This window comes from Rattus norvegicus, chromosome 5 (genome assembly GCF_036323735.1).
Source record: "Rattus norvegicus strain BN/NHsdMcwi chromosome 5, GRCr8, whole genome shotgun sequence".
Classification (NCBI taxonomy): Eukaryota; Metazoa; Chordata; class Mammalia; order Rodentia; family Muridae; genus Rattus; species Rattus norvegicus.
The window spans coordinates 5001367-5073455 of NC_086023.1; the positions used below are offsets into that span (position 1 = coordinate 5001367).

A 72089-nucleotide genomic window follows, 5' to 3' on the forward strand; every position below is an offset into this window, starting at 1 on the left:
TAGATTCCTGTGGATGGCACAAGACTGGCCAATAAGGGCCAGACCTATAATCTTTTTCAGGTTCATATGATAAGGGAAAGGCACTCATTGGGAATTTCTTCCTTTCTACCACTGTATGGTCAGTTAATTTAGAACCTATCTTACACATTCTATTTTTATCAGTGGTTCTGAGACTTAGCATAATGTAACATACTAGGGAAGAAAATAATTAAACACGTATTAAATAAACCACATTGGTACAAGTATTGGTTAAATTGGTAGCCTAGTATAGGAGGTACCACCTACATTCTGATTAGATTTGAGATTTGCTCCACAGACGGTAAGTAGTTCATGCCTTGAGAAATTCCAAATCCTAAGAGAACTTCATCTCCACAGCCAGATAGCTAAAGCAAGATTCACCTTGTCTCTTTAGAATATCTTTATTCCTGCCAAGGACATTACATAGAGATTGAAGCATTGATAGTTTTACTTGACATGAGGGTGTACTGTGACAGCAATGAGGTAGTCATACAGCCATGAAATGCATGGGGTCAGATACTTTGTTCAGTAGTATGACCCATTAGGAAGTGTTGTAGACAGATGGTATTTCTCAACCTTCTCTGTGCCCGTGTCTAGATAAAGCCTTTGCTGCCTTTCTGCAAGCTCAGGGTGTGTGTGATGGCTGATCTTGGTTGTCAACTTGGCTACAAGTAGAATCAACTTAAACCCAAGTGTCTGGACAATGTTTTGGGGTGACAGCTAACACAAAGGTCATAGAAGAAGAATGACTTGATTTTTCCTGATGGCTCTTACTTTTGCTGGCAAGTTCAAGTATTTTATTCCCGAGACATGCATCTTTGTAGTTCGAATCTATCTCTTATTACACTATCATAGACTGCAAACCAGATTATGGTTGTTTGGATGAGAATGGGCTCTATGGGCTCCTATTTTGAATATATGGTCTCAATTTGAAGGAACCATTTGAGAAGTATTAGTAGAGGTGGTTTTTTGTTAGAGGTATGTCATTTAGCACAATCTTTGAGGTCCAAAATAATCTCAGCATTCTCAGTTAGCATTCTCTGTCTCCAACTTGCAAAACAAGATATGACCTGTTACTTTTACCAGCTCTTTACTCTGTAATCATAGATTCTGACCCTCAGAAATAATAAGTTAAATATTAAGTGCTTTCTTCTATTTGATCTAGGTGTTTTATCTCAGCAATAGAAAGAATTGGGACTTACATATATAAGGTCCCAGGTCTCCAAATTGTAAACAAGACTTCATTCCCTGTCACAGTTCAATTGAGATCTGTTCTTCCTTCCTTTACATTTTTAAATGTCTAAGCTGTGGGACTCAAGGGGAACACTGGGCTGGATTGTTGGTGGTAAGATGTTTGTTAGAAGGTTTGTTATCAGTGTGGACAGAGAGACAGACAGGCACATAGGTAAATTATCTTCATAGGGGCTCTGAGGAGATTTCTAGTCACAGTGCCAGAGACAAACAACATATGGTAGGGACTCCAAAAAAGAGTCTGGGCAACTTGGCAGAATTGTGCATCTCTTCTCAGAGATCTCTGAAGAAGGTTTCAGAATGTCCTTCTGCTTGTTCTCACTGATTCCCTAGAAGGTAGTATGGAAAATGTGGAAACAGGAATCACCCTTTTGATTTTTCTAAGCCAGGTAACATATAAATTCTCTTCCTCAGATGAGAAACTCAGTCACCAGGAAACCTGTTACCTAGAGATTCATGAACAGTGGTACCAGTAATGGTGAGACAAGGACTCTCATTATTTATGACAAAGACTTCAGGTATTGAGGACAGGACAACAGTTTGCTAAGATGTCTACCAGATTTCCATGACAAGAAATTATATCTGAAACCCTCGTTTCTCAGGGTGAGATGAGGGAATGTAAGGAGCTGAGTTGTTGGGAGCAGAGTCCTCTGCTTTTGTGGCTTGTGCGTACATCAAAAGAAGTTGACCTAGGCCTCCCAGTGCCTACTACTTTACCATCCTCTTGCTGAGGATGATATTAGCGACATGTAGAGGATGGAGCAAATGTCTTCAGCTGCCTTTATTCCAGTGAACTCTTTCCTCATCAGGGTCTTCCTGGAGCTCAACTCGTGAGTTGTAGGAAGGACAGCGATAGTTATGACTTGCTGCAAAGCCAATTGTCCTGATTCCACTTCAATGGAGTATTAGAAAATTGAGATTGCTCGGTAGCCTCTAGATGTCAGTGACAGTCCTACATTTTTCTTTTTTATGGATTCCTAATAATTTTCAGGTCACATTCTATAACCCTCATTGTAGGACCAAAGGAATTCTAAAGGGAGAGTTTTGTGCTCCTCACTTTAGCTACCATGCATTTGAGAAGACAGTCACAAGAACCTGCCATTTCTCTAGGTAACTAGCTTAGGAAATTCAAAAGCTGAGGCACTAATGCTTCCCAGAGGGGCTGCTTGTTTCCCAGGAGGAGATTTTGAGTAGTTCTAACAGCTTGTCAGTCCCCTTTCAGGAGAGGCTAAGATAATGATGGCTGTTGATAGGCAGGCCTACACCTGTACCAGAACTGCTTAATTATGCATAGTTCTCACTGTGGTGTAATGTGGATCATTAGACCTCTAAATTTCTTCCCTTCCTGGTTTGGCCACATTGAGTAAATCTTTCTCTGCATTTCACTATTACTTAACTATTTAATAGACCTTTTAGGGCTTCCAGGAACTTTTAGGGATGTTAGGCCCAGCCACCTAGTTGAACAACTCTGAACACTGTGAGCATAAATACCTAGTTCGGATTAATATCACATGTCAACAAGATAGGTTTTTCTATTATACTGTGTTTCTTACTAATACCTAGGTAGGGTAAAAAAAATTAATGGAAAGGAGGTTATTTAGCTTACTGCTTTTTGAAATTCAAAAGTAGTATCAATATTAGCTGACTTCAATGAGGAAGTTGTGGTAACTGAGTGGTGTGTGTGTGTGTGTGTGTGTGTGTGTGTGTGTGTGTGTGTGTGCGCGTGCGTGTGTGGTTCGAAGAGTTTCAACATCAAACCATGGTCAGAGAGAACAATCAGAAGCTGAATTTGTAACAACTCATCCTTAAAATATCTCAGTCCTGCCATGACAGCTACTTTTATCCATTTATGAGAGCAGATCCTGTAGTGTCATTAAGCAGCAATGCTAAAGAATTGTCATTTTACAGCATCACCATACTAGGGATAAAGTCTAGTACAGGAAACCTTTGCTGACAAACCATGCATAAACATGGAGGTTCATCTCCAACGGTGAAGAAACAGAATCTCGGGGAGCTTATTGTACTTCAGGTATCATAGCTGTTATGTAGATAGAGGAAAGTTCTGAATCCTCTTTGGGTTCTTGATTACTAAGCCTACATTACTGAAATAAAGAAGTGAGGAGAATGTCTGACTGGCATAAAGTACTGGTCGATATATTCAGGAGTTGTTTTAAGTAGATGCATATATTTTACAGGTGCATTTGTTCAGAGGAGAATGTGTGTGTTTGTATCTGCATGTGATCATGTGGATATGCATTCTTGGGGAGGCTAGAGACTGTTCCTTGGGAGATATCTACCTTGTTTTCTCTGACAATGCCTTTATTGTCCAGAATCTTTCTGAATAAACTAGGCTGGCTCTCCATATTGCCCTAGTGAATTCACACATTTCCACCTTGCTACACTGACTTTACCGGTGTGCACCACTACACCAGCCACACTCATTTACCTAGCAACTGAGGATTAAACTCAAGTGGGTATGATCATGGGGCTAGGACTTTGTGGGCTGAGAAATCTATAATGTGTCTTTATTGGTGATAGTGCCATCTTAAGCAACACAAAGTAACAACATTAATAAATAATACAATAAAATTACTTAAAGTGCACTTTTGAAAGGACACAAGAGGTCATCTACATTTGGAGGATTTTGCCAAACATATCTGATCATTGGACTAATATAGCTTTTATTTATTTGTACATGTAAAGTGTATCTTTTCCCTTAGGGCAAAGGAAACTATATTTGGATAAAAACTTGCTGTTATGAGAATGAACTAATGAAACGAAAAAGCAAAACAAAGCTCCATTGTACAGAACAAATTGTTTCCATTTTCAGCATAAAATGCATTGTTAAGCAAGTGTATACATATGAAATAGTCCCTTACAAAAGAGAATGACTCCACATTTTAGTGAGAAGAGGACCATTCAAGTCAGGTGGTGTACATTAGCAAGCTGTGCACGGGCTGGATGAAGAGGTTCAAATACCTCCCCTGCTTAAGTCAGGGACATTGTGTAAATACAGTCTCCTAGAGGAGTAATCCCTGACAAAGTTGGGCTTTTGTTATGTTTGTTGTTACGTGAAAATGCATTCTAACCACCTCTGACAGGACACCAAAGTAAAGATTCTGTTGTGCAAGGAAATGTTTATGAATCCTAAAAGCCCACCAAGGAACCAAATGCAATCTCCATATGGTCTCTTTACTAAACCTGGAGCTTCTGCTCCCCACCAATCCTGACAGAGCAGGAAGATGGAACCATGAGCCTAGTTTGGGCAAGCATTTATAGAGACAAGAAGATGGTATCTAGCTGGATAAACATCTGATGAGGGGGGAGGCATTACGGCCTTTAATAAAATTGGCTAGTACTGGTAGTCAAACCATTAACTTAACTTTTGCTTTCATCTTGCATGTATATATGTGTATTTTATATTATATAAAATAACTTCGATACACTTAAATTGTTATCCTACTTTATTGTTTCCCCTCTTCAAAGCCCCTATCGTACCCCCGACCCCCAACTTCTATAAGGGAGCTCCCTGACCCACCTACCCACTCTTTCCTAACTGCCCTAGAATTCCTTTACCATGAGGCATCTAGCCTCCAATTGAACAAGGGTCTCCCCTCCCATTGATGCCAGATTAAGCAATCTTCTGTTATGCAGATGGAGCTCTGGTTCCCTCCATGTGTACTCTTTGCTTGGCAGTTTAGTTCCTGTGATCTGTGTGTCTGTGTGTATGTGGGATTGGGGAAGGGGGTCTAGTTGGCTGATATTTTTGTTCTTCCTGTGAGGTTACAGACACCTTCAGCTTCTTCAGTCCCTGTCCTAACTCCTCCATTGGGATACTTGTGCCAGTTCTATGGTTGTCAGCTAGAATATCTGTGCCTATATTAGTCAGTCTCTGGCAGAGCATCTCAGGGTACTGCTATAACAGGCGCTTGCCTGCAAATGCTTCTTGGCATCAGTAATATTATATGAATTTGGCATCAGCAGATAGGGTGAATTCCTAGGTGAGAGAATCTCTGGATAGTCTTTCCTTCTGTCTCTGCTCCACTCTCAGTTCCTGCATTTCCTTTGGACTGGAATTTTTTTTTCTTTTTGAGATGGGTGGGGGCTTTGGCTAAACACTGAATATGGACTCTACAGGTACTTTCTCCCCTTTCATTGGTTATTTTAGCAAATTTCATCTGCATTAGGTCATGAGAAATTATTACTTTCCTGACATGTGGCTACTCTAGTGGCTACTCCCAGTTTCTCAACCCCCACTGCTTCAGACCTCTGTTGAATTCTGACTCAGAAGTATTCCTGTCTAGGAGAACTGCAGGGAAAAATGAAGAAGAGACTAAGGATAGAGGAAAGGTAGTCCAGTGACCACAGTGACTGCTGGAGGCCAGCCACAGAGTGGGGACCATGACAGGATTGTATTAATTAATTATTAATTAATTAATAATTATGGTATGTGCTTATAGAATTGGAGTATTTGTTCATTTCCACACTAGCAGGAAATAAGGAAGCAGCAAAGGATAGATCACATTAGAACACAAGTTGAATGCTTAAATGCTGATTTGAAAGCAGCAGCAGAATAAAGAATGTCACATGAAAGTTTAAAACCTAAAGCCAGTCCCTAGCAGTACAACTCCTTAAAAGACCACAAACCCTAATCTTTCCTAAAGGGTTCAGTAACAAACTAAAAAGTTCTGTAAAACTCTAATCCCAGAGAAGCCAGAAAGTTACCAAGATCTTCAGTGTATAGAACACTACAAAATAACACTGTTTTCTGAACACATAGAAATTGATTTCATAAATTCATAACAAATGAAAAAGTGTATTAGATGCATGCTTGCTTAATCAAGACCAAATTTCAGCATAGATATTGCAGGGAGCTTTGAAGACTCTCCAACCCCTAGAAAATGAGGTACTAGCAGTTGATGGCTACTAGGAGGAGAATAAGTTCTTTTCAATGTGCAGAACATGGTCAGTTACCCACCTTTTTAAGTGACATGCACACAAATAAGTATAGATGAGTATCATGAGGTGTATTAGATTCTATAATTCCAAATTTTGGCAGTTAGGGAAGGGAAAAGATACCTAGAAGGAGTGTGAGTGGTACATGTGATGAAAATGCATTGTACGAAATTGTCAAACAACTAAAAACAAGAAATATGTTGTTAATAGTCTCTTGAAGTTGCAACAGATCTGAGCCTTAAATGATTCCTTAAATCATTGAAGTATATTTTGAAAAACGATCTTTGATACTTTATTAATACATGTTAAATGAAAAAGAGAAATGAAAAATACTAAAAAGTACAGAAGAAAGTATTGTATCTTCCTATACCAATATTGGCACTGGATTAAAGTTATGTCAAGCATGACTTGTAATGGCTGTGGTGAGGTTTTAAAGGGGATTGCAATGAATTATGACATTAAAATTTTTTAAAAGAGAAACAAAAAGATTTATATCTAACTTCTACTCAGATCTTTTTCATTTGCTAGCATGCTGTGGAATCCTATGGAGAAATAGGAAGTTACCCATAAAATTGTATTTAGCCATCTCATTAGAAATCTCATTGTCTGCACAAGGTGTGCACTTGTAGCAGCAGATGGGCTTGCCCTCTAGGGTCACTTAACTGAATCCAGGCCCACAACTCTCACTATATACAGACTGAGGGACCTAAGAAGAATGAAAAAAGTGTCATCTAATGTTCAGTGTTTTATTAAAAAATCATAAAAACAGAGTTTTGAATATTATGCAGTGAAGGGTGGAGTATTGTTATTAACAACTAGAGTTACTTAAAAGATTGTGTGGAGTAATGCAGGATGAGGAACTGGGGCTAGCCACCAATAAGTCCCAGATGTCAGGAAAGCAAAAGACTCCCAGGACCCAATGGGGATGACATTACTTGAAATACCCAACAAAGCGGAGGGAGAACCTATAAAGAATGTATCCAGAGATTACACATGGCCCCTGGTTGAGAGATGGTGCCACCACACATTTTGAAAATATTGACATAGAATTGCTCCTGTGTAAAGGAAATACAGAGACAAAGAATGGAGCAGAGACTAAAGGAAAGGTCATCCAGAAAGTGCCTCACCTAGGAATTCATTCCATGCAGCTACCAGACCCTGACACTATGGCTGATGCCAAGAAGTACTTGTTGACAGGAACCTGATATAGCTGTCCCCCAAGAGACTTTGCCAGACTCTGATACCTATACAGCCAAGCATCTGACAGGGAACACAATGAAGGAGATAATGGAAGGACTGAAGGAGCTGAAGAGGATTTCAACCCCATAGGAAGAACAACAATATCAATCAACCAAACAACACAGAGTTCTCAGGGACTAAACTACTAACGAAATAATACACATGGAGGGATCTCTGGCTCCAGCCACATATGTAGCACAGGATGGCCTTATCTTGTTTCAATGGGAAAAGAGGCCCTTTGTCCTCTGTAGGCTTAATGCCCCAGTATAGGAGAATGCCATGGCCGGGAGGAGAGAGTGAGTTGGTGGGTAGGTAGGGTAGTACCATCAAAGAAACAGGGGAAGGGAGAATGTTATGGGGGCTTGCTTATCGGAAACTGGAAAGGGGAATAATATTTGAAATGTAAATAAATTAAAAAAATAAATTAAAGAAATAAAAGATTATACCTTTAGAAGGCAAATGTGTTTATATTTTCGTCTGAGAATTAGCATAATGTTAAAATAATTTGGAATCTTAATGAGTTAAGGACGAGTTTATGAAACATTGTTGATTAGGAACATGATATACAAGGCCATGTGGTCAAACTAGTATAATACTACCTTTGTATTTTCTGACACCTGTGTTGATCATCTTAACATCCACTGTTATGGTGAATCTTGACTGTTAATTTGAGATTTATAATTATCAGTGAAACAAATGAACATTTATCTGTATGAAGACATATACTGATAAATTTAGCTATGGTGAAAAGTGTCAGCTAAATCTTAAATATCACTATTTACTGTACAAATGTCACAATTGTAGAGGAGAGAGGAGAGAGCTGCAGTTTTCATTGCTTCCTGCATTCAGAGGATATTATACCATCAGCACCCTCTGACATTTGAAAATCGCATATTTTCTCTTTTTTTATAGTTCTTTGTATTTTTTTATAATTTTTATTCTATTTTTTAATCTTTTTTAGCTTGGGTATTTCTTATTTACATTTCGATTGTTTCTCCCTTTCTTGGTTTCCGGGCCAACATCCCCCTAATCCCTCCCCCTCCCTTTCTCTATGGGCGTTCCCCTCCCAATCATCCTCCCATTACCACCCTCCCCCCAAAATCATGTTCACTAGGAGTTCAGTCTTGGCAGGACCAAGGGCATCCCCTTCCACTGGTGCTCTTACTAGGCTATTCATTGTTACCTATGAGGTTGGAGCCCTGGGTTAGTCCATGTATAGTCTTTGGGTAGTGGCTTAGTCCCTGGAAGCTCTGGTTGGTTGGCATTGTTGTTCATATGGGGTCTCTAGCCCCTTCAAGCTCTTTAAGTCCTTTCTAAGATTCCTTCAACGGGGGTTCCGCTCTCAGTTCAGTTGTTTAATGATGGCATTTGCCTAGGTATTTGCTGTATTCTGGCTGTGTCTGTCAGGAAAGATCTACCTCGGGGTTCCTGTTGGCTTGCACTTCTTTGCTTCATCCATCATATTTAGTTTGGTGGCTGTATATGTATGGGCCACATGTGGGGCAGGCTCTGAATTTTCAAATTAATGCCCCACATTCTTAAATTGTTCAAGTTATTTGAAGTTATTATTAAACATTGGATGACATAGGACATAATAAGACTTGAAAGACAATTTATCCATGCTAATGGAGTTATTTTCTTACATATTGAAATAGGCAGGAGCATGTGAGCACTTATTTCCTTTTTGGTGACATTTTATGGGAAGTTATTGAAACTTTCAGGGATGCAGACTTCATGATGAAATTATGGCACAGTGGTTGGGAATTGATATATTATGTTTCCTCGATGCCAGGTTTCTTTCTTTCTTCCTTTCCTTCTTTCTTTCTTTCTTTCTTTCTTTCTTTCTTTCTTCCTTCCTTCCTTCCTTTCTCTCTCTCTCTCTTTCTTTCTCTCTCTCTCTTTCTTTCTTCCTTTCTTCCTCTCTCTTTCTTTCTTCCTTTCTTCCTCTCTCTCTCTTTCTTTCTTTCTTTCTTCCTCCCTTCCTCTCTCTCTCTCTCTCTCTCTCTCTCTCTTTCTTTCTTTCTTTCTTTCTTTCTACTGTAATATGAGTGGATATAAACATTTTATTCCTTTTACTATTCCTGTCTCCAGTATAAGCATTCGTTGTCATGCTTCTATCTTTTGTAGGCTTGGATACTTCTGGAACCATAAAGCAAAATATAATCTTTATTCTAAAAGTCATTCCGCTCTTGGTACTTGACCATACAATAAAAAATAAATTTCAGGCAGTCTAGACTGTGCCTGGATCTGAGCGAACTCAGTCAGAGTGCTCCCTGCATGTAAATCCTGTGAGAGGGAGAGCTGGACATTCAGAGGGGCAGACATGCCTGGGAAACCAGAGAATACTTTCTGCCCGCATTTCTGTCCTAGTGCCATCTGCGCCCCTTGTGCATAGGGACCCAGGAGAAGTGGGGGCAGGTCATTCTGATTTCTACCCTCACAGAGAGCTGAAACCCAGCTCCCAGGAGTGACTTCAGGCCCAAGACCAGAGTAAGACCAACGTTTCTGCCCCAAGTGGCCTGCCTTGTGTACTCAGGGCACACAAAGTCAAAATTCCTCTGGGAACAGATCTTTCTGGTTTCTATCTGTTGCCTAAAACTCGCTGACCAAGGCCAACAAGTCCTTGCTCCCAAACCCCGTGGGAGAGAGACCTGATTGCCTAGAAGTGTGTGCAATCCTGAGACTGTAGTTCAGGAGAGACCACCACTTCTGCCCACCTTTGCCCACATCCTTGGCCCAAGAGGAAACTGAATATTGCCACTGGGCATGGGAAGTTAGGAGAACTCAAACTGCAGGAGCCCTGTGGTCCAGACAGCACCCAGATATGAGCGGAACAGGTCACAGAGCTTTCTCAACACAAATACCGTGGGAGGGAGAGCTGGACCTTCAGAGGGTCATACATGCCTGGGAAACCAGAGGAGACTACTCTCTGCCCACATTTCTGACTCTAGAGGAAAACGCTTAGCACAGTCTGGGTCCCCTGCACACAGGGACATAGAAGAAGTAGGGGCAGACCCTTGTTGTTCCTGCTCACAGGGACAGATGAAAGTCAATGAACAGGAATGACTACAAGCCTGAGAGCAGAACACTCTGTTCCCATAATTGCCTGAAAGAAAACAGGAAAACAGGTCTACAGCACTCCTGACACACAGGCCTATAGGAAGGTCAAGTCACTGTCAGAAATAGCAAAACATGGTAATACCAGAGGCAACCTGATGGTGAGAGGCAAGCACAGGAGCACAATCAACAGAAACCAAGACTACATGGTATCATCAGAGCCCAATTCTCCCACCAAAGCAAACAGTGAATATCCAAAAACACAATAAAAGCAAGATCTAGATCTAAAATCACATTTCATCATGATGATGGAGGACATTAAGAAAGACATACAGAACTCCCTTAGAGAAATGCAGGAAAACACAAGTAAACAAGTAGAAGCCCTTGGAGGTAAAATACAAATATCCCTGAAAGAATTACAAGAAAACACAATTAAACAGATAAAGGAATTAAAAATGGATATGGAAACAATAAAGAAAGCACAAAGTGAGACAACACTGGATATAGAAAACCAAAGGAATAGACAAGGAACCATAGATACAAGCATCACCAACAGAATGCAAGAGATAGAAGTGAGAATCTCAGGAGTAGAAGATTCCATAGAAATGGACACAACTGTCAAAGTTAATGTAAAACAGAAAAAGCTACTGGTCCAAAACTTACAGGAAATCCAGGACTCAATGAGAAGATCAAACTTAAAGATAATAGGTAAAGAAGAGAGTGAAGACTCCCAACTCAAAGGTCCACTAAATATCTTCAACAAAATCATAGAAAAAAAGGCCCTAACCTAAAGAAAGAGATGCCTATAAACATTCAAGAAGTCTACAGAACTCTAAACAAATTGGACCAGAAAAGTAACTCTTCCTGTCACATAAGAGTCAAAACACCAAATGCACAAAACAAGGAAAGAATATTAAAAGCAGTAAGGGAAAAAGGTCAAGCAACGTATAAAGAAAGACCTATCAGAATTACATGAGATCTCCCACCAGAGACCATGAAAGCCAGAAGATCCTGGACAGATGTCATACAGACCCCCAGAGAACAAAAATGCTAGCCCAGGTTACTGTATCCAGCAAAACTCTAAATTAGCATAGATGGAGAAACCAAGATATTCCATGAGAAAACCAAATTTACACAATATTTTTCTACAAATCCAACCCTACAATGGTAAAGCCCAACAGAGGAAAGCAAGCTACCCCCTAGAAAAAGCAAGAAATAAATCTTTCTGCAACAAAACAAAGAGAAGAGAAGCTTACAAACATAATCTCACCTTCAAATATGAAGAAAACAGGAAGCAGCAATCACTATTTTTAATATCTCTCAAGATCAGTGGACTCATTTCCCAATAAAAAGACAAAGATTAACAAACTAGATATGTAATGAGGACACAGCATTTTGCTGCCTACAGGAAACACATCTCAGAGAAAAAGACAGATACTATCTCAGAGAAAAAAGGCTGGAAAACAACTTTCCAAGCAAATGGTCTGAAGAGGCAAGCTGGAGTAATCATTCTAATATCGAATGAAGTCAAATTTCAACCAAAAGTAATCAAAAAAGATACAAAAGGACACTTCATGCTCATCAAAGGAAAAATCAACCAAGATGAACTCTCAATCCTGGAAATCAATGCTGCAAATAAAAGAGCACGTACAAACATAAAAGAAACGTTACTAAAGCTAAAAGCACACATTGCACCTCACACAATAAAAGTAGGAGATTACAATACCCCACCCTCATCAATGGAGGGATCATGGAAACAGGAATTAAACAGAGACATAGACAGACTAACAGCGGTTGTGAATCAAATGGACTTAACAGTTATTTATAGAACATTCTATCCTAAAACAAAAGGATATACCTTCTTCTCACCACCTCATGGTGCTTTCTCCAAAATAGACCATATAATCCGTCACAAAACAGGTCTCAACAGATATAGAAATATTGAAAAAAATCTCATGTGTCCTATTAGACCACCATGGACTAAAGCTGGTTTGTAATAAAAATAAAGAAAGAATGCCCACATATACATGGAAGTTGAACAATGCTCTACTCAATGATAACCTGGTAAAGGAATAAAGAAAGAAAGAAATTAAAGACTTCTTAGAATTCAATGAAAATGAAGGTACAACATACCCAAACTTATGGGACACAATGAAAGCTGGGCTAAGATGAAAACACATAGCTCTGAGTGCCTACAGAAAGAAACCAGAGATAGCATATATCTGCAGCTTGACAGCACACCTAAAAGCTCTAGAACAAAAAGAAGCACATACACCCAGGAGGAGTAGAAGGCAGAAAATAATCAAACTCAAAGCTGAAATCAACCAAGCAGAAATGAAAAGGACTATACAAAGAATCTACAGAAACATAAGCTGATTCTTTGAGAAAATCAACAAATAGATAAATCCTTAGCCACACTAATCAGAGGACACCGAGCATGTGTCAAAATTAACAAAAGCAGAAATGAAAAGGGAGACAAAACAGAATCAGAGGAAATTGAAAAACATCATCAGATCCTACTACAAAATCCTATATTCAGCAAAACTTTAAAATCTGGAAGAAATAGACAATTTCCTAAACAGATACCAGGTACTGAAGTTAAATCAGGAACAGATCAACCACTTAAGCAACCCCATAATTCCTAAAGAAATGGAAGCAGTCATTAAAAGACTCCCAACCAAAAAGAGCCCAGGTCCAGATAGGTTCAGTGCAGAAATCTATCAGACCCTCATAGAAGACCTCATACAAATATTATCCAAATTATTCCACAGATCTGAAACAGTGGGAGCACTACTGAATTCCTTCTATGAAGCCACGATTACTTTTGAACCTAAACCACACAAAGACCCAACAAAGAAAGAGAACTTCAGAGCAAATTCCCCTTATGAATACTGACACAAAAATACTCAATAAAATTCTTGCAAAACAAATCCAAGAATGCATCAAAACAATCATCCATCATGATCAAGTAGGCTTCATCCCAGGCATTCAGGAATGGTTTAATATATGGAAAAAATCAACATAATCCAATATAAAAACAAACTGTAAGATTAAAAACCACATGATGATTTCATTAGATGCTGAGAAAGCATTTGACAAAATTCAATACCCCTTCATGATAAAAGTACTGAAAAGAACAGGAATTCAAGGACCATACCTAAACATAGTAAAAGTGATATGCAGCAACCAGTAGCTAACATTAAACTAAATGGAGAGAAACTTGAAGCAATCCCACTAAAATCAGGGACTAGACAATGCTGCCCACTCTCAACCTACTTATTCAATATAGTTCTCAAAGCCCCAACCAGAGCAATCAGACACTGAAAGAAGATCAAAGGGATACAGAGAGGAAACAAAGAAGTCAAAATATCTCTATTTGCACATGATAAGATTGTATATTTAAGTGATCCAAAAGTTCCACCAAAAAACTACTAAACCTGAAAAACACCTTCAGCAAAATGGCTGGGTATAAAATTAACTCAAATAAATCAGTAGAGTTCCTCTACACACACACACACACACACACACACACACACACACACACACACACACACACAAAAACCAAGCTGAGGAAGAAATTAGGGAATTGAAAACATTCATAATAGTCCCAAATAATATAAAATACCTCAGTATGACTTTAACCAAGCAAGTGAAAGATCTGTATGATAAGAACTTCAAGTCTCTGAAGAAAGAAATTGAAGACTATCTCAGGAGATGGAATGATCTCTTCTGCTCAAGGATTGGCAGGATTAATACAGTGAAAATGGCCATTTTATGAAAAGCAATCTACAGATGCAATGCAATACCCATCAAGATTCCAATCCAATTCTTCATAGAGTTAGCAAGAAAAATTTGCAAATTCATCTGGAATAACAAAAATCCCAGGATAGCTAAAACTATCCTCAACTATAAAACGAATTCTGGGCGAATCACTATCCCTGGACTCAAGCAATATTACAGAGCAATAGTGTTAAAAATTGTATGGTATTGGTACCAATACTGGCAGATAGACCAGTGGAATAGAAGTGAAGACACAAAAATGACCCCACACACCTATGGTCACTTGATTTTTGAAAAAGGAGCCAAAACCATCCAATAAAAAAAAGATTTGCATTTTCAACAAATGGTGCAGTTTCAGCAATGGAGGTCAGCATGTAGAAGAATGCATATCAATCCACTCTTATTATCCTGTACAAAGCTTAAGTCCAAGTAGATTAAGGATCTCCACATCAAAGCAGATACACTCAAACTAATAGAAGTAAAAGTGGGGAAGAATCTCGAACACATGGGCACTGGAAAAAATTTCCTGAACAAAACACCAATGGCTTATGCTCTAAGATCAAGAATTGACAAATGTGACCTCATAAAGCTACAAAGTTTCTGTAAGGCAAAGGACACTGATGTTAGGGCAAAACGGCAACCAACAGATTGGGAAAAGATCTTGACCAATCCTTCAAATGATAAAGGGCTTATATCCAAAATATACAAAGAACTCATGAAGTTAGACTCTAGAGAGACAAATAACCGTATTGAAAAATGGGGTTCAGAGGTAAACAAAGAATTCACAGCTGAGGAATATCAAAAGGCTGAGAAGTACCTAAAGAAATGTCCAACATCTTTAGTCATAAGGGAAATGCAAATAAAAACAACCCCGAGATTCCACCTCACACCAGTCAGAATGACTAAGATAAAAATCTCTGACAACAGCAGATGCTGGTATGGATGTGGAGAAAGAGGAACACTGCTCCGTTGCTGGTGGGATTGCAGACTGGTACAACCGTTATTAAAATCAGTCTGCAGGTTCCTCAGAAAATTGGACATTACACCACCTGAGGATGCAGCTATACCTCTCTTAAGCATATGCCCAAAAATTGCTCCAACATACAACAAAGACACATGCTCCACTATATTCATAACAGCCTTATTTATAATGGCCAGAAGCTGGAAAGACCCCATCTGCCCTTCATAGGTGAAGGCCAGCCACAAACCATTGAACTGAGAACAGCCGCCCTGTTGAAGGAATCAGAAAAATGACTGAAAGAGCTGAATGGTCTCATGACCCCATATGAACAACAATGCCAACCAACCAGATCTTCCAGGGATTAAGCCACTACCCAAAGACTATACATGGACTGACCCTTGGCTCTGAATTCATAGGTATCAAGGAATAGCCTAGTAGGGGCACCAGTGGAAGGGGAATTCCTTGGCCCTGACATGGCCAGAACCTCAGTGAAAGGGATTGTTGTGGGGATGGCGGTAGTGGGAGGATGATGGGGAGGGGAACGGTCACCTATAAGGGGAGGGGAGGAGTGAGGGGAATGTTTGCCTATAAACAGGGAAAAGTAATATCTTTTGAAATGTAAATAAGAAATATCCAATTTAATAAAGATGGTGGAAAAACTTAAATTTCAATATTGTTTCATTATATTCATCCCACATGAGAGATCTTTTTCCAGCACATTAATACATAAGTCATTTGGAGATGGAAATTTCTTCTTATCATGTGTCCCATCCCTAATTTGTGACAAATAAAGGAAACCTAATCCTCATATGAATAAACAGTGGGGGACTTATTGACCACTATATACTTTCATTGATCTGAATCATGGAACCCGAATAGTCAGTATACTAGTATGGTATTTCATACTGATAGTGGAATTATAAAGGAACTTCAGTCAAGTACCATTATGTCAGAAAACATAATTGTGTTAGCACAAAGCATTTAGATAATGCATAACATACCTTTGAAAATATTTCTGGCCGTTGAATCATCTGTTCAGATAAAGACAACTGTTGACCCTTGGGAGCATTTGCAAAAAGGGATCCCATTTTCACTTCTAGTCCAAGACCCTTTGGTAAATCCAAAGGTTAAGAATATCATATTCTTCATCTATTCTCTGTTTCCAATCTAAACTCCTATTGTCTCTTACCTCAAGGTCCTTCAGGAAATTGTTAAGCTGAAGATATTGTGCCCAAGGGGCATAAAAAGATGTGGGTTTTGGAATGTGTCTTACTGTTTTTAACTTCTGATGTGACCATCAACAATAATGAAGCTTCAAGTATTGCTGAGTAAGTGACAAGCTGAGTGTATAGAATATCACTTTGCTTCTTGATTATTGATCTTTAAGTGAAAATTTTGAACCAAGCTCAAGTAAGCAATTGGTGACAAATGACCCATGAAAAGCTCAAATTTCTTGAAACCTACCCACAAACATTTGCTTTCAGAATACCTTTAGAGTTTCAGTGTCTAAAATGAGAGTGGTGATATTTAGAAATTAATTAAGGGCATCATTTAAGTATAAATCAACAATCGGTGTTTCACATAAATGTTTCTGTTTCTATTTTACTTGTAAGAAATATATAAAGTGTTATTTTTATTGTAACTATTATCATGGTTAGATTACAGAGCTATAAATTGATGAAATGAACTTAATGTTGAATAAGGAGATTTGCTTCTAGTAAATACACATCTTTTCACAGCAATGTATTATTGAAGCTGCATTGATGTCTAAATAAGGTTAGAAACACAAAATTTTCTGTAACTGTGGACAACACAATCTGATTTTTTAAGACATAAGTTAGTGTCATTGTAAATCTCATATGTTAGTGTGGTGTCAATAAAATATATAGCAGTTATTACCTGCCATAGGGGGAAAACATCCCTTCTCCATTTTCATATAGTTGCATTTGAACTTGATGAAGTCTCATATCATGGAGGCTGTGCACTACAGCATACACACCATTGTAAATACTAATGCTCTCTTCACTCATGGCTACATCAAATATATGACTAGGTAACACATCCAAAAAAGTGTTGATTTGACAGTTGTCCAAGAGATGAAAATTAATATCAGAAAATGAGCACTTGAAGAACAAATTCCACAACTTCAGAAGATAAATTTCTTCTGGGTATCTATTAAGATTAAATGTTTGAATGAATTTGGTAAACTCAAAATTTTCTCTATAATTGTGCTTAAAAATTAGGTTTCCATGGAATGAGTCAAACATGGAATAATCAGTAACTTCAGTAGCATGGTGATTAATGCTCATGTCCCAGACTTTCCATGTCAATAATTTTTGCCCAATATTTCTCATTAGATCTTCTAGAGAATCAATGTCACCATAAACAATTATTACATTTGTCTCATCCATATTTACCAGAATCTTGGAAAATATGAAGCCCATGTGGCTGTGATCATTTTTACAAAAGCAAAGCAGACTCTTTGTCTCTCCATCTCCTCTCTAAAATCTAATAGAATTTTATTTCCTTTGTGGTAATCAAGGAGGATGAGACCTACCCATGACCACCTAAAATGAACCATCAAAGAAACAATGGCAAGGGAAAGAGATGTGTCCTTGGGGACCATTTGGTAGAGAGAAGAATATAGACCATGGTCATTCAAGGCAGGATCACAAAGTCCAAAAGTAATCTGAACCAAATTGGTGAAAAAAGGAAGAAAATTAATATCAAATAAAAATTCATTCCTGAAGCAATAGACGAAAACAGGAGAAGATTTTAAAAAAACATTCCATTTACTAGATTTTACAGAAATTTCCGTTAAGTCTGTAATTTTTAAGGACTTACCTGGTTTCATTTACTACACCAACCTATCTTTTACAAGCAAAATATATCTGGATTGAACTCTGGGTATGTTTTGATGTTTGGATAATTGAAAAATGGCTCTTTCAGTTTAAAGACACCTATAATACGAACTAAGAAAATTGACTCTCAGGGTGCACATCCAAATTTTCTCACCTGGGGACATTTCAAGAGCTGAAGCAATGTCCCAATTTGGGCAGATGTTATTCATAATGTTCCTGTGAGTGCAGCAGAAATTTTTTTCTTTTTACAATTGGAATTAGGCAAATCCTTTCTCTGCCTATGAGCAGTGAGCCCAACAACAGTATTCATAAGTGTTTCCTTCTCAGTGAATCTGACAGTGTAGAAATCAAATCCAAGAGATATGTTGGGTAAAAGATTGGGGTTCCCATTGACCTCCTCAATGGCAAGTAGCAGAGCAAGAATATACTGGTAGTACTTAAAGTTATATGTGTGTAAGTGACGTAAAACATAATAATATAATCATATATACCATATATACCACACACATTCACATATTTAGTACACAAAATGTTCTAGTTCAACTTTGATTCTATAAAACATGTAATTTAATGTCTTCATTATGAATTGATGAACTACCTTAGGTAAATGTGTTAGGAGTAGGTAATATCTCATTAGTTATAGATCCTCAAATCACATATTATTTATATTTTATAAGTTGATTCCTTACACATTCTGTTTACAAATCAGGAATCATATTTCTCCCAATAGCAGATTTGTTGATATATAGCCTTCTCAGGTTCCTTATAAAAATCCACTATTCTATTATCAACTCAATGACTTTTAAAAAATAATATCTTAATTAAATAATAATTCAAAGATAATTTTATTTCATATGTGTCCATTGTAATTATTTATCTGATATAATTTTTTTTATTATGGCAGCATGGAATGACTAGTGTCATAGAACAAGCATAGAAAATCCTGCTTCTGCATATGAATAGATAAGGTTAAAAAGAATGCAGCACCATACCCTTTATATTTTTATCATTATGAGTATTATGTTGTTTTTGTGTGAGACTGTGTGCATGTTCACCTCGTAATACATACATTTCTATGGATTTCAGGATGTATGAATTCAAGACAAAACATACGCAGGTTGATTCCTAGCTATTCGCCTTATTTATAAAGAGTTCAATTTATTTATGTATGTATACATATATTTAATTATGCATTCATGAATCTATGCATTTCATTCATTTAGTGCTCAGTTGCTTGTTTGGTTTATTTAATAACACAGAGACACAACTTTACTGTATGCTTTTATGTATATCATGCTGGTCTTGAACTCAGAAATACCCACCTGTCTCTTTCTGTAGACTATTGGGAATAAAGTCTTGCACCAGCATATCTGCCTGATGGGTTTCTTTATTTTCTAATCACCTATACCTAGATTGCTATAGAGTAAACTTAAAGAGATTCTCTTTTTCTCTCTCTTGCTTTCCACATAATCACTAGATTACAAGTATATACTCTTATTCTTTTGGGAGGTATGAAATCAGTTCCTCACAGTTATATTTCATTCTCAGCTTCTTACTTTTCTTTATATGTATTCATATAACTGCACTAATAACTGCAGACAATGGTTAATAAGAGGCTATGTTGACATTTCCTCTACAAAGGGAATAAATCTATAGCTCTACACTTTAGCTTCAGGCACATATTTTAAACTACGTCAAAAAATACAGCATCATTATTTTCCAAGATATCTAAGCAGCAATCTCTATGTAACATACTAATTGTAATCACCTCTGTGTCCACTTGAGCCATGAACTCAAAGATCAAGTCATACTCAGCAACATTTTGTTTCATATCCTTCCTTGGATGGCTCACTAAGCAACATTTAAAAGATTTCACTGTTGTCCTAAAAGAAAGTTCCAAAATCAATATTCCTCCAAACTTTTAAAAAGAACAAGCCTCTCTTCCTTGGGTTTATTGACTGTGAAGACGCACAATGACCATAACAAATCTTAAGAAGGAAAACATTTAACTGCAGCTAACTTACATTTTGAGAGATCTTGTCCATTTCATGATGCTGGGAAACATTGTAGTATGGAGGCAGAAAAGGTATGGGACAAGAAGCTGAAAGTTCTATATTTTTATCGACAAGCAGCAGAAGAAAAGACGCTGGACAAAATTTAACTATTTGGAGTTCTAAACCATTCCTGCTTAGGGACATACTAACTCTAACAAGGCCAAATGGACTCCAACAAGTCCACTTAGTATGAGCCAAGCATTCACACAAATGAGGCTATTGGGTCCATTTCTACTAAAAGCACAAAAATATTGCTGTTTGATTACTTGTAGAAGAAGTGTCAGGTTTCTTAAATGATGTGATTTTTTTTCTAGACAAGTAAGATTCCGGGATGGCCCCACTCTCAAAGTTATTAGTGCAAAACAATATGAACTTGACTGAGAACTGTATTAAATTTTGTTAGGAGCAATTTCCCTGAGTGGAGAGGTGATCTGATGATGTTGCAAGATTTTGCTAACTTATTTTCCTAGCAAAAGCAACAATTTGTTGTGAATGAATTAAATTTTTCATTATCTTCATGCAAAGGATGAGAAATCAGAATAAACTCGAATATGTCCAATAGACAAAGGTAATTTCTAAACTGAACCAAGAATTGTAATTCTGAATATTGGAGCTAAACTTGTAAAATAGATATAAAACAATGACATAGTTTTTTTTAAACAATGGGCTTGTCTGTACTATTTAAAAGACAGTAAATGTAGTCACTACATTTGTTTGTTATGCAAAGGTGTCTTGTGTGAGAAAAAATATTTTTAGATGCTAATAATCGAAGTAAGCTGTTTGAGGAGGTCATGAGTAAATATTGTTGTGGAGGTTCAGTCCTGTACTGCCAGGTTTTGCCTGCAGGAGCTGTTAGATAGTTCTCCAAGGACAAACGGATTGGTTGCCTGAGGCTCTTGAATTGCTTCTATTGTTTGAGGGGCCTGAGGTAGGACCCTCACAATGTTTTTCTGACTTAATAAGATAACTGTATTATTGAGGCTTACAGCACCAGATAGGGCAGTGCCTTTTTTTTTTCAATCTCTTTTTTTATTGGATATTTCGAGTATCATTTTTATGATAGCTAGATTGGAACTTTTTAAGCCAGAGGTACCCTTTCAGACAAGGAGGGCAACTAGTTTGAGTTTCTGCTCTGATTAGAGCAAGAAGCATTAAAATGTATGGTACCTCCTGCCTTACTGGGACATTATTGGATGATATGCCCAGTCTGGTTAATTGAATAATTTTTTGAGCAAACCCTAAATTAATAAATATTTTCTGCCTTTGATTAGAAAGATTTTGTATGGTGTTCTAGCATTGGTTGGTTGTTGTTAGGGATACACACTAAAATTATGGAATAACAACCTCAGCATATGTTTTAAATAAATTAACAGATTTTTAAATTGTCTTTAGGAGAGAGTAACAAGTGGGTATAGGCAAGACGTTTTAAAATAATATCTTTGGCTTTAAAACCTCTATCATCTGGGCAAAAGAATTCTCAATTTTTTTTCTGGTTTCTATATCATATTAACAAGCCTTTTGGTATTTGTATCTCTGTTAGGCAAGCATCTCCATGCTCTTAGAGCTACAGCTACTATTTTTACTATAAATTCCTTTGTCATTTTTGGGGGAGTTGTTTCTTCAAAATTTTTCCCCATACCCATAAACATTTCATATGTTTATGTTTTTCTTTTTCAATTTTATTTTTCTTGAATAATTTATGGATTTATATTTCAAATTTTATCCCCTTTCCCCTCCTTTCCGATACCTCCCTGCTTTTATGAGGAGGCTCCCATTCCCACCCACCTGGCTTTCCCCTTCATTGGGGAAATGTGCCTTATGGGACCAAGGGCTTTTCCTCCTATTGAAGCTGGACAATGCCATCCTGTGTTACATATGTGGCTGGAGTCATGGGTCCTTTCATGTGTACTCATTGGTTGGTGATTTAGACCCTGGGAATTCAGGTTGGGTTCTTTTTGGTTGAGGTTGTTCTTCCTATGGTGTTGCAAACCCCTCTAGATCCTTCAGTCTTTAGTCTAACTCCTCAGTTGTTGTACCCTTGTTCAGTCCAATGATTAGCTTCAATCATCCTCGTCTGTATCAGTAGGGCTCTGGAAGAGCTTCTCAGGAGACACCTATATCTGGCTCCTGTTAGCAACCACATCTTGGCATCAGCAATAGTGATTGGCTTTGGTGGCTGTATATGGGATGAATCCCCAGGTGGGACATTCTTTGGATGACCTTTTCTTCAGTTCCTGCTCCACACGTTCTCCCTGTATTTCCTCTCATGAGTATTTAGTTCTACCACCAAAGAAGGAATGAAGCCTCCACAGTTTGGTCTTCCTTAATCTTGGGCTTCATATGATCTGCGATTTTTTTAAGTATTCCAAGCTTTTGGGCTAATATCCACTTATCAGTAAGTGCATACTATGTGTGTTCTGTGACTGGGTTACCTCACTCAAGATGATATTTTCTAGTTCTATCCATTGATGTGGAGAAATAGGAGCACTCCTCCATTGATGGTGGGATTGCAAGCTGGTAGAATCACTCTGGACATTGGTCTGGTGGTTTCTCAGAAAATTGGACATAGAACTACCTAAGGACCCAGCTATACCACTGCTTGGCATACACTCAAAATATCCTCCAACATATAACAAGGACACATACTCCACTATGTTCATAGCAGATTTATTTATAATAGCGAGAAGCTGGAAAGTACCCAGATGTCCTTCAACTGAAGAATGGATACAGAAAATTTGGTACTCTTACAACATGGAGTACTACTCAGATATTAAAAACAAAGACTACATAAAATTCCTAGGCAAATGTTAACTCTTTCTTTCTCATCCTTCTTTATCAAACATCTTAGATAACTCTCTTTCCGACAATTACATATATAAATACATATATATATGGTAAAAATTTATCTTTAGTTTGGTGGGCTCTAGCTTCTTTAAATTGATCATGAGGAGTTGTAAGGAATTTAAATGACAATAATTCCCAAAAGGAATTTTTAACCTTTTTTATTCTCCATAATAACTGAAAAACAGCCTAACAATATACCCTGTTGTAGAGCAGAGAGTACACCAGCAGCTGATCACAACCTGTTTGGATTCTTTTTATATTTATCAGGGAGTCTTTTTTTTTCTATTTTTTTTTCCGGAACTGGGGATCAAACCCAGGGCCTTGTGCTTGCTAGGCAAGCGCTCTACCACTGAGCCAAATCCCCAACCCCTTATCAGTGAGTCTTATAGAATGACTTATTTTTAAATGCTGCAGGGTAGACCAGATATGTTTATGATATTTTGTTAATTTCTTTTTTGAGTTAGCTTGCTTCTCAGAGGTTGATGTTTTCTTTTTTGATTTATCACTACCTTCTTCTGAGCTACTTTTCTTAGACCTTTCTGTTGAAGAATAAACATTGAACTTAGATCCTAAGTGACACAGTAGGAAAGGAGTTTCCTCGCACGGAGGTGAATCTATTGTCTCCTGAACATATGTGGCTATTTTTTTTTTTTTTTGCTTATCAGCCAATGCCTTCCTAAGCACATTCCAAATAGCAAATGCTATAGGGGACACACCTAATCCTCTGTTCTCTTTAAACCAGTTTTCAGTCTCTAACCGTGTTTTCTCCCATGTACCCATATCTAAATTTCTCCTTCCTGGAAACTGAGGACTGACCATTTATACAAACTGAAGAAAGTCAATCAGCTGGCTAGAGCTAACCCTAATCCCTTTTTTCTTTAATAGTATAGTTAATAACATCTGTAAAGAACTCTATGTCAATAGGTTCACGTTTTTCCATCCTGAGTGATAAAAGAAATGCACATAACCTGAAACTGATGGTTCCAGACCTAATATTAGTGCTGATAGCTCCCAAAAGAAATGCTATGAGAACTGCCTGGTGTAGCAGGCAATGAAAACCAGAGCTGATGATTCCTGATGTACCCTTGGCATTGATGGTACTCAACCAACCCAACCTGCCTGTGATGGCACCTACTATCCTGCCTCTGCAGATGGCAGCAGTCAATTTACAGCCAGAGATGATGGCTTCTGGCACAAGCCTCATGGTACCTAATTTCAACCTTTGCTGACGGCAGTTGGCAATATCAACTCCTATTTCTCACCCTCTATAAACAGGTCTGAAAGGTCCAATTGAGAGTCCAATCTGTGTAGACTTAACTTCTTCAAAGTCCCTGCCTCTTTTAAGGTGCCAATTTAGATGCCAGGAGCCTCCTGGCATGGAGAAGTTAGAGACAGGGCACAGAATAAGACTTTGGTGTGGCTTTGAAGTCTGAGGGTTTCCAGATATTCTAGTTCTCTAATTATACTGAAATGCTGACAATAACTTTGAAATAGTCTTAAAAGTTTCTTGTTCTTTCTCTGTGCAAAAAGCTGATGCTGTAGGAGATTGGCATCTGTAGCCTGGCAGCAAGGAATTAAGTAATGTGGCCTTTGATCTATCTCACAAGGAACTGCATTGCTCTAACTTTTAGTCTGCTTGTTGGAAGTCACAGGAAGAAAAAAAGGAAGGAATGGATACAGAAAATGTGGTACATTTACACAATGGAGTACTACTCAGCTATTAAAGCCAATGACTTCATGAAACTCTTAGGGAAATAGATGGAACTAGAAAATATCAACCTGAGTCAAATAATCCAATCACAAAAGAACATACATGATATGCACTCACTGATAACTGGAAATTAGACCAAAAGCTCAGAATACCCAAGGTATACCTTTTGTGAATTGTAATTCACAAACTACATGAAGCTCAAGAAGAAGGAAGACCAAAGCGTGGATATTTCAGTCCTTCTTAGAAGTGGGAACAAAACACTCACAAGAGAAATACACTAAATATAGAGCAGAGACTGAAGAAAAGGCCATCCAGAGACTGTCCCACATCCTAACACCAAACTCATACAACATTGATGATGCCAAGAAGTGCATGCACACAGGGGCCTGATATAACTCTCTCCTGAGAGGCTCTGCCAGAGCACAAGAAATACAAAGGTGGATGCTCACAGCAAACTATTGGACTGAGCACAGGGACCCAAATGGAGTAGTTAGAGAAAGGACTGAAGAAGCTGAAGGAATTTACAAACCTATAGGAAGAAAAGCAATATCAACTAACCAGACTCATCAGAGATCTCAGGACTTAAACAGCAACCAAAGAGTATACATGGAGAGATCTATATCTGCAGCTGCATATGCATCAGTGGATGGCCTTATCTGGAATCAACAGGAAAAGAGGCCCTTGGTTCTGTGAAGGCTCAATGCTCCACTGTAGGGGAATGCCTGGTGGAGGGAGGGAGGGAGTGGTTGAGTGGATAAACACCCTCACAGAAGCAGGGCGTGGGAGGAGGGGATACAAGGTTGTAGAAGTTGAAACCAGTAGCAAGAAAAACATTTGAAATGTAAGTAAAGAAAATATCCACTAAATGTAAAATAAGAAAGATGATTATAGACTTTATTTCTAAGTTGTAAAAAGTTTCAAATGATATCTATCTAAGAAAGCAGGAAAGCAGAACGATCCAAAGCAAGTCAAGGACATTTTTTTCTGACTTCTCCTTGTCTAAGCCCTCTTTCTCTTTGTCCTTAGTACTTACACATTTTTTAGAAAATATGTTCACATGTTAAAACATTTCTCATAAGTTCACACATATAATCAAATCATAAATTGAAATAAAAGTTTAAAACAAAAAATGTTTACATTCATATTCATTAGGAATAATTATATGGCAAACATTCTTCATCAGTCACAGTTTCACAGGTTCCTTGAAAGAGAAAACCCATAGCTAAGTTATTTATGAAGTTTTGTATGAACTCAGTCTTCTGTCTTAGCATCTATAGTAAATTGTAGTTCCCTTTTTATGACCTTTGCTTAATTGTTTTACAACCTCTTGGAATGTTCTCTGAGTGGTAGAAAGTCTGGTTAGTATCTAGAAGCAATTAACAGGTAAAACATGGGAGACTGCCAGATTTCTCAATGCAGGGTTTTTTTGTTTTGTTTTGCTTTGTTTTTGTGAGTTTGGATTATAAGCTTTCAGGTATACTAGTAAAAACAAAAACAAACAAAAAAATCAAACAAACTAAAAAACCTAAAAGCATGGTAAGTATAATTTATATACTTTTCTTTTTTATTGAATATCTTTATTTCAAATATTAATCCCTTTCCTGGTTTCCCAAATATAAGCCTCCTCTCCCATACCCCTCCCCTTCTATAATTGTGTTCCTTTGCCCAACCAGCACAACTTTCCACCTGTGGACATTCCCCTACACTGGGGGGGTGGTCCAGCCTTGGCAGTACAAAGATCTCACTGCAGTTTTAGCTATAAGAAAAGGCCCTAAAAGGAGTCTCACTATTCCTGTAAATTAATTAATTAATTAATTAAAAAAACTTAATGAACACCAACATAATTTTAGGGATTCTTATAGACTCAACATTAAGAATTAAGAAGTCATCTATTTATCTATATAGAATCCCTACAAGACAGTACATATTCCTGTGTTTTCAGAGCTCCGCTTAAAGAGGTGAGGAAATAGCTAATGATTGTTACATATGTTTAATAATTACAGAAAAATCATATTAAGAGCAGGAATCTTTCCTAAAATGATTTATTACTAGGCCTTGCTTATTAGAGTTTCATCATAGATAGTATCTAAAGCAAAGTCATTTGAGGAAGTCACATGTTAGATACTAGCTTGTCTTATGATGGCTCATGGCTAAATTTAAAGTTGGGAATGAGAGATATGGACAAAGAGGATGGGCACTGTACTACATGGGGGCTTTGGAGAATATTATCAATGCACTGAATTGCTTATAAGTATAAATATGTTATTATTAAGATTTCCAATGACAATTTCTATGGTGGGGAGGAAGACTTCCTCAGCAATTAAGGGTGTCATTTTTCCAGAGAATCCAAGTTTGATTCCCAAAAATTATACCCAAATCTTGAGGCTGCAATACAAATACTGGACTTAATTGGTACAAATACTAAAGGCTCATATATTCACACATAAACACAGATACAAACACACACAAAAAGAAAAGAAAAGGTAGTCATAATAATAGCAATATGATGACAAGCAGTACAGGTATTGAAACATCAAAGGCAAGATCAACCACCTAGCAGCCTATAGGAAAATCTCTTAGTCTATCTACTTGAACTTATGTTTGAAATCAATTATAATGCTATTTTTGTTGATCATGCATGTGTTATGAACTTAATTTTATTTTTACTTAAATGATTAATAAAGTTCTTTGAGATCACAAACAGAAATAATAAAAAATTAGCAAATATTAATTTTATATTAAAGCAGACAGATAAAAATATAAATGAAGTAATATAGTCCAAAGTAAAAGAATTGATAAGTAAGATGTTGAATTTGAGAAATAATATCAATGACATTTTCTCATGTGTAAATATTATATATTCAAATAAAATATATACAAAATTGAAAGATATGTATGAATTTTGAGAAGTCCATGATTAATTAAGTAATAAAAACTACTACTAGATCAGAGGAACTAAATATCTATAGTCAAAGAACAATGATCAGAGGCAACTTTAATAAAACAGATTTGATAACTTTTTGCACACCTAATTTCTAAATTACATGCTTTATAATACATGTTCAGCAAATGAAAACCATTTTTATCATTTCTGTTCTTGAGATTATACAATGATTGCATCATTTCCCCCATCCATTCTCTCTACAGAAATTCTCTTATTATTTTAAGTTCATGGACTTAGCTTTCATTAATCGTCCAGGAGGACTTAAACTGACACAACACACACACACACACACACACACACACACACACACACACACACACACACAATTACAAGTAACTAAAGAATGCTATGAAATAGTTTACCTGAGGTGTAATATTCTTCCACAGGAAAGATTATAATTTTCCCCAGGAAAAATTTTACATAACATCAGTCTATATTTGTTTTATTAGTTATGGAATATGAATGTTTCAGTTGGATGCCCACATCTACCCGTATAAGATGGATGGTAAAATAACCCTTACATTGCTGATAGAAAGGGCCATCAATTCTTACCACAGTGAGAACTTGCCAAACCCTGCACTATATGCTCTGAGCTGCTTTTTCTTTTTGTACATTTAAATTTGATCAAATATAACTCTGCAGATTACATCTTTCTTAGAATACAAACAGAGAATAGGAGAGCTCACAAACAAGATTTCACTGCCAATGAAAAGTGCAAGTGGAACAAATAAAGGTCAGTGGTTACAACGGGGTAGATACCAAGGAAGAACTTTTGTAGTTATTATTAATACATGTAAAAATAAGGTCATGTTGGACTGGTATTTACATCCAAGATTCAGTCATTGTTTTTTTTACTGAAAAACTGCATTGCTGAAATTCCAAGAAAGAGTGAGGTCAATTATAAAGCCAACTCAGAATAGCAATATATTTAGGAATGGAACCATATTCACTACTAATATACATGAGGGAAGACATGCTACAAAGAATCCAAAATGGCATTATCTACATGAAAATGCTCTAGAAAATTGGCTTCTCTTTTAATATAGAAAATTGCACACATGGTGCATAATTCTAGTAAAATAATAGTCTATTAAAAACAAAATTGACTAGAATTGAAATATTGTGATACATCAATTTTATCAAACTATGAAGAGTAAAAGTGAATATGTATTTGATGAAATTAAATTTGATACATATGCTCAATCCCATATTTTACTTGATGTGAAGGAAAATAATTCACTTTCAGAAACCAATAGAGAAAATTCTCAGTTTGACTTGGGAAAAATCAAGATATGACAATCAAAGGATTGACCAATAGGTCAACAATATGATTTATATATGGTAGGATCCTAGTGCTTGCCCTGAAGACCAGAGCTCGATCTTAACTCATACATTGTAGGATGACAACCTTCGTTCAAACAGTTTTGCCTTCACCTAAAAATATGGGCTATATCAGAAGAATATATGTATATACAAATAAAGAATATGATAACAAGTTTGAAAAGATTGTACTGTTAATATGACCCGGAAACTGGGAAAGGGCAAAACATTCAAAATGAAAATAAGAAATACTCAAGTTAATAAAAAAAAATTAAAAATAACATTCATTCTAGGATTTAACAATGTTTTTCCCAATTTACTTCAGTACATAATCTCTATTCTTTTCCTTTCAATTTTTCCACTTATTTCTACATATTGAAGATAGTTTTCTCCTGATAGTAATTCCAACATTCAGTACTTTTACCCATGGACCATTTTTCTTGCTATATTGATAATAGAGTGTATAAAAAGCTGAATAAATTAGGTGTACATTAAATGAAAAAATATGACAATAAAAGAAGCCACTTTTCTTTTACTCATACGTAACATTATATCCAAAAATATTGTTAATACATTATAGTAAAAGTGACTGAATTTTGTCATATATTTAGCTTATTTTCTTCTGATTTTATGCAAATTTAATGTTCTTTACAGAAATAAATCCTTTTATTCATAATGACTAAACCAGACATTAATTGCTCACATATCTGTAAATAGAGTCTTTGCAGTGAAGAGCTTACTCTGCACATAATAAGTAGAAACACATACTCATACATATTGGTACCTCAACTGCTGGGAGGACAGGGAACCAGAAAAGAGGGTTTATAAGGAATATTGATAATAATGAAATAGAAGAGTCTCCACAAAAAAAAAAAAACAAAGTTACCACATCTATTATCATATGACAAATTATTATGATCTACTTTGTGTCAAAATATGATTCCCCCAAAAAATAGAATACCATGAAATATTTTATTCAAATAAATTTTATATACCCATATTTGATGTTTTAAAAATTCAAAATAAAGTTGCCAAATAAATATTACATTTTCATTTATATCTAAACATATTTCTCCTCCACTGTCATTGATTTAATGCCTTAATACTTCAAAAGATTTTACCAAGCACAGAATATTATCTCATAGAGCATAATTCACCGTTATACCTTCTTTGCTTTTTAAAAAAATTATTATTTTGATAAATTAACTCTCGAAGGTTCTAAAATCTTTCATGTTTTTGTTTTGGTCATTTTCAATTTGCTGGTTTCCAACACATCTCTTCATGTATTCACAGGAACCTGGAAGTGAAGGTCTGTTAAGGATAAAAGCATCTTATTTACTTTATCAAGAAATATACATGAATATTTCTGTCCAACTCAGCAATACCTGTCTGAGACTATCAACTAACCTGGAAATTTAACATAAGCTTAGATACAACACCATGATGAAACTCATAGTCAATATGTCTTGGTCTATATGTATTTAAAAACAAGAGTAAATACTGCAAACAAATGAAGTAAACAGGAAAACACAGGAGAGTTGTCTGAGAATAAAAATTAAATTATCAAACAAACACTTATAATAAAACATGAGATATGTGAAATATTGCTGGAGCACAGTATTCACAACTTCTTCTTCTTCTTCTCCTTCTTCTTCTTCTTCTTCTTCTTCTTCTTCTTCTTCTTCTTCTTCTTCTTCTTCTTCTTCTTCTTCTTCTTCTTCTTCTTCTTTGAAAGAACAAGGATGGCAAACTGGTACAATCATTCTGGAAATCAGTCTAAAGGTTCCTCAGAAAATTGGACATTCCACTACCTGAGGATGTGGAGAGCCACAATAACATTCGCCACCACAAGATGGCACTGGCTTCCACTGCACCCCACGTGGAAAGCTGGGGTAGCTTTCGCCATTACAAGATGACGCTGGCCTCTGCTGCGCCAGCCGACTTCCTTTCAGGAAGTTAACTGTGTGCGGATGTGCAAGAGTGCTATCACTAGAAATGGCTAACAGCCTTATATTATGTAATTTTGTTACTTCTTCAATGTAAAAAGTTAGAACTTTGAATCTTTCAGTGTATATGGAAATTTTTACTACAGACCTTTGCTCTCAAAATGAGCTTTAATATTTGGGGAGTAGCTGTTACACTACTCCAGAAAAGAATATTTGAAACTAATTTTAAGCTTCTAAGGACATGTTAATTGGCTAAGTACCTCACCTTACTAGAGGACTTAGGTCCTTGTTTGTTATCCACATTGGAGATAAAGCTTCAGTTGTGTTAATACAAAATTATAGGCTAGAGTCATAGAAGTATTTTAAAAAAAAACCTGGTGAAACATACCTTATTCCAAACAACAATCAAATTGGTTATTTCAAAATACTGGGCAGCTGGAGAGATGGCTCAGTGGTTAAGAGCACTGACTGCTCTCCTAGAGGTCCTGAGTTCAAATCCCAGCAACCGCATGGTGGCTCACAACCATCCATAATGAGATCTGATGCCCTCTTCTGTTGTGTCTGAAGACAGCTACAGTGTACTTATATATAATAAATAAAATTTAAAAAAAAGGGGGTTGGGAATTTAGCTCAGTGGTAGAGTGCTTGCCTAGGAAGCGCAAGGCCCTGGGTTCGGTCCCCAGCTCCGAAAAAAAGAAACAAAAAAAAAATACTGATATTTGGCCTATCACTTATACAAATTTCAGACAAAACTGATAATTTTACTCTTTACATGCTTTTGTATTTACTGTAAATTTGTACATACAACCCATAGGAAATGTGCTTACTATATTTATAGGTGGTTCATCTAATGAAAAGGCTACATATATGATTATTCACTTGTTTATTCTCCGGGGAACTCTGCCCTGGTTGTGCAGATCTCAGACATGGTTCCCTTGCCTGCTGGTTATTCCAGAGAAGAATGACTGATCCTAAACTGTCCTGGGAAAGACCTTGTTATTTTCGCTGCTATTGTAGCAGCCATTTACTGCTACAGCCATTGTGTCTACAGTGTCTAGAGTTATCCTCCCCCAATCTATTGTTAGGCAAGCACAGTGGGTGAACTTTCTGGAGTAGTTGCTAACAATTGGGAATTCTAAATTTTATTATAGGAGCAGCTTGACTACGGCCCTAGGTGGTAACAGCTGAGGAGAACTAGATGAGGTGCCCACTACTTACCGGGACTGGCTCTGTTTGGTTCAGCCCTATGCTGTGGATTAGTGTTCATGCTATGGTTGGTTTACAAACTCAGATCTCAACAGAAACGTGACAAGGCCATTATCACTCAAACACTTGTGGCCATTGAACAAGGGACCTCCCCTGGAATTTGGTTATCTATGCTCAGGAATTAGTTGGTATCTGAGTTCTATGCTCTTACATCTGTGGATCCATTACACTGGGATGAGAGAGACTCAATAATTCTTTGATCAGCCCTTCTACATCGCTGAGGTTTCCTCATTACACGCGATAGGGTGATCATGATTTCCCCACTAACTCATTTTCTGGCTGGCCTCTTTTATAGAGTTCGCCCTAGGTTGTTTAACAGTTACTGTCACACAGCACTGCGGTATCCAGAGACGGGCAACTTTCCTCATGCACAGACAAATCTAAGACACGAGGCCCGGTGGTGATAGGGTTACCCTATGACGGATAAGGCTGTGACATAGAGGAACGACCTAAGACAGGAACCACAACAGATGGACGTAACTACAGGGACCTAGACCAGCCTCTTATTAGTAAAACAATAAGGGGGAGATGTGGAGAGCCGCAATAACATTCCCCACCACAAGATGGCGCTGGCTTCCACTGCGCCCCACGTGGAAAGAGGGGATAGCTTTCGCCATTACAAGATGGCCCTGGCCTCTGCCGCGCCAGTCGACTTCCTTTCAGGAAGTTAACTGTGTGCGCATGTGCAAGAGTGCCTTCGTGTCAGGTCTTTGCCCACTCCGGGGCGTGCCTATGAGATCATGGGTAAGCGACCAATCAGGTGTGGATGCGCCACGCTATGGTGTATATAAGCCACGCCATGCTGGCGCCCCGGGCCCTCTCTTTAAGATTCAATAAATGTTTAGCTACAGAAGGATTCGTGTGTCCCCGCGTGTTCATGCTGGCGAGACAATAGCACGGGGCATGAGGACCCAGCTATACATCTCCTGGTCATATACCCACAAGATGCTCCAACATACAACAAAGACACATCCTCCACTATATTCATGGCAGCCTTATTTATAAAAGCCAGAAGCTGGAAAGAATTCAGATGCCCTTCAAAAGAGAAATGGATATAGAAATGTGGTACATCTACACAATGGAGTATTACTCAGCTGAAAAACAATGACTTCATGAAATTAATAGGCAAATGGAATGAACTAGAAAATATCATCCCGAAAAACACACACACACACGCAAAACAAACATACTTGGGATGCACTCATTGATAAGTCGCTATTAGCTCAAAAGCTGGAATTACCCAAAATAAAATCCACAGACCACATGAAGCTCAAGAATAAGGCCAACAAAGGGGGCAAATGCTTCACTCTTTCTTAAAACAGGGAACAAAAATATTCATGAGAGGGGATAAGCAGACAAAGTTTGTAGCAAAGACTGAAGGAACAGCTGCTCAAAGCCTGCCCCAGATGATACAGATACAGATACAGATACAGATACAGATACAGATACAGATACAGATACAGATACAGATACAGATACAGATACAGATACAGATACAGATACAGATACAGATACAGATACAGATGATACAGATACAGATACAGATACAGATAGATATAGATGAAGACTAATGAGGCTAAGAAGTTCTGACAGGAGCCTGATATAGTTATCTCTTGAAGTCACAGTCAGAGAATGTCAAATACAGAGGCAAATGCTAGCAGCAAACCATTGCACTGAGAATGAGATCTGTGTTGGAGTAATTAAAGAACAGATTGAAAGAGCTGAAAGGGGTTGCAACCCATAAGAACAACAATGCCAACCAACCAGAGCTTCCAAGGACTAAACTACTATCCAAATACTATATACATGTACTTACCCATGTCTCCAGCTGCATATGTAGCACAGGAAGGACTTGTTGGGCAAAAATGGAAGGAGAATCCTTTGGTGCTGTAAGGCTGGAATCCCCAGTGTAGAGGTATGTGGGAAAGGGGGTTGATTGAAAAGGGGAAAACCCTTATAGAAAAAGGGGAGGGGGTGGGAAAACTGGGAAAGGGAATAACATTTGAAATGAAAAATTTAAAAATCCAATAAGAGAAATAAGAAAGAACAGGGAAATGATTGGTTTATTCGCTAGATAAGTTTTGTAGGCATTTTGTTAGTCATATGTAACCATTCAACACACAGCTCTGTTTGCCATCTTATAACTCTTTGTCAATAAAATATGTTGAAATATATTACTTCAAGTTCAAAGACAAACTGCAGCCTCACTGGTAGCATTTTTTCCCTAATGACCACATGTTCTTCACATCAGCTTAGACTCTCGCTATCGTCATCATATGAGAAGCTTTTTTTTCAACCTGTTCTATCTTCAGCTTCCAGCAGTTGAATGTTCAAATGGCTATACCTTATTGGTTTTGTTATAGTTGTATATAGTTTATTCATTTTTTTTTACTTTTTCTTTTATTGGATATTTTTATTTGCATTTCAAATGTTATCCCTTTCTGGGTATCCCTTCAATAAATCAGCTATCTCCCCCTGCTTCTATGTGGGTGCTCCCTCACCTATCCACACAGTTTTTCCCACCTCCCTACACTTACATTCCCAAACACTGTGGCATCTAGCCTTCATAGGACCAAGGGCCTCTCCTCCCATTGATACTTGAAAAAGCCATCCTATGTTACATATACTGCTGGAGCTATAGGTCCATCCCTGTGTACTCTGGGAATGGTAATTTACTTCCTGAGAGATCTGACGGCCTTGTTGGTTGATATTGTTGTTATTCTTTTGAGGTTGCAAACTCCTTCAGCTCCTTCAGTCCATTCTCTCTCTCTCCTCTATATTCACAACTTCTAATTGTGACATTCTTAACTCTAGAAACAGTTACAAATAACATATATATTCTCTTTGTTCAAGCATCACAACACTCAGCACTTATTACATTTAATGACATTATCTAATATCACAGGTACAATCATGACTAAATGCTATGAAGAACACGGTCAGGTTTAGAATAAACCTTTAAACCATAACATGGAAACCTATTCAATAATTGTGACATAGCATGAATGGTAAATAAGAGGTTATGGTTATCAATCAAATGGGAAACTAAAGTGCATACAGTCAAAGTTACCATTTAATTCCACCCTGATGAGGAAAATAATCGAAAAAGAAAATATAATTAACAAAAAGATTTTAGAATCTCTAAGAATGAATTTGTAAAAATTAAAAGATAAACAATAAGTAAAATTTAATGGTTATACCCAATAAGTAATAAGAATTCTGAACTTGAAAAATACATAATTGTACTTACTGTATTTATTTGTCCCAGTATTGATAGGGTACTGTTGAATATGGCATTTTCTTCCCAGTGTAGAAAGTATGAAGAGGAAAAAATGCAACAATGACAACATCATTTCATAGTGAAATTCTTCAGTGATTATGTAATAACATCTACTGATATTAAAGACAAAAGCAGAGACAAATTTGAGAATCTGCAAGATCCAGAAGATAAAAATCCAGGTGAAAATCCTATTATTACATGAGTCTGCTTGATGCAGAACACACATTATGCAGTACATATTTGCTTGGTTCATGTTTTTGTGACCATGTATGTTTTGAGATTGTTGATGATTCAATCTATCACAATAAACATTCCAAAGGATTGGGAATCCCATTTTGAATTTTGAAACTATCCCTTCCCTTGGACTCTGCTGCTGAAGCCCTTTATTCACATGAAAAACAAGTTGACAAATATGTTTGTTCATATTCTTCACTAGCCAAATGCAATATAACTTCAGCAAAGATTACAAACAACAAGAACTCAGGGTTGTTTTCTCCTGGGATGAATTGGCTAAACATATGAAGCAGGAAACTTTTAATATGAAAAACAATTTAATCAGATCCCTCCAGTTTATAATAGAGGAGAGCAACTCAGTGAAAAAGGAAAAGGCTAAAAAGAAATAATTAGAGGTACAAACTCTCAAATTAATGTTTTGGAGAGCTTTTGGTGGCAACTAACAAGTGTGAACTATGGGAAAGAACTTTCAAGCCATTTAGAGAATATGCATTCGTATAGTTTATCCCAACATATCCTACTCATAGTCCAATAAAGGGGCTTTATCTCTAATATCTGTAAATTTTACACAATAAAAATTATGACTTGGTCCTGCTAAGACTGAACCCCCAGTGAACGTGATTGTTGGGGGGAGGGCGATAATGGGGGGAGGATGGGGAGGGGAACACACATTAAGAAGGGGAGGGGGAGGGATTAGGGGGTTTTTTGCCTGGAAATCGGGAAAGGGAATAACATTTGAAATGTAAATAAGGAATACTCAAGTTAATAAAAAAATAAAAAATAAATAAATAAAAATCTCCCATTTGCCTGGTTCTCCAGATGATATGGGTATGGGAGCTCAAGAAGAACATTTTTAGCAAGTTCCCATATTGTGTTTTATAATGTCAATTAATATTTGATTACCTGAGCTAAAGATATACATCATGATACATGTTAGCATATGATACAGGAATTTATAGTCACTTAAACTGACAATTAAAAAATGAACTAGAAATGTTATTTTCAAAATTCTGCTTTTTGTTCAAAAAGTCCTTATTGTTTCCTAAGAGTAACTATTTCACTGATGTGAAACACTGGTCAATAGTCTATAAAAAGAAATTATGAGAACTCTCAAGGTAAGAATCATTATCACAATGTCCAGTTCCTTTGAATTTAACAACTTTAAACAAAGTATTTTGGTACTCTTCCCTATCTTGTTGAGTCCAAAGTTCTGTAGGGGGCTTGTGTCAAATGAACATGATGAAAAGTGGATTCAAAGTTTATACTTACAAGGAAACCAAATTTTAGTTGTGGGGTTTGAGACTATGATTTTATTATCAGGACTTCACTGATTAATATTAAGCTCTGGACTTACGAAGTTTACTGTTAATCTAGATTTCAAACCCATCAAAGACCTGAGAGGTATACATTTAACCTGAGTAAGCATGGTGTGCAGACCAAGGAGCTTCTGTGTTAAATAAAATGACAGAGATTTATTGGCTTCTTAGAAGAGTCAAAGTTTATCCATAAAAGTGGGGACATCCATCTTTAACACCCAAGCCCAGAAGTTCTGAGAGACCTAACCTTGAAGCAGAAAGTTTGGAAGTACATCCTATATTGTCTAGGAAACATCAGGCAATGACTATCCAGTATGGGACATAATACATAAGAAGAGAGGCCACTTAACTGACAATGAGAATAGACACAATGAAGAAACCAATACAATCACTCCATAGGTTAAAGGAAAAAGACTCATTCAAATTTGACAAAGCTGTCTTCCAGAAAATAGTTAAGAAGTCCTAGAAGCCAGTATTAACCTTCACATGGCAATAGATACCAGTCTTCTATTACTGGAAGGCACACAAGTTTCTCTTCCCAGAGATGAGGAAAATTACTCCCTATTTAGCAAGCAGGTACCTTATTCAAACTTCTGATGGATTGGGGCTTTTGTCTAAATAATTGTCCTTGTGAAAGGAATGTCTTGGGAACCAAAAAACTTATGTTGTTACCTATCTCAATTATTTAACAGCTTGGTAATATGCACTTAGCAAATACATAAGTAGTTAGACATATATCTTAAGTTAATTATTGTTAATCAAATTAGATCTTTATAACATTAAATTTTCAATTTTCTTCCAAAAAATCCTTACCAATCTAACATATTCCAGACTTTTCTCACTTTTTTATTCTAAAACGAGATACAATATTCTTCACTGCTTTTCCTTTTCACAAATCCCCAGTTTTGTGACCTAACACTGGACAGAAGAGAAAGAAGAGAGGATACAGAGAAAGAGATCCCTGAATATATTTTTTTCTTTCATCCCTGAGCATTAACAACCTGCAACTGAAAACAGCAACCTTCCACCCCACCTCTCAAAGGAAAGAGAGAACTGTTCTCTATAGAAAGCTTAATTTTGTGTGGCAGCAAAAACATGTTTGGAGACTGTACTGGCATGTTTAGTGTGTCAACTTGACACAAGCTGGAGTTATCGCAGAGAAAGGAGCTTCAATTGAGAAAATGCTTCCATAAGTCCCAGCATTAATGCATTTTCTCAACTAGTATTCTTGGGGGGAGGACCCATCCCATTGTGGGTGGTGCAGTCCCTGGGTTCATAGTCTATAAGAGAGCAAGCTGAGCAAGCCAGGGAAAGCAAGCCAGTAACTAGCCTCTCTCCATGGCCTCTGCAAAACCTCCTGCCTCCTACCCTATATGACTTCTAGTCCTGACTTCATATGTTAATTAACAGCAATGTGGAAGTGTAAGCAGAATAAACCCTTTCCTCCCCAACTTGCTTCTTGTCTGTGATGTTTGTGCAGGAATAGAAACCTGGATTAAGAGAAATTGGTTCAGGAATGGGGTTTTCCTGTGACTGGAAGGACTTTGGAATGTTAATCTAAAGAGCCACTGGGATGTTCTGTAGGAGCTTGAAAGAATGTGAATTTTGGAACTTTTGGAAAGAAATGGAATGCTTTAAATGGGGTTTAATGGGCTATCCTAGTAGGATTACAGAAGACTATGTTACTGAGAGGTTTGAACTGTACAGACCTAGCCCAGGAGGTTTCAGTGAAAAAGAATTTAAGTATGAGGCCTACAGACAGTTTTATGGTATTTTGGGGGAAAATGTGGCTGCTTTTCACCATTGTCCAAACAGTGTGCCTAGGTTAAGGTGAAGAGATTTAGATTAATTGCTTTGAAAAAAGAAGTCTCAAAACAGCCTGGTGCAAATTTTGATGTGTGGTTACTAACATTCACTCTTTTTCTTGAGTTAGAAAGGGTTCTTATTTCTAATTATTGAATTTATGTACTGATATAATTAAACGTATATAATTTTTATGAGTAGATTTGATAGAAATTTATTTGAGGGGATATTCATTATAGGCCTTTTGGCTTTTCTATTTTTCTATTTTTATTTTTTTATTAGATATATTTCTTTACTTACATTTCAAACATTATCAACTTTCGCGGTTTCCAGTCCATTATTCCCCATTCAGTCCTCCTAACCCATACGGGTATTCCAAGTATCCACCACCTTAATGCCCCCCCAAATTCCACTACCCTGAGTGTACTACATTGGTAGGACCAAGGGCTTCCCTATCAACTGGTGCCCCAACAAGGCTATTCTCTGCAACATGTGAAATTGGAGCCCTGAGTCAGTCCATGTATAACCTTCAGTAGTGGTTTAGTCCCTTAAGCCCTGGTTGGTTGACATTATTGTTCTTTTTTTTTTCTTTTATCTTTATTAACTTGAGTATTTCTTATTTACATTTCGATTGTTATTCCCTTTCCCAGTTTCCAGACCAACATCACCGTAACCCCTCCCTCTCCCCTTCTATATAGGTGTTCCCCTCCCCATCCTCACACCATTACCACCCTTGCCCCAACAATCATGTTCACTGGGGGTACAGTCTTGGAAGGACCAAGGGCTTCCCCTTCCACTGGTGCTCTTACTAGGCTATTCATTTCTACCTATGAGGTTGGAGCCCAGGGTCACTCCATGTACAGTCTTTGGGTAGTGGCTTAGTTCCTGGAAGATCTGGTTGGTTGGCATTGTTGTTCATATGGTGTCTCAAGCCCCTTCAAGCTCTTCCAGTCCTTTCTCTGATTCCTTCAACAGGGGTCCCGTTCTCAGTTCAGTGGGTTGCTGCTGATATTTGCCTATATATTTGCTATATTCTGGCTGTGTCTCTCAGGAGAGACCTACATCCTGTTCCTGTCAGCCTGCACTTCTTTGCTTCATCCATCTTACGTAATTGGGTGGCTGTATACGTATGGGCCACATGTGGGGCATGCTCTGAATGGGTGTTCTTTCTACCTCTGTTTTAAACTTTGCCTCCCTATTCCTTCCCAAGGGTATTCTTGTTCCCCTTTTAAAGAAGGAGTGAAGACTTCACATTTTGGTCATCCCTCTTGAGTTTCATGCATTCTGTGTATCTAGGGCAATTCAAGCATTTGGGCTAATAGCCACTTATCAATGAGAGCATACCATGTGTGTTTTTCTGTGATTGGGTTACCTCACCCAGGATGCTATTTTCCAGTTCCATCCATTTGCCTATGAATTTCATAAAGTCATTGTTTTTGATAGCTGAGTAATATTCCATTGTGTAGATGTACCACATTTTATGTATCCATTACTTTGTAGAAGGGCATATGGGTTCTTTCCATGTTCTGGCTATTATAAATAAGGATATTATGAACATAGTGGACCATGTGTCTTTTTTATATGTTGGGGCATCGTATGGGTACATGCCCAAGAGAGGTATAGCTGGGTCCTCAGGTAGTTCAATGTCCAACTTTCTGAAGAACCTCCAGACTGATATCCAGAATGGTTATACCAGTCTGCAATCCCACCAACAATGGAGGAGAATTCCTCTTTCTCCACATCCTCACCAGCATTTGCTGTACCCTGAGTTTTTGATCTTAGCCATTCTCACAGGTGTGAGGTGAAAGCTTAGGGTTGTTTTGATTTGCATTTCCCTTATGACTAAAGATGTTGAACATTTCTTTAGGTGTTTCTCAGCCATACGGCATTCCTCAGCTATGAATTCTTTGTTTAGCTCTGAAACCGATTTCTTTTAAAGGGTTATTTGTCTCCCTGTGGTCTAACTTCTTGTGTTCTTTGTATATTTTGGATATAACCCCTCTATTTGTTGTAGGATTGGTAGAGATCCCAATCTGTTACTTGACATTTTGTACTAACAAGAGTGTGCTTTGTCTTAAAGAAGCTTTGCCGTTTTATGAGATCCCACTTGTCGATTCTTAATCTTAGAGCATAAGCCATTAATGTTTTGTTCAGAAAATTTTCTCCAGTGCCCATGTGTTTGAGATTCTTCCCCACATTTTTTTCTATTAGATTGAGTATATGTGGTTTAATGTGGAGGTCCTTGATCCACTTGGACTTAAGCTTTGTACAGAGTGATAAGCATGGATCAATATTCATTCTTCTACAGATTGACCTCCAGTTGAAGCAGGACCTTTTGATGAAAATGTTATCTTTTTTCCATTGGATGGTTTTGGCACCTTTATCAAAAATCAAGTGATTGTAGGTGTGTGGCTTCATTTCTGGTTCTTCAATTCTATTACACTGGTCTATCTGTCTGTCTCTGCACCAATACCATACAGTTTTTATCACGATTGCTCTGTAAAACTGCTTGAGCTCAGGGATCGTGATTCCCCCAGAAGTCCTTTTATTGTTGAGGATAGTTTTAGCTATCCTGGGATTTCTGTTATTCCAGATGAATTTGCAAATTGTTCTGTCTAGCTCGCTGAAGATTTGGATTGGTATTTTGATGGGGATTGCATTGAATCTCTAGATCGCTTTTGGTAGAATGGCCATTTTTACTATATTAATCCGGCCAATCCATGATCATGTGAGATCTTTCCATCTTCTGAGGTCTTCTATAATTTCTTTCTTCAGAGGTTGAATTTCTTATTGTACAGATCTTTTACTTGCTTGGTTAAAGTCTCTCCGAGGTATTTTATATTATTTGGGACTGTTATGAAGGGTGTTGTTTCCCTAGTTTCTTTCTCAGATTGTTTCTCTTTTGTGTAGAGGAAGGCTACTGATTTATTTGAGTAAATTTTATACCCAACAACTTTGCTGAAGTTGTTTATCAGGTTCAGTAGTTCTCTAGTGGAACTTTTGGGATCACGTAAATATACTATAATATCTTCTGCAAATAGTGATATTTTGACTTCTTCTTTTCCAATCTGTATCCTCTTGATCTCCTTTTGTTTTGCTCTGGCTAGAACTTCAAGAACTATATTGAATAAGTAGGGAGAGAGTGGATAGCCTTGTATATTCCTTGATTTTAGTGCTTCAAGTTTCTCTCCATTTAGTTGAATGTTAGCGACTAGTTTGCTGTATGTGGCTTTTACTATGTTTAGGCATGGGCCTTGAATTCCTATTCTCTCCAGGACTTTTATCATGAAGTAGTGTCGAATTTTCTCAAATGCTTTCATAGCATCTAATGAAATGATCATGTGGTTTTGTTCTTTCATTTTGTTTATATACTGGATCACGTTCATAGTTTTCTGTATATTAAACCATCCCTGCATGCCTGGAATGAAGCCTACTTGATCATGATTGATAATTGTTTTGATGTGCTCTTGGATTCGTTTTGCCAGAATTTTGTTGAGTATTTTTGTGTCGATATTCATAAGGGAAATTGATCTGAAGTTTCTTTCTTTGTTATGTCTCTGTTTGATTTAGATATAAGAGTAATTGTGGCTTAACAGAAGGAATTTGTTAGTGTTCGATCTGTTTCAATTTTGTGGAATAGTTTGGATAGTGTTGATATGAGGTCTTTTATAAAGGTCTGATAGAATTGTGCACTAAACCTATCTGGACCTGGGCTCCTTTTGGTTGGGAGACCTTTAATGACTGCTGCTATTTCGTTAGGAGTTATGGGACTGTTTAAATGGCTTATCTGTTCCTGATTTAACTTTGGTACTTGGTATCAGTCTAGGAAATTCTGTTTCCTGAAGATTTTAAAGTTTTGATGAATATAGTCTCTTTTAGTACTATCTAATGATTTTTTGAATTTCCTCTGATTCTGTAGTTATGTCTCCCTTTTCATTTCTGGTTTTGTTAATTTGTACACACTCTCTGTGTCTTCTCATTAGTCTGGCTAAGGACTTATCTATCTTGTTAGTTTTGTCAAAGAACCAACTTTTGGTTCTGTTGATTCTTTGTATGTTCCTTTTTGTTTCTGCTTGGTTGATTTCAGATCTGAGTTTCATTATTTCCTGCCTTCTACTCCTCCTGGGTGTATTTGCTTCTTTTTGTTCCAGAGCTTCTATGTGTGCTATCAAACTGCTGACATATGCTCTCTCCTGTTTCTTTCTGCAGGCATTCAGACCTATGAGTTTTCCTCTTAGCACAGCTTTCATTGTGTCCCATAAGTTTGGGTGTATTGTACCTTCATTTTCATTAAATTCTAAGAAGTCTTTAATTTCTTTCTTTATTTCTTCCTTGACCAGGTTATCATTGAGTAGAGCATTGTTCAACTTCCATGTATATGTGGACATTCTTTCCTTATTGCTATTGAAGACCAGCTTTATACCTAGGTGGTCTGATGAGACACATGGGATTATTGTTATCTTTCTGTATCTGTTGAGGCCAGTTTTAAGACCAATTACATGGAAAATTTTGGAGAATGTACCATGCGGTGGTGAGAAGAAAGTATATCCTTTTGCTATAGGATAGAATGTTCTATAAATATCTGTTAACCATTTGGTTCATGACTTCTCTTAGTCTGTCTATGCCTCTCTTTAATTTCTGTTTCCATGATCTGTCCATTGATAAGAGTGGGGTTTTGAAATCTCCTACTACTTGTGTGAGTTGCAATATGTGTTTTGAGCTTTAGTAAGTTTTCTTTCATGTATGTAGGTGCCCTTGTATTTGGAGCATAGATATTCAGGATTGAGAGTTCATCTTGGTGGATTTTTTTCTTTGATGAATATGAAGTGTCCTTCCTTATCTTTTTTGATGACTTTTAGTTGAAAATCGATTTTATTCGATATTAAAAGGACTAATCCAGCTTGCTTCTTCAGACCATTTGCTTGGAAAGTTGTTTTCCAGCCTTTCACTCTGAGGTAGTGTCTGTCTTTTTCTCTGAGGTGTGTTTCCTGTAGGCAGCAGAATGCAGGGTCCTCATTGTGTATCCAGTTTGTTAATCTATGTCTTTTTATTGGGGAGTTGAGACCATTGATGTTCAGAGATGTTAAGGAATAGTGATTATTGCTTCCTGTTATATTCATATTTGGATGTGAGAATATGAGTGTTTGCTTTTCTTCTCTTTGTTTTGTTGCCAAGATGATTAGTTTCTTGCTTTTTCTATTGTGTAGCTTGCCTCCTTATGTTGCGCTCTACCATTTATTATCCTTTGTAGTGCTGGATTTGTAGAAAGATATTGTGTAAATTTGTTTTTGACATGGAATATCTTGGACTCTTCATCCATGTTAATTGAGAGTTTTGTAGGATACAGTAACCTGGTATGGCATTTGTTTTCTCTTAGGGTCTGTATGACATCTGTCCAGGATCTTCTGGCTTTCATAATCTCTGGCGAGAAGTCTGGAGTGATTCCGATAGGTCTGCCTTTATATGTTACTTGACCTTTTTCCCTTACTGCTTTTAATATTCTTTCTTTATTTTGTGCATTTTGTGTTTTGACTATTATGTGTCGGGAGGTGTTTCTTTTCTGGTCCAATCTATTTGGAGTTCTGTAGGCTTCTTGTATGCCTATGGGTATCTCTTTTTTTAGGTTAGAGAAGTTTTCTTCTATGATTTTGTTGAAGATATTTACTGGTCCTTTGAGCTGGGGGTCTTCACTCTCTTCCAAAGTTATTATCCTTAGGTTTGATCTTCTCCTTGAGTCCTGGATTTCCTGTATGTCTTGGACCAATAGCTTTTTCCGTTTTACATTATCTTTGACAGTTGTGTCGATGATTTCTATGGAATCTTCTGCTCCTGAGATTCTCTCTTCTATCTCTTGTATTCTGTTGTTCATGCTTGTATCGACGGCTTCTTGTCTCTTCCTTTGGTTTTCTATATCCAGGTTTGTTTCCTGTGTTCTTTCTTTATTCTTTCTATTTCCATTCTTAATTCCTTCAACTGATTGTTTGTGTTTTCCTGGAATTGTTTCAGGCATTTTTGTGATTCCTCTCTATAGGCTTCTATTTGTTTATTTATGTTTTCCTGCATTTCTCTAAGGGAGATCTTCATGTATTTCTTGAAGTCCTCCAGCATCATGTTCAAATATGATTTTAAATCTAGATTTTGGTTTTCTGGTGTGTTTGGATATTCAGTGTTTGCTTTTGTGGGAGAATTGGGCTCCGATGATGCCATGTAGTCTTGGTTTCTGTTGCTTGGGATCCTGTGCTTGCCTCTCGCCATCAGATTGTCTCTGTTGTTACTTTGTTCTGCTATTTCTGACAGTGGCTAGACCTCCTAAAAGTCTGTGTGTCAGGAGTGCTGAAGACCTTTGTTCCTGTTTTCTTTCAGTCAGTTATTTGAACAGAGTGTTCTGCTTTCGGGCGTGTAGTCTTTCCTATCTACTTGTCTTCAGCTGTTCCTGTGGGCCTGTGTCCTGATTCCACAAGTCATGTTGCTAGGAACAAAAAATTTGGTCTTACCTGTGGGCCGACAGATCAAGCTGCTCGTGGGGGGCTGCTTTTGTGCTCTCCATGAGGGCAGCAACCAGGAGGGCCTGCACCACATTTTCTGGGAGCCCCTGTGCACCGGGGTCCCAGATGGTGTTAGGTGTTTTCCTCTGGAGTCAGAAATGTGTTCAGAGTATAGTGTCTTCTGGCTTCCCAGGCGTGTCTGCCCTTCTGAAGATTTAGCTTTCCCTCCCATGGGATTTGGGTGCAGAGGACTGTTGATCCAGTCCCTTCAGGTCCGGGTGGTGTATGGATCGTGGGGGACCTGCAGCTCCAAATGGCATTTTTGTTCTTATAGTGTTGCAAGCTCCTTCAACTCTTTCAATACTTCCTCTAATTCCTCCCAACAGGAGTTGTACTCAGTTCAGTGGTTTGCTGCTAGCATTGACCTCTGTATTAGACATGCTCTGGGTGTGTCTTTGAGGAGAGATCTATATTCGATCCCTTTCAGCACGTATTTTTTAGCTTTATCGATCTTATCTAATTTTGGTGGAGATATATATATATATATATATATATATATATATATATATATATATATATATATATATATATATATGTGCCACATGAGGGGCACACTCTGAAATGCAATTCCTTCAGTCACTGCTCTAAACATTGCTTCTATATCCCCTCCTATGGATATTTTCCCCTTTTAAGGAGTGGGAGCATCCACATTTTGGTCATCCTTCTTCAGCTTCCTGTGGTCTGTGGATTGCATCTTGGGAAGTTTCAGCTGTTGGGCTACTATCCACATATCAGTGACTGCATACCAAGTGTATTTTCCTGTGATTGGGTGACCTCACTCTGGATGATATTTTCTAGTTCATACCACTTGCCTATGAGTTTCAAAATGTCATTGTTTTTGATAGCTGAGCAGTACTCCATTGTGTAGATGTACCACAGTTTTTGAATCCATTCCTCTGTTGAAGGGCATATGGGTTCTTTCCAGCTTCTGTCTATTATAAATAAGGCTACTATGAACATAGAATAGCATGTATCTTTGTTGTATGTTGGAACATCTTTTGGGTATATGCTGGGTCCTAAAGTAGTGCAATGTCCAATTTTCTGAGGAACCTTCAGACTGATTTCCAGAATGGTTGTACTAATCTGCAATCCCACCAACAATGGAGAAGTGTTCCTCTTTTCCACATCCTTGTCAGCATCTGCATTCATTGGAGTTTTTCATCTTAGCCATTCTGACTTGTGTGAGGTGGAATCTCAGGGTTGTTTTGATTTGCATTTCCCTTATGACTAAAGATGTTGAACATTTCTTTAGGTGCTTCTCAGCCATTTGATATTCCTCAGCTGTGAATTCTTTGTTTAGCTCTGAACCCCATTTTAACAGGGTTATTTTAAGTTTGAATCATTTGATTTTGATATATTTGTGTTTTAATGAGTACACACAAACACACACACACACACACACACACACACACACACACACAGTTCAAGGTTTTGGGTATAGTAGAAAGACACACCTAGCTGTTTTGAGACAGGTTGTCTCATTGCTATGACAAGACACCTGACAACTGGAGTTTAAGGAAGGAAGGGTTATTTTAAGAATTTTGCAAGTCAGGTTTAAGTTCAGTTTACATACCTCATCTAATCCTAGCTAGAAATTACAACATAGTGTGCCAAGGTATTTGATTACAAGGTGATTATAGATCCCATCATATTAATGGTCATATTAAAAATCACACATTGTCTGACTTTGGAGTCATTGCAGAATAATCTAGAGCTATCATCTGTCTATGTGACTTAATTTTTAATAATGTCCAAACATATCAACAGGCTTACAAATCTGGCTGCCCTCAAATGCTTTATGTATACTAGATTGCCTAGAACTCAAGAATACTATTTTGTCTCTGCTTTCTAAGTGCTGAGACTAAAGGCTTACACCACCCCATCCAGTGCTGAAATTTTTCTAGCCAGCTGTTCAGAGAGTACTTCAGGACACTGTAAAAAACATCATGGAGCTGAGCTGAACTGGCAATCATTTTATTGTACCCATTATCAGCACTTTGTCCTCCAATCTGAGCAAACTTGAAGAACAAAAATAGCATAGGCCCTACTCACCTTTAGTCATTCTCTCAGGGGCATTGCCTGAGGTCCTCATGTCTATTGCTTATATTACAGATGTCCACATAATTCCTCTGAGAGCTGCTGTACTAAACAATAACATGGGAGAAACAGCATAATGCTTAAGAGTATGTACTAATTTTGCTGAGGACCTGAGTTCTGTTCCTAACACCTGTGTCAGATGTTTCATAACTACCTATAATTCCTGTTCCAGGGCACTCTGACACCTTAGGCCTCCACAAGCTCCTAGCATACTTGTATACATACGTATATATATGAATATATACATGGATACATACATACATGCATGCACACATACATACAGATAATTTTAATAAGGCTTTTTTTAAAAGGTTACTTAAATAGAGCAAATAAATCTAGGCATTTAGAGCTGGAAAATGGTTTAAACAAAAAAATGTTGCATGGCACAAATGCATGAGGTCATAATGGTTACCTATACTCAAACTCCAAAACATCCAAGATATTGGAAAACATGTTGAGATGTGCTTATTATCAGCACTGGAGAAGTGAAAACAAGACCATTCCCAAGGTGTCTGAACAATTAACCTATCTAAAACAATTTACATCCAAATAAAAGTGAGACCTTATCTCAAAAATCAAGGTAGACCCAGAAGGAATGACTGTGACTGTCCTGTCTTACACATACATGAGTATATGCCAACATGGACATGTTCAGTTTTGCATGCACACACATTTAAAGAGCTAGAAACTGCAAATTGAACACCATGCAAATGAGTAGCCTAAAATAAATATAGCCCACATGTGTTATGGCATCACTGGTGATGAACTCAAACCCTTAACTCTGTACTTTCCCTTTCAAGAAATAGATCTTGAAGGCTTCAGTTGTAGATCAGTGGTGCAGCACTGGTTTGGCATGCCCAAGGTTCTTGGTTCAGCACTGTTAAAAAATTGTAAGACGGAGGGAGAGCTAAACATTCAGAGAGGCAGACACGCCTGGGAAACCAGAAGAGACTGCACTCTGCACACACATTACTGAATTCAGAGGAAAACACCAAACGCCATCTGGAACCCTGGTGCACTGAAGCTCCCGGAAACAGCAGCGCAGATCTTCCTGTTTGCTGCCGCCGCAGAGAGCTCGTGGGCAGCACCCCGCGAGCAAACTTGAGCCTCGGGACCACAGGTAAGACCAACTTTTCTGCTGCAAGAGACCTGCCTGTGAACTCGGGACACACAGAGGCAGAATTCCTCTAGGACCGGGCACTTCCTGTGTCTTCCGAGTGTCCCACACCCGCGGATCCCGTCCCCCAGCAGCTCTCTGCTCCCAGACCCCATGGGAGAGAGACCTCACCGCCTGGTCAGGTGGACACTCCTGAGGCTGCAGAGCAGAAGAGACCACCAACACTGCCCACCCCTGCCCACATCCCTGGCCCAAGAGGAAAATGTATAAGGGCTCTGGGTTCCCGTGGGGGAGGGCCCAGATGCGGCAGGACCCCAGCGCCTGAGACACCGCCGGAACCTGAAGGAAACAGACCAGATAAACAGTTCTCTGCACCCAAATCCCGTGGGAGGGAGAGCTAAACCTTCAGAGAGGCAGACACGCCTGGGAAACCAGAAGAGACTGCACTCTGCACACACATCTTGGACGCCAGAGGAAAACACCAAACACCATCTGGAAACCTGGTGCAATGAAGCTCCCAGAAACAGTGGCACAGATCTTCCTGGTTGCTACCGCCACAGAGAGCTCGTGGGCAGCACCCCGCGAGCAAACTTGAGCCTCAGGACCACAAGTAAGACCAACTTTTCTGCTGCAAGAGACCTGCCTGGTGAACTCAAGACACAGGCCCACAGGAACAGCTGAAGACCTGTAGAGAGGAAAAACTACACGCCCGAAAGCAGAACACTCTGTGCCCATAACTGGCTGAAAGAAAAGAGGAAAACAGGTCTACAGCACTCCTGACACACAGGCTTATAGGGCAGTCTAGCCACTGTCAGAAATAGCAGAACAAAGTAACACTAGAGATAATCTGATGGCGAGAGGCAAGCGCAGGAACCCAAGCAACAGAAACCAAGACTACATGGCATCATCGGACCCCAATTCTCCCGTCAAAGCAAATATGGAATATCCAAACACACCAGAAAAGCAAGATCTAGTTTCAAAATCATATTTGATCATGATGCTGGAGGACTTCAAGAAAGACGTGAAGAACTATCTTAGAGAACAAGTAGAAGCCTACAGAGAGGAATCGCAAAAATGCCTGAAAGAATTCCAGGAAAACACAATCAAACAGTTGAAGGAATTAAAAATGGAAATAGAAGCAATCAAGAAAGAACACATGGAAACAACCCAGGATCTAGAAAACCAAAAGAAGAGACAAGGAGCTGTAGATACAAGCTTCACCAACAGAATACAGGAGATAGAAGAGAGAATCTCAGGAGCAGAAGATTCCATAGAAATCATTGACTCAACTGTCAATGTAAACTGGAAAAAGCTACTGGTCCAAAACATACAGGAAATCCAGGACTCAATGAGAAGATCAAAACTAAGGATAATAGGTATAGAAGAGAGTGAAGACTCCCAGCTCAAAGGACCAGTAAATATCTTCAACAAAATCTTAGAAGAAAACTTCCCTAACCTAAAAAAAGAGATACCCATAGGCATACAAGAAGCCTACAGAACTCCAAATAGATTGGACCAGAAAAGAAACACCTCCCGTCACATAATTGTCAAAACACCAAACGCACAAAATAAAGAAAGAATATTAAAAGCAGTAAGGGAAAAAGGTCAAGTATCATATAGAGGCAGACCTATCAGAATCACACCAGACTTCTCACCAGAAACTATGAAGGCCAGAAGGTCCTGGACAGATGTCATACAGACCCTAAGAGAACACAAATGCCAGCCCAGGTTACTATATCCCGCAAAACTCTCAATTAACATAGATGGAGAAACCAAGATATTCCATGACAAAACCAAATTTACACAGTATCTTTCTACAAATCCAGCATTACAAAGGATAATAAATGGTAAATCCCAACATAAGGAGGCAAGGTATACCCTAGAAGAAGCAAGAAACTAATCGTCTTGGCAACAAAACAAAGAGAAGAAAAGCACACAAACATAACCTCACATCCAAATATGAATATAACAGGAAGAAATAATCACTATTCCTTAATATCTCTCAAGATCAATGGCCTCAATTCCCCAATAAAAAGACATAGATTAACAAACTGTATACGCAACTAGGACCCTGCATTCTGCTGCCTACAGGAAACACACCTCAGAGACAAAGACAGGCACTACCTCAGAGTAAAAGGCTGGAAAACAACTTTCCAAGCAAATGTTCGGAAGAAGCAAGCTGGAGTAGCCATTCTAATATCAAATAAAATCAATTTTCAACTAAAAGTCATCAAAAAAGATAAGGAAGGACACTTCATATTCATCAAAGGAAAAATCCACCAAGATGAACTCTCAATCCTAAATATCTATGCCCCAAATACAAGGGCACCTACATACGTAAAAGAAACCTTACTAAAGCTCAAAACACACATTGCACCTCACACAATAAAAGTAGGAGATTTCAACACCCCACTCTCATCAATGGACAGATCATGGAAACAGAAATTAAACAGAGACGTAGACAGACTAAGAGAAGTCATGAGCCAAATAGACTTAACGATATTTATAGAACATTCTTTCCTAAAGCAAAAGGATATACCTTTTTCTCAGCTCCTCATGGTACTTTCTCCAAAATTGATCATATAATTGGTCAAAAAAACGGGCCTCAACAGGTACAGAAAGATAGAAATAATCCCATGCATGCTATCAGACCACCACGGCCTAAAACTCGTCCTCAATAACAATAAGGGAAGAATGCCCACATATACGTGGAAATTGAACAATGCTCTACTCAATGATAACCCGGTCAAGGAAGAAAGAAAGTAAAAACTTTTTATAATTTAATGAAAATGAAGGTACAACATACCCAAACTTATGGGACACAATGAAAGCTGTGCTATGAGGAAAACTCATAGCACTGAGTGCCTGCAGAAAGAAACAGGAAAGAGCATATGTCAGCAGCTTGACAGCACACCTAAAAGCTCTAGAACAAAAAGAAGCAAATACACCCAGGAGGAGTAGAAGGCAGGAAATAATCAAACTCAGAGCTGAAATCAACCAAGTAGAAACAAGAAGGACCATAGAAAGAATCAACAGAACCAAAAGTTGGTTCTTTGAGAAAATCAACAAGATAGACAAACCCTTAGCCAGACTAACGAGAGGACACAGAGAGTGTGTCCAAATTAACAAAATCAGAAATGAAAAGGGAGACACAACTACAGATTCAGAGGAAATTCAAAAAATCATCAGATCTTAATATAAAAGCCTATATTCAACAAAACTTGAAAATCTGTAGGAAATGGACAATTTCCTAGACAGATACCAGGTACCGAAGTTAAATCAGGAACAGATAAACCAGTTAAACAACCCCATAACTCCTAAGGAAATAGAAGCAGTCATTAAAGAAAGGTCTCCCAACCAAAAAGAGCCCAGGTCCAGACGTGTTTAGTGCAGAATTCTATCAGACCTTCATAGAAGACCTCATACCAATATTACCCAAACTATTCCACAAAATTGAAACAGATGGAGCACTACCGAATTCCTTCTATGAAGCCACAATAACTCTTATACCTAAACCACACAAAGATCCAACAAAGAAAGAGAACTTCAGACCAATTTCCCTTATGAATATCGATGTTGATATGTTGATATATTTTAATATATGAAACTATGCCTATATTTACAGGATTAAGCATCCTATATTGTGGTGAATGATGTTTCTGATATGTTCTTGGATTTGGGTTGCAAGAATATTAAAGGATATGTTCATGTCTATGTTCATAAATGAAATTTGTCTGAGGTTTTCTTTGTTTATTTTTTTCTGTGGAGTAGCTATCAGGGTAATAGTGGCCACACAAAATGAATTAAATTGTTTTACCATCTGTGTCTGTGTCTTTTTTGACGACTATCGGTATGTCTTATTAAAAAGTCTTTTAGAATTTTACACTAAAAGCATAATGTGCAAGAATTTTTTTCTTGGTTAGGAGATTTTAATGACTATTTCTATTTCCTTTGTGGTTATGGGACTGTTGGGATAGTTTTTCTGATCTTAATTCAAGTATAGCAAGTAGTACCTGTCTAGAAAATCATCCATATGTTTTGCAGTTCTGTGGAAAAAAAATCTATTAGTTTCATTTTTCTCTGAATAGTTTCAATTTTGATTACCTATCCATTGGTGAGAGTAGAGCTTTGATCTTCTCATTATTATTTTGTGAAGTTCACTGTGTGATTTGAGCTTTTAAATTTCCTCAGGTTTTAATATTATGCTTTCTTTTTAACTTCTGATATTGTTAATTTAGATACCATCTCTGTGCCTCTTAGTTTGATTATGAGTTTTTCTATCCTATTGATTTTCTCAATAAAACAGGTCTTGGTATTGTTGATTCTTTGTATTGTTCTCTTTGCTTTATATTGAATGACTTCAGCCCTCAGTTTTACCATTTCCAGCCATCTTCTCCTTTTGCTCGTATTGTGTCATTTATTCTAGAGCTTTCATGCATGCTGTTAAGTTGCTAACATGAGATCTCTATAATTTCTTGAGGAACTTAGTGCTATTAATTTCCTCCTATATAGTTTCAATTTTGATTACCTGTCCATTGGTGAGAGTGGGGCTATGAACTTCCCACTAGTATTGTGTAAGGTTCACTGTGTGATTGAGCTTTAGTGAAATTTCTTTGAAGAATGTGGATGCTCTTACATTTGTGTCCTAGATGTTCAGAGGATCTTTCACTTTATTATGATGGAAGATCATTCTCCATCTCCTTTGATTAAGTTTGATTGATAGTCTGTTTTATTAAGTATTAGAATGGCTACTCCAGCACGTTTTTTGAGTCCCTTTGCAGGGAAAAAAATTTCCAGGTCTTTGCACTGAGATACTATCTATTTTTGTTCCTGAGGTGTGATCCTGGTATGTAGCATAAGATAGATATTTTTGGGGTTGGGGATTTAGCTCAGTGGTAGAGCACTTGCCTAGCAAGTGCAAGGCCCTGGGTTCGGTCCCCAGCTCCGAAAAAAAGAAAAAAAAAGATAGATATTGTTTATGTAACCTGTCTGTTAGCCTGTGCCTTTTTATTGGTGAATTGAGTACACTGATATTAATATAAATAATGATATTAATGAATATTAGTTCCTGTTATTTTGATGTGGGAGGAATTGTGTGTATGATTCTTCCTTTTTTTTTATTTTGCAGTGAGGTGATTAATTTCTTATGTTCTCTTGGGTATAGTTATCCTCCTTGTATTAGAGTTATCCTTTCAGTATCCTCAGTAGGATTTATTTAGCAGATAGATATTGTTTCGATTTGCCTTTGCTATATAATATCATGGTTTCTCTGTCTAATGTGATTGGAGTTTTGCTAGCTATAGTAGTCTGGCCTGTCAACTTTGGTCCCTTAGGGTCTGTAAAACATACTTTAGGATCTTCTCGCTTTTAGTGTCCCTGTTGAGAACTCAGATATAATTCTGATAACGCTACCTTTTTACGTTACTTGGCCATTTTACCCGCAGCTTTTAATATCCTTTCTTTTTTCTGTACATTTAGTGTTTTGATTATTATGTAGTGGAATGATTTTCTTTTCTGATTCTATTTGATGTTCAATAAGGTTCTTGCACATTTATAGCCATCTCTATCGTTAAGTTAATAATGATTTCTTCTATGATTTTGTTGAAGGCATTTTTTCACCCTTTGAACTGGGTATGTTTACCCTCTTTTATTATTTTTCAGTTTGGCCTTTCAATAGGGCTGCACATTTCCTGGATGCTTTGAGTTTGGAAGCTTTTACATTTGACATATTCTTTTGTTCATATATCCATGCCATCTATGGTGTGCAACATTCCTGATATTCTTCTCTTTCTTCTATTGTGTTGGTGATAATTGCATCTGTGTTTCCTGTTATCTTTTTTGGGTTTTCCATCACCTGGGTTGCCAACACTTGTGATTTCATTATCTGTTTTCTTTCCTTTTTTAAATTATAGAATGTTTTATTCATTCCCATTATCTGTTTGATTATATTGTTGTTATTTCCTCAGTTAAAGTATTTATTTGTTTCCTTTTTAAGTGTTTCTACCTGTTTGATTGTACTTTAATACATTTACTTAAAAAATTCATTTTATACGCATTAAAAGTCTTTATCATCTTTGCATGATAATATATAGGGTAAAAAACTTATTCTTTACATGTGTAAAGATATCCAGGTCTTGCTGTAGTAGGACCAATAGGTTTTTATGGTGCCATATTGCATTGCCCTCTGTTGATTATGTTCTTGTGCTTAAATTTTTCCATCTGGTTGTTTCTGGTATTGGTTGGTCTGAGTGTCTTGATTAGTGCAGGCCTCAAGGAGACAGATAGGGATGTGGGTCCAGGTTTTGAGCTGGAATCCTGACAGTCAGAGCTGTAAAGTGACACCCACATTGTGCTGATCTATGACTGCTGCAGGTGTAGGTACAGAACAGAAGGAAGATTTAACTTTTTTTTGAGAATAATTTTCCTAATAGTTCTCGGTGAGACGTGGGGCCTAGGAACACTATGTGTGTGTGTGTGTGTGTGTGTGTGTGTGTGTGTGTGCCTGCATGAATGTACACATGTGTTTTTTTGTACTGATGTCTCATATATAGCTGAGAACTCATCTTATTTTCAGTAATGGAACCAGTTGTGCATCTTTCTTTTGACTGCTGCCCATTGTGTAAAGAAGCTTCTCTCATAAAGTCTGAGAAACTCTAAATGGATGTGGCTATAATTATAAATATGAAGAGGGCAATTTATACTGTGACCACCTAGCAAAATAACAATAGTAGCTTATACACTGTGGCCTCTGACCTCCAATGGATGGGGGCAACCCATGCAATGAAAATGTTAGTTACTTAACTGTCAAGATGATGGTCAATTGTTGTGCTAATTTCTGTGTCTTCATCTATTCCTTTAGAGTCACATGAATGTTGAGAGCTGGATTCTGCTGTCTCCTAGGCCAAGAGACTCCTAAAGATCTTTGAAATCTGTGATTGTTTTAGGGTTTGTACTGCTGTGATCAAACCCAATAACCAAAGGTAACTTGGATAGAGGAGTGTTTATTTCTAGATACAGGTCACAGTCTACCCATAGAAGCCAGGACAGCAACTCAAAGCTGGAAGTGAAGCAGAGGACATAGAGTAGTATTAGTGTTTAGAGATTTGTTCTGTATGTCTTATTCAGCTTGTTCTCTTACAGTAACTAGAACCAACATCTCAGGGATGTCTCCACCTATGTGAACTGGGCTTTTATACATCACTTACCAATCATTAAACTTCAGCACTAATTGCACATGGGATAGTCTCATGGGAAACTCTCTCTCTCTCTCTCTCTCTCTCTCTCTCCATCCCTCCCTCCTACTCCCATCCTCTTATTCCTTCACTCTCCACCACTTTCTTTCTTTGTTCATTTTTGTTTTTTCTATAGCTGAGGATCTTGTGAAATTTACTCTGTAAATAAGGCTGGCTTTCAATTCAGAGATCAACCTGCTTCTGCCAACCAACCCCTGGGATTAAAGGGAAGCACCACCACTGCCTGTTGGTGGTGAGAATATTAATTGAGATTCCCTCTACTCGATTGACTCTAGCTGGCATCAAATTAGCATAAAATAGTCAACTCAATAATCTTCTAGAAGATTCCATAGTGATCTGAAAATCCAAGTATCCTTATTTATTAGGGAAAAAGTCTAGAAAAATAGTTTCACCTCTACAAACTGTTCTCTTGTTTTCTCTTCACTCTCTTCCTGATAATCTAGCCAATCTGCCTGGAATAGAGGTATGGCCAAATTTATAAGTGTAATTTGATGGATAAACATACTTTGGCAGACAGGAGGAGTCACCTACTACAATCCTTTGGTGTGGGGGAAGTAAACCATGCTACCAGACAAAAGAACTGGTAAGGCTGAGAAGCTATGTTTTCTGGGTAATCACAGGATTGATAATGACAGTTGTTGGTCCAGCTGCTTGCTAACCTCTATCGTCTTGTACAAATAATTTCAACATCGCATTAAAGGGTCATGGCAATCAGGTAGGGACCATTCACGAAGCCCCTTTTCATGGAAATAGAGCGTCACTATCATCTCAGATTGAGCCAAAGGGAAACACTTACCTCTGGATTCCACTCTACTCTTATTTATTTTAATTTTTATTAGAAATATTTCTTTACTTACGTTTCAAACGTTATTCCCCTTCCTGGTTTCTTATCCATAAGCCCCAATCCCTCCCCACTCCATCCCCAATACCGGTATTTCCCCTATAGATCCCCCTTAATGCCTCACCCCATATTCCCTCGCAGCGGATTCCAACCTAGGCAGGACCAAGGGCTTCCCCTTCCACTGGTGCCCCAGAAAGAATATTCTCTGCTACATACGCAGTTGGAGCCCTGGGTCAGTGCATGTACAATCTTTCGGCAGTGGTTTAGTCCCAGGAAACTCCGGATGATTGGCACTGTTTTGATTTTTTTAAGGAGTTGCAAACTCCTTCAACTCTTTCAGTACTTCCTCTAATTCACCAAAGGGGGTCCTCTTCTCAGCTCGGTAGTTGGCTGGTAACATTGAACTATGTATTGGACATGCTCTGGATGTTTCTCTCAGGAGAGATCTATATCTGATGCCTTTCAGAATGCATTTTCAGCTTCATCAATCTTATCTAGTTTTGGTGATTGTATATATGTATATATGGGACACAAGTGGGGCAGACTCTAAATGACCATTCCATGAGTCACTGCTCTAAACTTTTCTTCCATATACACACCTATGGTTTTTTTTCCCCTTTTAAGAAGGAGTGGGAGCATCCACATTTTCGTCATCCTTTTTTTTTTTTTTTTTTTTTTTGAGCTTCCTGTGATCTGTGGATTGCATCTTGGAAAATTTGAGCTTCTTAGCTAATATCCATTTATCATTGAGTACATACCACGTGTGTTTTTCTGTGATTGAGTAACCTCACTAAGGATGATATTTTCTAGTTCATTCCATTTGCATATGAATTTCATGAAGTCATTGCTTTTGTTGATGTACCACATTTTTTTTAATCCATTCCTCTGTTGAAGGACATCTGGGCTCTTTCCTGCTTCTGGATTTCATAAATAAAGGCTGCTATGAACATAGTGGAGCATATGTCTTTGTTGTATGTTGGAGCATCTCGTGGGTATATTCCCAAGAGAGGTACAGCTGAGTCCTCAGCTAGTAGAATGTCCAATTTTCTGAGGAACCTCCAGACTGATTTCCAGAATGGTTGTACCAGTTTGCAATCCCACCAACAGTGGAGGAGTGTTCCTCTTTCTCCACAACCTTGCCAGCATTTGCTGTCACCTGAGTTTTTGATCTTAGCCATTCTCACTGGTGTGAGGTGAAATCTCAGGGTTGTTTTCATTTGCATTTCACTGATGATTAAGATTATTGAACATTTCTTAAGGTGCTTATTGGCCATTCGATAATCCTCAGCTGAGAATGTTTTGTCTAGCTCTGTAGCCCATTTTTAATAGGGTTATTTGGCTCTCTGAAGTCTGACTTCCTGAATTCTTTGTCTATTTGGGATATATACCCTCTATCAGATGTATGATTGGTAAAGAGCCTTTCCCAATCTGTTGGTTGCAATTTTGTCCTAATGACAGTGTCTTTTGCTTTTCAAAACGTTGCAGTTTTATGAGGTCCCATTTGTTGATTCTTGATCTTGGAGCGGTTGCCATTTGTGTTTGTTCAGGAAATTTTCCCCAGTGCCCATGTGTTTGAGACTCTTTCCTACTTTTTCTTCTATTAGTTTGAGTGTATCTGGTTTGATGTGGAGTTACTCGATCCTCTTGGACATAATCTTTGTACAAGGTGATAAGAATGGGAAGATTTGCACTCTTCTACATGTCGACCTCTATTTGAAGCAGCACCATTTGTTGATAATACTATCTTTCTTCCACTGGGTGGTTTTAGCTCCTTTGAAAATGATCAAGTGACTATAGGCGGTGGGTTAATTTTTGGGTCTTAAGTTCTGTTACACTGATTTACATGCCTGCCTCTGTACCACTATCACACTATTTTTATCACTATTGCTCTGTAATACTGCTTGAAGTCAGGGAAGGTGATTTCCCCAGAAGTTCTTTTATTGTTGAGTATAGTTTTCACTATCTTGGGTTTTTTGTTATTTCAAATGAATTTGCCAATTATTCTTTCTATCTCTATAAAGAATCGAATAAGAATTTTGATGGCGAATGCATTGAATCTGTAGATTGCTTGTGAAAAAAATGGTCATCTTTACTATATTAATCCTGCCAAACCATGAGCATGAAAGATCTTTCCATATTCTGAGATTTTCCTCAATTTCTTTGTTGAGACATTTGAAGTTCTTGTCACACAGGTCTTTCACTTGCTTGATTAAAGTCACACCAACATATTTTCTATTATTTGGGATTATTGTGAGGGGTGTCATTTCCTTATTTTCTTTCTCAGCCTGTTTATCCTTTGAGTGGAGGAAGGCTACTGATTTGTTTGAGTTAATTTTATACTCCAACACTTTACTGAAGTTGTTTATCAGCTTAAGTAGTTCTCAGGTGGAACTTTTGGGGTCACTTAAGTACACTATGATATCATCTGCAAATAGTGATATTTTGATTTCTTCCCTGCAAATTTGTATCCCTTTGACATCCTTTCACTGTCTGATTGCTGTGTCTAGGCCTCCAAGTACTATACTGAATAAGTAGGGAACAAGTGGGCAGCACTGTCTAGTTCCTGATTTTAGGAGAATTGCTTCAAGTTTCTCTGGATTTAGTTTGATGTTATCTACTGGTTTGCTGTATATTGCTTTTACTAAGTTTAGATATGAGCCTTGAATTACTTATCTATCCAGGACTTTTATCAGGAAGGGGTGTTGAATATTGTCAAATGCTTTCTCACCATCTAATGAAATAACGATGTAATTCTTACTTTGAGTGTGTTTATGTAGTGGATTATATTGATGGATTTTCATATATGCAACCATCCCAGCATCCCTGGGGTGAAGCCTACTTGATCATGTTTAATGAACGTTTTGATATGTTCTTGGATTCAGTTTGGAAGAATTTTACTGAGTATTTTTGCGATGATATTCACAAGGAAAATTGGTCTGAAGTTCTCTTTCTTTGTTGGGTCTTTGTGTGGTTTCAATATAAAAGTAATTGTAGAAGAGTTTGTTAGTGCTCTGTCTGCTTCAATTTTGTGGAATAGTTTGGACATTATTTGCATGAGGTCTTCTACGAAAGTCTGATATAATTCTGCACTAAACCCATATGGACCTGGGATCTTTTTGGTTGGGAGACTTTTAATAACTCCTTCTATTTCTTTAGGAGTTATGTGTTTGTTTAGATAGTTTATTGATGTTTATTTAAATTTGGTACCTTGTATCCATCTAAAAAATTGTCCATTTCCTCCAGAATTTCCTGTTTTGTTGAATATAGGCTTTCATAGTAGATTCTGATGTTTTTTTTTAATTTCTTCAGATTCTGTTGTTATGTCTCCCTATTCATTTCTGATTTTGTTAATTTGGACACACTCTCTGTGTCCTCTGGTAAGTTTGGCAAAGATTTTATCTGTTTTGTTGATTTTCTCGAAGAACCAACACCTGGTTTTGTTGATTCTCTGTATAGTTCTTTTTCTTTCTACTTGGGTGATTTCAGTCCTGAGATTGATTATTCCCTGACATCCACTCCTCTTGGGTTTATTATTTCTTTTTGTCTAGAACTTTAAGGTGTGCTGTCAATCTGCTGATATATGCTCTCTCCTGTTTCTTTTTGCAGGCACTTAGAGCTACGAGTTTTCCTCTTAGTACTATTTTTATTGTATTCCATAAGTTTGGGAATGTTGTACCTTCATTTTCATTAAATTCTAAGAAGTCTTTAATTTATTTCTTTATTTTTTCCTTGACCAAGTTGCCATTGAGTAGTGCATTGTTCAATTTCCATGTATATGTGGGCTTTCTGTCATTTTTGTTGTTATTGAAGACCAGTTATCTGACAGGATGCATGGGATTATTTCTATATTTCTATTTCTGTTGAGGCATATTTTGTGACCAACTACATAATCAATATTGGAAAAGGTTCCATGAAGTGCTGAGAAGAAGGTATATCTTTTTATTTTAATATGGAATGTTATATATATATATATATATATATATATATATATATATATATATATATGTTAAAGCCATTTCGTTCATAACTCCTGTTAGTTTCTGTAGTTCTCTGTTTAATTTCTGTTTCCATGATCTGTCTAGTGATGAAAGCGGGGTGTTGAAATCTCCTACTATTATCGTGTGAGGTGCAATGTGTACTTTGAGCTTTAGGTTTCTTTTATGAATGCAGATGCCATTGCATTTGGAGCATAGATATATAGCATAGAGAGTTCTTCTTGGTGGATTTTTCCTTTGATTAATATGAAGTGTCCTTCCTTACCCTTTTTAAAGAGTGTTGGTCGAAAGTCAATTTTATTAGATATTAGAATGGCAACTCCAGCTTGTTTCTTTGGACCATTCACTTAGAAAGTTGTTTTCCACCTATTTACACCGAGGTTGTGTCTGTCTTTGTCTTCAGGTGTGTTTCTTGCATGCAGCAAAATACTGGGTCCTCTTTATGTATCCATTATGTGAGTATGTCTTTTTCTTGGGGAATTGAGTCTGTTGATATTGAGAGATATTAAAGAATAGTGCTTATTGCTTCCTATTATTTTTGTTGTAAGAGGTGGAATTATCTTTGTTTGTTTCTCTTTTAGTTTCATTGCAAGGAAATTATATTCTGGATTTCTGTACAGTGCAGTTTCTCTCCTTGTGTTGGAGTTTTTTAACTATTACCTTGTGTAGGGCTGGGTTTATAGAAAGATATTGTGTAAATTTGGTTTTGTCATGGAATATCTTGGTTTCTCCATTTATGTCAATTGAAAGTTTTGCTGGGTACAGTAACTTGGGCTGGCATTTATGTACTCTTAGGGTCTGTATGACATCTGTCCAGGATCTTCTGGCTTTCACAGTCTCTGGTGAGAAGTCTGGTTTAATTCTGATAGGTCTGCCTTTGTATGTTACTCGACTTTTTCCCTTACTGCTTTTAATATTCTTTCTTTCTTTTGTGGATTTGCTGTTTTAACTATTATGTGACTAGAGGAATTTCTCTTCTGATCCATCCATTTGGAGTTCTGTAGGCTTCTTTTATGTTTACAGGCATCTCTTTCTTTAGGTTAGGGAAGTTTTCTTCTATACTTTTTTTGAATATATTTCCTGGCCCTTTAAGTTTGGAGTCTTCACTTTCTTCTATATTTATTATCCTTAGGTTTGATCTCATTGTGTCCTGGATGTCCTGTATATTTTGGGCTAGAAGCTTTTTTCATTTTACATTATCTTTGACTGTTGTGTCGATGTTTTCTATGATATCTTGTGCCTCTGAGATTCTCTCTTCTATTTCTTGTATTCTGTTGGTGATGCTTGTATTGCTTGTATATATTGCTCATTGTCTCTTCCTTTTGTTTTCTATAATCAGGCTTTCTCTCTTTGTGCTCTCTTTATTGTTTCTACTTCCATTTTCAATTCCTTCACCTGTTCGTTTGTATTTTCCTGTAATTCTTTCAGGGATTTTTGTGCTTCATCTCTAAGGGCTTCTATTTGTTTACTTGTGTTTTCCTGCATTTTTCTATGGGTGTTCTTTTTGACTTTCTTAAAGTCCTCCATCATTATCAAAAATTTGATTTTGAAAACTAAATCTTTCTTTTCTGGTGTGTTTGGATATCCAGTATTTTCTTTGTTGGGAGATCTGGGCACCGATGATGCCAAGTAGTCTTGGTTACTGATCCTTAGTTTCCTGCACTTTCCTCTTGCCATTGGGTTGTCGCTTGTGTTTGCTAGTCTTGCTGTTTCTGAGAGTGACTCAACCCTGGTATAGACATCTGTGTCAGCACCCCTATAGAACTATTTTTCCTGTTTACTTTCAGCCTTTCCTGAGACAAGGTGTTCTGATTTCAGGTGTGTTCATGCTCCTGGACGCTGTCTTCCAGCTCTAGGCATAGGCAGGAATTAAAGGTTCCTGCCCCAGATTGCTCTTGTAGGTCCTTGCACCCAGCAGACACAGTTGGCACTATGTGATTCTCTCTTGTGTCTGGTCTGTGGACAGGGGGTTGTCTCCCCTGACTTCTCAGCAGTATCCACACTTCTGCAGATCCAGCTCTCTCCACCATGGGATTTAGGTGCAGGGAGCTGTCTGGCAAGTTCAGTTCAGTCCTGGGCGCAGATCAGAACAGTTGGTACCACCAGCTGTCTGTTCCTATATACTTGTGTCCAGGGGCACTGTGCAGTTTCCCCTTGGACAAGAGATATAGGCCGAGGTATGCAGAGGTGGCAGTCTGTCCTACAGCTTCAGAATGTCTCCACACCCTACTCTTAAAAGGTTTATAATGTTTCTATCCACAGGGAATATAGTGCATTTTTTATTTCACCAAAAATTATCATAGAGTGGCAATTTTATTGAGCTGTAATACTCAGAGGAAACATTCTCTCACCAAGCAATCATCACTAGAGGTTGGATTCAGCCTGCATGTGGTGTTCATGTCCCAGATGCCAATACTATTATCCTCGGCTGCCTGCATTTACTTGTGTGATTCATAGCCACTTCCTACTGCCTGTTTGCCTAGTAGTTCCAGCTGTATTTCTCAGATGTTTGGCTGTTCGTGACAAACCAGAATCTGGAGGAACCTTTTTTTTCTATTCGAGAGCAGAGATACTCAGAATATATCCTTTCTGCTGCAGCAGAATATAACACATGGATTCCCCTATGATGAACTACATTCTGCCTACTCTGAATAGTCATAACACCCCCAGTTACAAGGCAGATAGGCAGCTCAACAATTTGGGATACATGCATCACTTTCTTCATCAAGGTTCCTTACAAAATGGTAGGAAAAGTAAGCAGGCACTTGTCATAGCAGCACATGAAATAATGATGCACTGTATGAACTTTGTTTGAGATGGGAATTGAAGAGATTTGTGTGCAGCTCAGGTATTCTCTTCTTGGAAGAAGAAAGCATGCAGAGTGGAATTTGACCAGGAAGACTATCACATCTTTTCTAGGGAAGAAGATGTGCTTGGTGGGTTCCTCCCTGCATAGCTTTCAGTGTTATTGCTTCATATGATGGTAAACAGCAGGGCTTCTCCATCAGGATTGGCAAGTTTTGTGGCTTCTTTCCTGTTTGGTATGGAATACATAGGGATGGACCTTGGCTGGGAGAGCATTAAATAGGCAAGACCTTGTGGTCAGTTTTTCCTTAATTTAAGAATGGAAAGGCTGATGCAGAGGCATGCATAGTGATGGAAAGTAATAGAAAGCATATTTAATAATTTGAACCCTGAGGCAGAAGGCTGTACAGTTCTCTCTATTCTGGACCATCTTTTGGGGTTCCTTTCTAAATTGTACTGAGTTGGGGTAGTTTATCAGAGTTGAAATGGTGTATGGAGCAGAAAAAATGTTCTGAGTTACTTGGGTTCCCATGTGGTGTGATAAGGGCAACTATCGTATGAGCAAAGCATGTTCCTGCAGTCTACCTCCAGCACTGTAGTCTTCTTACTTATGAAATTAGATCTCTACTGGCCTGGAAGTTGCTGGGTTGGAGAGGCTGGCCAGTGATCCCAAGAACTACTTGTCCTTGATTTTTAATTTTGTGATTATGAATATGCTCCAACACTTGGCCTTATAGCCCTATGGTTTGTCTGGGATTGAACTCTGGTACTCATATCACTGAGTGGGCTATCTCAGTGTCCCAAAAGTGTATATTTAATGGCATGATTTCTGTGATGGAGAGACATTTGTATATGAAGGCACTTAGACTCCACTTTCCCTGTGACTATCTATTTTATGTTGGTAGGGAATTGTGTGGAACATGCCTGTCACCAACAATCCATCATCCGATTGAGAAGGGACAGTTTGTAGAACACGGGCTGGAACAGAATGAAAAAGTTATAGGGTATCTTTCTATTCATTCTTTCTTTTATACCAAATTGGGTGTTTTATTAGAAATACATAGGATCTAATGATGAAATTACTTTTTGAGCCAGGATCTGACAATGAAGACTTGGAGAAACAGAATTTGTTATATAGACTTAGTGTGACTTCAAATTCATAGAGAGCTACCTTTATCTGCCTCTGGAAAATTGGATTATGTTTAGACATGGCACAGACCTAATGGACCATAACAGCAAACAAAGAAAGAGAAATTGATACCAATTAAAATTGTGAATATAAATGTGAAAATACTTAATATAATTCTCACAAACAGAATCAAAGAAACACGTCAAAATAATCTTCCATCATGATCATGTATGATTCCTTCCGGGGGTGCAGGGATGGTTAAATATGCAGGAATCCATCTACATAATCCAGTATATAAAGAAACTGAAAAAAACAAAAAACAAAAACAAAACCAAAAAAAAAAAACAAACAAATGATCATTTCATTAGATGCCAAGAAAGCCTTTGACAAAATTCAAGAAGCTTTAGTGATAAAAGTCAAGGAAAGACCAGAAATTCAAGACACATATATAAACATAGTAAAAGAAATATACAAGAAACCAGTAGTCAACATCAAACTAAATAGAGAGAAGCTTGAAACAATCCACTAAAATCAGGGATAGACAAGAATGCCCGCTCGCTACCCTACCTATTCAATATAGTACTAGAAGACCTAGACAGAGCAATTAGAAAACAAAAAGGAGGTCAAAGGGATACAAATTGGAAAGGAAAAGTCAAAATGTAACTATTTGAAAATGATACAATAGCATACTTAAGTGACACAAAAATTACACCAAAGAACACCTAAACCTAATACATAACTTCAGCAAAGTGACTGGGGAAAAATTAACTCAAACAAATCAGTAGCCTTCCACTACTCAAGGAATAAATAGACAGAGAAAGAAATTAGAGAAATCACACCCTTCACAATAGTCACAAATAATATAAAATACATTGTTGTGAATCGAACCAAGCAAGTGAAAAAAATCTATATGACCAGATCTTTAAGTCTCTGAAGAAAGAAATCTAAGAATATCTTAGAAGGTAGTAAGATTTCCCACACTCATTGATTAACAGGATTAAGATAGTAAAATGGCCACTTTGCCAAAAGATCACTAAAGATTCAAAACAATCCCCATTAAAATTCTAACTCAAATCTTCTTAATATTAGAAAGAACAATATACAAAGTCATTTGGAATAACAAAAAAAAACAGTACAGTGAAAAATTTTCTCAAAATAAAAGAATGTCTAGGGAATCACTATGTTTACATAAGCTATATTACAGAGTTACAGTGATAAAATTGTATGGTATTGGTACAGAGACAGGCAGGAAGGTCAGTGGAATAGAGTGAAGTCCCAGAAATGAAACTACATACCTGTCATCACATGATCTTTGACACAGGTCCTAAAACCACACAGTGGGGGAAAAGATAGCATTTTCAAACAAAGGTGCTGGTTCAATTGGAGGTGAGCATGTAGAAGAATTCAAATTGATCCATTCTCATTACCTTGTACAAAGCTTAAATACAAGTGGATCAAGGACCTCCACCTAAAACCAGATACACTCAAACTGATAGAGGAAAAAGTACGGAAGAGCCACAAACACTTGGGCACTGGGGAAATTTTTCTAAAAAGAACAGCAGTGGTTTATATTCTAAGATCAACAATAGACAAATGGTACCTCATAAAATTGAAAAACATCTGAAAGGCAAAGCATACTGTCAATAGGACAAAACACAACCAATGAATTTGGAAAAGATCTTTACCAATCCTACATCTGATATAGGGCTAATATAATAATATATACGGATAATTCAAGAAGTTAGAATCCAGAGAGTCAAATAGCCGTATTAAAAATGAGGTTCAGAGCTAAATAAAGAATTCTCAACTGATGAATCTGGAATTTCCAAGAGGCACCTAAAGAGATTTTCAACATCTTTAGTCTTCAGAAAAATGTAATTCAAAATGATTCAGAGATACAACAGCACACCAGTCAGAAAGGCTAAGTTAAAAAAAAATCAGGTGACAGAAAATGCTGTCAAGAATATGGAGAAAGCGGAACACTGTTCCATTGTTGTTGGGATTACAAGCTGGTACAACCACTGTGGAAATCAGTATGGCAGTTCCTCAGAGAATTCAACAAAGTCATAATTGAGAACACAGCTATACTACCCCTGGGGATATGCCCAAAAGATGCAACAAAATATAACAAGGACACATGCTCCACTATGTTCACAGCAGACTTATCTATAATAGACAGGAGTTAGAAAGAACCCAGATGTGCTTCAACAGAGAAATACATACCGAAAATGTGGTGCATATACGTAAAGGAATACTACTTAGGTACTAAAAACAATCACTTCATGAAATCCTCAGGCAAATGGATGAAAGTCCCAGAAGAACACACTTTGTATACACTCACTGATAAGTGATTTTTAACCCCAAACCTTGGAATACCCAAGATACAATTCATAGACCACATGAAGAGAAAGGAAGACCAAAGAGTTGATGCTTTAGTCTTTCTTAGAAGGGGAAACTAAATATTAACAGGAGAAAATGTGGAGACAAAGTGTGGAACAGAAGCTGAAGCAAAGGCCCTCCCATATACTGTCAGCAAATCCAGACACTATTGAGGATGCCTTGAAGTGCAAGCTGAAAGGTTCTGGATATAGCTGTTTTCTGAGAGGCTCTGCAAGAGCCTGACCAATACACAGCCGGATGCTTCAAATTACCCATTGGATTGAGAATTGGGTCCCCGATGGAGTAGTTACAGAATTGACTGAAGGAGCTGAAGAGATTTGCAACCCCATAGGAAAGAAACACTAATATCAACCAACAAGTCCCACCAAAGCTCCCAGGGACTAAACCACCAACCAAAGAGAATTCATGGATTAAACCATGGCTCCAGTTGTGTATGTAGCAAAAGATGACCTTGTTGAGCATCAATAGGAGGGGAGGCCCTTAGTTCTGTGAAGGCTTGATTCTCTGGTGTCAGGGAATTCCATGGTGGGGTGGTGGGAGGAAGTGAGTGGGTCGGTGGGGGAGCACATTCATAGAAGCAGCAGGAAGTGGGGTGGGATAAATAGTTTCCAGAGGGGATACCAGGAAAGGGGAAAAATTTGAAATGTACATAAAAAAAATCTAATAAGGGAAAAAATGTTTTATGTACACCTGATGACAGGATGCATTCAACATATCCCTCATCCAGTAACTCCAATGAATTCTTTCTCATCTACTTTAGGGAATTTTTTCTCTTAGGAAAACCACTTTAGAGAGTCCTTAGTTAAATTTTTTTGCACATGGTCCCAAAAGCCCTTGGACAAGCCTGTTGGCTACTTTTGTGTTCTCATAGAGCTCTAGGCAGAAGCAGTCCAAGTACCTGTCTACAGTGTACATACAACAGGACTTGACATAAGAGCAGATAGTGTCTTTCCAACACTGAAGCCTCATCTGACACTTTAATTTTCTCAAGATGAAGATGATCCAGAAGATATCACATGACTTGGCAGTTTGTTACCCATCAGAATAGCATTACCCTGAGTGTGGCCTTAATTCGGTTAAGGAAAACAACTCCATGACAATGCTTCATATCCATGATTTACTTTGAAAAGGTATCTCAGTGAGAACTTGAACAAATCCTTTCACTTCCAATACATTAAAAATTCACCCCTTCCAATAAGAATTCAACTTGTAATCTTTAGATAATGCAAGTATTTAGATATTATTTTTCCTTGAAATAGAAAAGAAACAAATGACATTCACAACCATGTTATTGAAACATTAATATGAATACTAAATTATTCATGAGCATAACAATAACATGAAGGTGATATTGTATCAATCACAGGCAAAAATGCTTCATTTTGTGTTGATGAAGCATCTGTGGAAGCCTTAATATGTCAGATTACTAGGTAAAATAAGGAAACTTGTGTATCCATGCAAGTGTTTCTTCTTGGGGGAAAGGAATACAGCCTGTGGGCTCCAAAGCCCCAGAGGCTTTTGTACATTTGTAGCTGCCCAGAGGGAGTCTGCTTTTGTCTCTTTGGATAAGCACTGCTCTCCTTAGCTTTTCTTAACTACTGGTCACCAAATGACATTATGGAAAGATGTTGCACATCTCCTCTTTAAAAAATTTTGTTCCTTTCCTACTCCACTTGCTGGCAATCTCCCGCCATTCCTTCTTTTATACTCCATGTTGGTTGGCTCTCAATCACTTTCAAATCTAGCTCCAGGGGATAAGAAGCCTTCTTCTGGCCACCATGGACATCAACACACACACACGCACACACACACACACACACACACACACACACACACACTCACAGAGAGAGAGAGAGAGAGAGAGAGAGAGAGAGAGAGAGAGAGAGAGAGAGAGAGATGTGGATTTCATTTCCTTCGCAGCAATATATGGGTGGCTCACAGTAATCTGTAAAGGGATCCAGTGTCCTTTTCTGATTTGTCTAGTATAATTATATACATAAAATAAATAAAATAATTCTTCCAAGAGAACTATAAAAAAGATAATAAGGCCACATTCAAAGACAAACAAACAAAAAAACAAACCATCAAACAGAAAAACAGCTTACTCTAGTGGAGTTCTAAGCGGAAGAGAAACTGGTTTCTGTTCCAAACATAACAAGAACAAGCAGGGAAGGATTTATTGTAGGGCACGGGATAGATGCTTGTGTGTAGAGTTCCAATAAGAGGAAATAACAGGGCAACAGTAGTTATGGCTAAGCAACTGCAAGACTTCTTGCTGAAGACAGTTAGAGTTGTCCAATAACCAAGTAAATAGCAAAGTGTTCTCAGACAAGTGCTGTGGATTTTTTTTTCCTTACAAAATCCTGATTCGACATGTCAATATTATGTCTAGATGAGACAGAAGTCTAACTAAAAATTAGGCACGGTAAGTATCTAAGCATATATACAGATATATGTAATAACTCTATGCTGTACAAATAGCCACAATGCATGAGCACATGCACACACACACAATATACACACAAACATTTTATATAACAATTCAATGCAGTATAGATCTGTATCTATATCTATATCTATATCTATATCTATATCTATATCTATATCTATATCTATATATGTACTGCATATGCACAGGTTTGTATAACAATTTTATACTGTACATACATGCCCACATATGCAAATCATTATTATAACTCTATGTTCCACACATATACCTATATATATATATACATATATATATAAAATATATACAATTCGATATGCTAGCTATGTGTTGCACACATACATCCACAGCATACATACAGGCTTATATAATAGCATTTATTCTATATACATACATCCACAGCATATATACAGGTTTTTATAATGACTCTATGCTCTATACATATATTCACATGTACACCCATACCTGTTATATAGGTTACTTTTCTCACTGCTATGATCAAATACCTGATAACAATGTAGGAAAGGAAGGGATTATTTTTGCTAAAAGTTCAAAAATGTAGTCCATCACAGTGGATAAATAATAGGGGCAGAAAGTCAAAGAAGCTGGTAAGGTTGCACTTACAGTCAGTAAAGGGGTGCCCTGCAGGTTTCAAATGAATCACAAAGGGAGATAAAAATCAAAATCTAGTATAGATTTCCTTTGTCACCTTGTATCAAAGATCCAAGAGTCTAATAAGAGGCAGTTTATTTCTATTATATTTAACTCAGTACAATTTGGGGAAAAATTGGTGTAATAAACTTCTAGATGCACAAAGAAGCATAAATACATTGAAACTCAACATGGTCATCAGAGCAAGACTCAAGGAACTTGTGGACCATGCTCTAACAATTGTGTTTCTGGGACTAGAAACAGCACAGTCTTACTGAAGAACCCTGGACTGAAACCATATGACAACTCCACCCACTGTGATTATGAAGTGCATCTGCAGAGACAAAGTGGAACCAGGCAGCATGCTGGCTCTGGCCTCTGAAGCTAAAGTCAGCCAAAACTTTTGACCAAGGAAAAGGACTTTCTTGTGTCCCTTTTCTTGGTATTGTTATGCTTCTTGGGTAGCTTTTACTGTTTCCTTTCTACTTTCTTTATTTTTTTTTGGCTTCTGTTTAACACCATGTTACACAGAGTATTAGGCCCTTCAAAAAGCTTTGGAACAAGCTAGGAGGCTAAGCAGAGTCTGAATATGAGGTTTCCTGGAAAGCCACCAGAGTTTTAGTTTTATTTGGAAGCCTTTAAGTCAGGAGCCTTTTTGTGACTATTTTGGAAAATTCCTGGTATGGGAGTTAAGGCACTTGCCTTTAAAGACTGAAATCTTAACCTGAAGTCTATGGGAAAAGCTTAAGGTAGAAAGGAAAGGAAGGATAGAGAGAAACATGAGGAGAACCACAGAAACATAAGAATAATAATACAATGAACATATCAACAAACAGACAAGGTGGAACGGAATAGAGGACTGATGAGCAAACCCACATAGTTCCATCCATATAATTTCTAGTCCTAAAAGTCTGGATATCCATGTGTGGAAAACAAAAAAGTTGATTCATGCCATGCATCCTGTGCAAAAGCCAATTCAGGTCTCAAGAGATGGTTCAACAATTAAAAGACATTGCGGAACAATCATGAGGACGAGAGGTTGGATCTCAGCACCAAAATAACATGTAGGGCACTCTGTGCTTGCCTGAAACCTCAGCTCTGAGAGGAAATGGAGGCAGGAGAATTAACAAAGTTTGGTGAAGAAACACAACCCAGTGCTCAGAGAAAGGATCTGACTCAAAAATTATACACCCACATACACACTCCCATTCATGTGTGTGTGTGTGGGAGGGGTGGGTCTGTTGGTGTGTGTGGGTGTGGGTGGGTGTGGGAGGGTATGTAGGGAATGATAAGGAAGACACCTGATACCTTCTTCTGGCTTCCACACAGGTGTACAGGCAGGAGCCCCTGCCTCCACACATATACATACACATATACACAGACACATAAACAAAACAAAACACTTAATTTTACACTTAATTCCAGCGGGTTAGGAGCAGTTTGGGTGATTTAAGTGAGAATAGGCCTTGTAGGCTAATAAGATTAAATACTTGGTCCCCAGTTTGTATAACACTTTGTGAAGGATTAAGAGGCCTTGTTAAATAATATATGGTCTTCTTAGAGGAGGTTTGACCTTATTGGAGGATTGTGACCTTGTTGGAGAAGGTGTGGTGCATTTGAAGGTAGTATGGCCTTTTTAAAGAGGTGGGATCTTGTTGGAGAAGTTCTTTTGGGAAGGGTTGCTACAATGCTGGAAAAGCTCTGGCCTGGCTAGGAGAGGAATGGGCATGTAGAACATGTGGCCTTGGTAAAGGATGTATGGACTTAGAAGTATGGTCTTGTTGGAGAAGGCGTGGTCTTGTTGGAGTAAATGTGGCCTGTTAAAGTAGGTGTGGGCTTGTTGGAGAAAGTGAGGACTTAGCGGAGGAGATGTAGTAGTTGTAGTAGTGTTAGAGGAATTGGAAGAGAAGGAGAATAGGAAGCTATGCTGTAAATTGTACCTTATTAACATACCATGTTTGTTGGAACA

The 72089-nt window shown here is 37.7% G+C and overlaps 1 pseudogene; it reads right to left on the reverse strand.

Moving 5' to 3' along the window:
• Positions 1-6742: 6742 nt before the first annotated feature.
• Positions 6743-35741, reverse strand: Vmn2r116l-ps5 (vomeronasal 2, receptor 116 like, pseudogene 5; annotated as a pseudogene).
• Positions 35742-72089: the final 36348 nt, after the last annotated feature.